Consider the following 72,089-nt stretch of genomic DNA (forward strand, 5'->3'; position numbering starts at 1 on the left):
CGGGCCCGAGGTGACCTAGCTGCTCCACGACCCGCCAGACAGGGCGGGCTGCAGGACCGTCCATAAGGCCCGTGCTCCGGGCTGCAGCCCTGGGCGCAGGCAACAGCCTGCCGCCGTCCTCCCGGCGGGGCCGGGGGCGGGGCCGCACGGGCCGTGGGAGGGGTCCGGGGCGGGGGGCTGTTACCTCGGAGGGCCCGGAGGAGCCGCGCCGCGGGCAGCAGCAGGTAGCAGAGCACGGTGCCGATCATGCCGCCCGGCCCGATCCTCTCCCAGCCCGGCTCCGCCTCGACAACAACTTTATTGGGAGCCGCCGGCGGCTCGGCCCGGCCTTGGCACAGCGCTGCCCCGCGCCCCCGGCATGGACTCCGCCCGCCCGTCAGTCCCTCCTGGGGCCGGAGACCGAGCGCGGCGGGGAGCAGAGCTGGGGGGATGAGGCCTGTAAACTTTCCCAGGAGCTCCAGGCCGCCAGCTCTTCCAGCCCCGCGTCCCCACCTCTGTGTGGATGAGTCTGCGTTGTGAAGCGGTGCTGCGTGTGATCCCGTTTGGGTATCCGCCCATCTCACACCTAGGGTTGCCATTCAAGTTCCTGAATAGAGGACGCTGCACCAGCGGGAAGGGAGGGGAGGGGTGTGTGTACCGAAAGTGGTATTTGGGACGGTTCGGGAGTGGTATTTGGGGGATGCTGGATGGATGTGTGTGTACTAGGAGGGGTATTTGGGGGATGCTGGAGGGGTATGTGTATTGGGAGGGGTATTTGGGGGTGCTGGAGGGGGTATTTGGGAGGCGCCTGAGGGGTGTGTGTGTACAGGGAGGGGTATTTGGGGGGTGCTGGAGGGGGCATTTGGGGGGGTGCCTGTGGCCTCACTCTCGAGGTTGTGGGCAGTGTCGTGCTCCTTGTCACAGTGGTAGGGCAATTGGCGCAGGCCCGGGACACAGCACCAGCCTTCAGGCAGCACAGCCCTGCAGGGCTATCACCCTCCCTAGGGTCGGGAGCATGGCCCTGGCCCGGTCACCCCTCCTAGCTGGGTTCTGAGGCCCCACGGCAGGGCAGGTAGCCCGATGGAGAGGCGCTTGGTGGCTCCGCTTATTTGGCAGGCCAGGATCTGGCAGCTGAGGGTGCATGGGAAGGGACCAGTCAGGGCATGGAGATGGCTCTTTCTGAGTGGCAACATCAGATCCACAAAAAAAAATCCCAGACATTTCCTCTTATTTGATAAATCTGCCTGGACAGAGATCGGTAGACTAAAAAAGAGGCCATGTCTGGGACGACCTGGACGTATGGTAACCCTAATCATACCTGCTCAGAGCTGTGTGGTGTCCCATGGAGGCAATCAGGCAGGAGCAGCATATATTACACCCGTCTGGGCTGTATTGTACATTACCTTAATAGTGCTGGATGTTTATCAAAACTGGGCCTAAACAAGAATTCCATCAACTCCAAATGGGCCCTGAATTCACGTACCTAACCACCTTTTCCACTCACATTGGCCAATGCGTTACAAAAGATTGTAATATCTAGCTGCAGAAACATTCCCTAATGCCGTCTAATCCATCCTGTAAGGTGTGTGCAGAACAGTATATCAAGACCATGACGATGCACTAAAGAAAATCTTAGAATGCCCCCATATTAAACAGGGACAAGATCATTTTTTTAAAATCTACTTAAAAGTCTTTGGACGTGTATTTTCAAACAAGAGTCATCTCATATCCTTCGAAAATCAAAACAATAAAGCATATAGTCTTACTGAACAATTGCAGATATTAAGTCATTTTAGGCATGAATAGTTATTGATCATGCTGCCTTCCTAACTTTGCAAGTGTAATTGCTCCCTTTCAGGATCTTATGAAATATTATACAAAATCTGTGTGGGCAAAAGCACAGTCTGAAGCAGGTGATGTCATCATATGTAGCCTTGATGAACATATGAGATGTTGTCCTTCAACCCTTCCTTTAATAGAAGACTGACTGAAGCCCTCTGTCAAGGTTCCTTCCCCACTCTGAACTCTAGGGTACAGATGTGGGGACCTGCATGAAAACCCCCTAAGCTTATTTTTACCTGCTTAGGTTAAAACTTCCCCAAGGTACAAACTATTTTACCTTTTGCCCTTGGACTTTATTGCTGCCACCACCAAGCGTCTAACAAATATATAACAGGGAAAGAGCCTGCTTGGAAACGTCTTTCCCCCCAAAATCCTCCCCAAACCCCACACCCCCTTTCCTGGGGAAGGCTTGATAAAAATCCTCACCAATTTGCATAGGTGAACACAGACCCAAACCCTTGGATCTTAAGAACAATGAAAAAGCAATCAGGTTCTTAAAAGAAGAATTTTAATTGAAGAAAAAAAGTAAAAGAATCACCTCTGTAAAGTCAGAATGGTAAATACCTTACAGGGTAATCAGATTCAAAACAGAGAGAATCCCTCTAGGCAAAACCTTAAGTTACAAAAAGACACAAAAACAGGAATATACATTCCATTCAGCACAGCTTATTGTATCAGCCATTTAAACAGAACAGAATCTAACGCATATTTAGCTAGATTACTTACTAAGTTCTAAGACTCCATTCCTTTTCTCTTCCCGGCAAAAGCATCACACAGACAGAGAGAGCCTTTGTTTCTCCCCCCCTCCAGCTTTGAAAGTATCTTGTCTCCTCATTGGTCATTTTGGTCAGGTGCCAGCGAGATTATCCTAGCTTCTTAACCCTTTACAGGTGAAAGGGTTTTTCCTCTGGCCAGGATGGATTTTAAAGGTGTTTACCCTTCCCTTTATATTTATGACAGGTTTCAGCGTAGCAGCCGTGTTAGTCTGCATTCGCAAAAAGAAAAGGAGTACTTGTGGCACCTTAGAGACTAACAAATTTATTTGAGCATAAGCTTTCGTGAGCTGTAGCTCACTTCATCAGATGCATTCAGTGGAAAAACTTCAAAAACAGACTCCAATGAGAGACTGCAGAATTCAGCAGTCTCTCGTTGGAGTCTGTTTTTGAAGTTTTTCCACTGAATGCATCCGATGAAGTGAGCTGTAGCTCACGAAAGCTTATACTCAAATAAATTTGTTAGTCTCTAAGGTGCCACAAGTACTCCTTTTCTTTTCTTTATATTTATGACACCCTCTAAACTCAAGAGCTATAGAGAATCAAACAGTCCCAGCTAGTCATGATCACATTGTAGCTCATGAAAGTTGAAGCCTGTCACATATTGAAACCAGATAGTTTCATCTGGAAAGGGAAGAGTTTGAACATTTTGCTACATTCATCATTTTGACCATATTAAAAATCTGAAACCAAACGTCAGATAAAATTGAGTACCGATATGCCCTGTTACTCCAAGTATACTCTTGATGTCTTATACACAAGTACAGATTTCAGAGTAGCAGCCATGTTAGTCTGTATTCACAAAAAGAAAAGGAGTACTTGTGGCACCTTAGAGACTAACAAATTTATTTGAGCATAAGCTTTCGATGAAGTGAGCTGTAGCTCACGAAAGCTTATGCTCAGATAAATTCATTAGTCTCTAAAGTGCCACGAGTACTCCTTTTCTTTATACACAAGTAGTAATACACAGAACTGGAAAGACTAACTCTGCTGACTGTATCTCCAAACATCCCTTAAAAACAAACCCATCACCTGCTGATGAGCACATTAATCATATCTCTATCAAAACAACTCTGAAACCTCTAGCCAAAAAGGACATTGCTGACATGTTGTTAACAGAACCTGCACTGACTGCTGCAAGACGGTTCATAAGACAAAATGATTGGTGATCTGCAGAGTATTTTCAAAATAACATAATTTTGTTTCAAAACCACAGAGCAAAATTTACCATGCATGAATCTACCTAAGGTACTTATATGGCCCCCATTACCAGCTCAACACCTCACAGTCTTTACTGTATTTATCACAACACTACTGTGAGGAAGGGACATTACTATTATCCCTATTTTACAGCTGGGGCACAGACAAAGTGACATGTCTAAAGTCATACAGAAAGTCTGTGACAGAGCAGATAACTGAACTCAGGTCTCAGAAGTCTTAGGCTGGCATCTTAACTACTAGACTATTCTTCCTTTTTGTTCAGCTACAGAAACGGAAGGTGATATTACTAATAGCCCAGAGGCAGCAGCCTATTGAAACAGCAAATGATAATTACTTGGGCATTTTTAAAACAAAGTCGATCTTTGACAGAAGAGGTATAGTATCCAAGAACCATCCAACATTGAGACAATCACACTGAAATATGTGAGGACTGTTAACTAGTGGAACACGGAAAATTAATTAGTACCACAAGCAAGCAAATGTCTGAGCTACCAAAATTGTAATGCCTGCACTAGAAAAATTATTCACAAACAAAATCAAAACATACAATGGGCCCGCATTTCAAGGTCAAAACTTCCATTGGCTTACGCAACATTTTACTCTTCTGCACCAAAGTATAACCCTGTTTGAACTCTGACAACTGGAATCGTTGACAGGTTTCAGAGTAACAGCCGTGTTAGTCTGTATTCGTAAAAAGAAAAAAGAAAAGGAGTACTTGTGGCACCTTAGAGACTAACCAGTTTATTTGAGCATGAGCTTTCGTGAGCTACAGCTCACCTCATCGGATGCATAGCATATCGTGGAAACTGCAGAAGACATTATATACACACAGACTCTGTGTGTATATAATGTCTTCTGCAGTTTCCACGATATGCTATGCATCCGATGAAGTGAGCTGTAGCTCACGAAAGCTCATGCTCAAATAAACTGGTTAGTCTCTAAGGTGCCACAAGTACTCCTTTTCTGGAATCGTTGAGAGATTTACGCTAAATATGGGTAAACAAAACTACCAGTTTCTAAGATACCCAGTTCTTTGGGGCAGGGACTTTTTCTTTATATCTATATAGCACTTAGCAATCTGTGTGTGCTATATACATTGTGAAACCTCTATGAGAAACTATCTTTATTGGGCTACCTCCTCTAGGGGAAGACTGCCCTTAAATGTCCTGAGTATAGTTCTCCTCCACCTTTATCAAAAAGCCTCCTTTGTTGAGAAAATGATTTTTGTCAGCCTTTTGAGTGGTCCTCTAACACTGTAAATAAATAAATAAAAAGCACTGATCCAATTCCTTTGACAATTCAATGGAGCCTCCTCATCTTGGGATCAGTTAAGATTGCGTGGATAAATAATAAATACCTGGGTTTAGGGCACTTTTAGGTGCTTATATCGTTACAGAGCACATCTATATACAGTAGGCAAGATGCAATTACTCAAGTTGGAATCTGTTCAGGACATGGGGACTTATAAACCAACTTTTGCAAAAAGTGCTGAGAGTTCTTTAAAGACTACAAATGGTCATGACTGAATTTCTCATCTGAAAACGTACCGGGCTGGTACATTGATTCACTAGTGATTCTGAGGGGCGAGCACCCCTTGCCAGCTTATTAGCACCACTTTCTGAAACACTTATCCAAATGCTGACCGGTTCTGATCCTACTTAATGAGATCTGATGCACCCAAAGACTGATGTGATATGACTGCAGGATATCTCGTGGTAAGTTTAGAGTCATAGAATCTCAAGGTTGGAAGGGACCTCAGGAGGTCATCTTGTCCAACCCGCTGCTCAAAGCAGGACCAATCCCCAATTTTTGCCCCAGATCCCTAAATGGCCCCCTCAAGGATTGAACTCACAACCCTGGGTTTAGCAGGCCAATGCTCAAACCTCTATCTTGAGTCACAATGTCCAGATGAGGTCATGGAATGCTTGAGAAGAAATGAAAGAGGGGACTTGCAAAAACTTGCCACATGACCCAGGCAGCCCCAGTGACTGGGAAAAGATCTTCCTATTCAGAAACAGTATAAATCAAGATTACAAATCGTATAGGTGACACCCTTGCTCCTGGAGGTTTTCTGTGATTGATAATCAGAGTCGAGTGGCTGTAGCAGGGGTTTTGTGTGAGGAGGTCATAGGGTGTCAGACAGAGATGACAAACTACTAATTCGCAGAGGAGAAAAAGCAAAGTAACAAGCAGCACTCTCAGAGTGGTGACAAGGACACGCAACATGGAACATGAATTTTCTGACTCAGAGGAGGATGAAGGTGGGATTTTTAGTTAATAAATTGTTTTTAAAATAAACAAAGGAAAACCACCAGAACCCCCACAGGTGTTACCACTGCTATAAGAGGGCTCCATATGCATGTAAGGCTCACATGCCACACCCAAACTGGGCAATTAGGTAGCCATTAGTGAAAAATTGAGCCTGCTGAAATAAACCGGGATGTATAGTGCATATACACTCAGGTAAAAACATAGGAGCTGCCATACTGGAGCAAACTGTTGGCCTATCTTAGGGGTGGGCAAACTTTTTGGCTCGAGGGCCAAATCAGGTTTGCAAAACGGTACAGAGAGCCAGGTAGGGAAGGCTGTGCCTCCCCAAACAGCCTGGCCCCCTCCCCCTACCACCCCCTCCCACTTCTTGCCCCCTGACTGCCCACCTCAGAACCCCCAACCCATCCAACCCCCCCTGCTCCTTGTCCCCTAACTGCCCCCTGGGACCCAAACCCCTATCCAACCCCCCCTTCTCCCTGTCCCCTGACTACCCCGACCCCTATCCACACCCCTGCCCCCTGACAGCCCCCCCAGGACTCCCACCCCCTATCCAACTGCCCTCTGCTCCTCATCCCCTGACTGCCCTCTCCCAGGACCCCCCACCCCTAACTGCCCCCAGGATCCCCCCCCGCTCCCTGTCCCCTCACTGCCCCCCCCGACTCCTATCCACACCCCCGCCTCCTGACAGGCCCCCCAGGACTCCCACTCCCAACCCTCCCTGTTCCCCATCTCCTGACTACCCCCCACCCTGGAACCTCTGCCCCATCCATCCACCTTCTGCTCCCTGATTGCCCCCTGGCACCCCCTGCCCCCTTACCATGCTGCTCAGAGCAGCAACAGCACACCATCTGGCCAGAGCCAGCTGCACTCCCTGTGCTGCCCAGTAGGAGTGGCTGGCCAGAACGTCGCTGCGGGGAGGGGCCGGGGGCAAGCCTCCCCAGCCGGGAGCTCAAGGACGGGGCAGGACAGTCCTGCGGGCTGTAGTTTGCTCACCTCTGTCCTATCTAGTCTGGGATCTTGCTTCCAGCTGTGGTCAAGGTCTGATCTTTCAGGAGAAAATAAAAAGCTCTATAATAGGTCTGGGGAAGAGCCAGATCTTAGGAGGTACTGAGCACCCTCAACTACCATTGACTTCAATAACTTATGTTCTTATGTAGGGTGCTCAACGCCTTGCAGGATTAGACCCTAGTTGTGCAGTTGCTGTCACTGAATGTGACATGGCAGGGATGGGGGATAGAATACTTTTCTGACCCTCCTGTTGGCCATCATACTTATACGCTGAAGCACTAAGGTCTGTATCCCTTTGTAGTATTATGACTCACATTCTTAACGGAGTATAGTTGCTCCCATTTAATTTCTTCAGTAAGACTCACACTTGGATGATATTTGACCATAGTATAATGAAGTTTTGACTTTATAAAACTTTATTGTAAAAATTCACTTTATTTAAAATGTACAAGTAATTGAGCCATTGTTACTATAAACCAAGATTAAATAGTTATGGAAGCGCCAAGCATTTATACTAACACATATAAACTTTCTATACAGATATTAAATAAATCTTATTCATAAACTGTATTTGTGACCTTTTAAAGTTCCCTTTGTGTTTGGTCAATATCTTATAATTATCTGTGTATTTATTCAAATTAAAAAAACAGTAACTATATTTTAAAATCGACTTGATCCTCCTGTAAGGCTGTCTGTCATTTTTTTCATTGGAAGCATTTTACATACTTTATTTCCTATACCACTAATGTTGGGGGGATCTGTATTTTTCTAAAAGTGAACTATCATACACCTGGTGCTAGTAGTAATCATGTTATTCATAGATGAAGATTCTAAGGCTGGAAAGGTCCACGAAATCCAATCTGACCTCCTTATAGATGCCATAGAAATTTCCAAAATAATTCCTGTTTGAACTAGAGCAGATCTTTTAGAAAAAGAGTCAATCTTGCTTTAAAAATTGCCAGTGACAGAGAATCTACCACAACCCTTGGTAAATTGTTCAAGTGTGTAATTACCCTCACTATTAAAAACTTACCTTATTTCCAGTCTGAATTTGTCTAGTTTCAATTTCCAGCCATTGGATCTTGTTTGTCTGCTAGATTAAAGAGACCCTTATCAAATATTTGTTCTCCAGGTAGGTACTTGCAGACTGTGACCAAGGTACTCCTTAGCCTTCTCTTTGTTAAGTTAAATAGATTGAGCTGTTTGAGTTTATCACTATATGGCATGTTTTCCAATCCTTTAATGATTCTTCAGCTCTTCTCTGAACCCTCTCCAATTCATCAACATGTTTCTTGAAGTGTTGACACCAAAACAGGACACAATATTCCAACAGTGCTGGCACGAGAGCTAAATATAGATGTAAAAATAACCTCGCTACTCCTACTTGAGATTCCGGTGTTTATGCACCCAAGGATCAAAGGGTCATTCCCCAATTCAATAGTCTCTTTTGGGCTGTAACATAATAAAATCACTATGGGTAGCCTAACTTTAATTATTTTGAAAATTTTGTTTTCTGCTTTTGCGTTCAAAATACTAGTCTATCCAGGTATTCCCACCATAACATACAGAACTGTCCCTATTCCTCCAAATCCTCTCCAGCATTTAGGACTTCCTTTTTTATATATTTTCTTTAGCTTAAATGGAGTGAGGTATCATTGATAAAAGTATTCTGCAATAATTGTCCTTAAGGGTTACACAATTAGATGAAGTTTTGACCTCTCTCAGGATATTTTCCCATTGTTGCAAAGTTATATCCATTTTTAGATCTTTTCCCATTAAGGTAGTCTTGCTTTCCAGGTCCATCAGTAACAATTCATTGTACCATACAGAGATCTGGCCCTCTAAGGTGGTCTTTCCTGTAATTAGTGTTTCTATCCTCTTGAGATATGAGCTTCTTACATGGGCTTTGATATAATGCTCTAGTTGCAATAAGTCAAACTGTTATATTAATATTCCTTGTCAGTTTTTTGATCATATTAATTTCCATAGTTTATCATTACAGAATACCCAACCCGTGGTTGTATACACTTTTTCCTGACATACAGTATACATTGGATTTGATAACTCTGGTTAAAATTCTGGATTGTTTCTGATGGGTGTAAACAGGGAGAGGAAGAGGCTACTTATCTGTGTCAGATTCCATATCCAAAGTGATGTTATATATTGTTTCCCTGTTGTGTATGTCTTGATTTTTGTACCTCAAAAATTAACACACTACATTTGTATTTAAAATCCTGTTTGAGTTCCATCCAATGTACTAGGCTGATAGTGATTTTAATTGAGCTTCCCAATAATAGTTTAGTAAATTTGGTACTACCAATCCCCCTTGCAGATCTGCTCTATTAAGAGTTCTCATTTAAAGTTTGGAGTTCACTGTCCCACACAAAGTTAATAATTTGTTTGAATTGCCTCCAGTTATTTTTGGTATCCATACTGGTAGGGCCTGAAATAGCAAATGAAGTTTTGGTAACTAATTCATTTTTACTGCTGCTTTATGGCCAAGCTAAGCCAAATGTAGTTTTTTCCAAATCCAGCAAATTGTTTTTCAGAATATGAATAAAATGATTTTCAATTAGCCAAGTGAGATTGAGAAGTATTGACTCCTCAATACTTTGTTTGGATCATAAAACTGCAAATGTATCTTGTAAATAATAGATTCCCCCCCCCCCCATATAATATTTCAGATTTAGTATAACTAATTCCATAGCCTCATATCACTGAATTCATTAATTTCTTATGGAACATAAATCATAGATTGTACTGCATATCATACCATTCTATGTTCCATCTGATTAGTTTGAATAAAATACTAGAAAAGAGCAATGTTTGATTCTGGAAGATCCTGTACTTCTAACAAAAGAAACTGCAAAGCTTGAGGTAACTATTCACTTAAAAATAATGAAATCTTTCATTTTGATAACTTAACAAGTATGTTCATTCCTTGCTAATTTCATTATTTGCAGATAAGTCTTAATTCTGCATAACTGAATGTTACTATGTGATCACCTACTACAGTTGCTTTTCTAAAATATCAATACTCAAACTGAACTCTTTCTGTATAAAGAAAAAGGAGTACTTGTGGCACCTTAGAGACTAACCAGTTTATTTGAAGTGAGCTGTAGCTCACGAAAGCTTATGCTCAAATAAACTGGTTAGTCTCTAAGGTGCCACAAGTACTCCTTTTCTTTTTGCGAATACAGACTAACACGGCTGTTAGCCTGAAATCTTTCAGTATACTGCCTCCTAGCTATGTACATTTAAAGTAGCATTGAAAACTCGACTATAGTTTTGTTTTACCATCTGTTACAACTTTTGTATGTTGCTTTATTGCACGTAATACAAATAAAAGTAACTAAAAATCATTTCATGTTTTAAAATACCAATTTCTAATTTCAACAAAGAGTGAACAAAAAAGAGGAGTTGAGAACAACCTTGTCTGGTGGTTCCTCATAGATGAATGTCTTTGGCGTATACCTCATTAACTTTTATTCTAGTGGAGAGAGTAATTTATCCAAGTGTTTATATTGCCCATTGTTGGTAGTCATGTTTTTAGGAAAGATCACTCTACTTTCTCAAAGGCCTTCTTAGCATGTAGTGATACCAGTAAATTTTTGTAAATTCTGTACATAAATATTTGTATCCTCCTAGTGCCTAGAAGCTCCAGTGATGGACCAGGACCCCATTGTGCTAGGTGCTGTACAAACACAGAACAAAAAGATGGTCCCTGCCTGTAGTGGGTTAGCATTAGCCCCTCCCTCTCTGGGTCAGTGGGAGGCCACTCCACCTCACTAGTCGCAGGGCGTTGTGCCCAGGTGGGGGAATTGCTGAGTCACTCTCGGCTTGTAGGTCTGGGCAGCAGTCCGGGTAGAGCGATAAGCCGTAATCAGGGCAGTGAAGGGTCAGTGGCTTGGACCTGTACTCAGGGTCGAGCGGCAAAGAGACAGTAAGTAAGCCGAGCCCTTAATGGGCTGGGCCAGTACAGAGTATGGGCAACAAGTCCTTTGGGCTGAGGCAGAGCACCCAAACAGTCCAGGGGAGCTCAGGCGAGAGTAGAGCCTAGTGCCCTCACTCGGTGGACTGTAGGGCCGTCCTTAAGATTTATGGGGCCCTATGCAGTATTATTAAACTGATGCCCCTATGCCTGATGGCAACCTGGCTTGCAACCCGGGGGGGGAGGGACGAGGCAGCAAAGGATACCAAGCCGCCCATCCCGCCTCATGGTGGTGGAGAGCCAGTGTTCCCTGCAGAGACCCCTGTACCCTCTCCCTCACACAGAATGTGCAGCACCAACGCATTCAGCTCTGAATATGGCCCCTGCCTGAGGAGGCTGCAGCGTGAGCTGGGTGTGTGGGAGCTGACCTGCTCTTACCTGCTGTCATGGGCAGTGGGTGAAGCTGCTGCTTGGGGAGACTAGCTCCCCAGCAGCCCACCTCTTCTGCCTGTGGCCCTTCCTATACTCCACCCCAGGCCCCACCCTCTTCCCACTGTCTCCCTCCTCTCTGCTCACCCTCTTCCAGCCAAATCCCTGAACCCAAATGAAGCAAATGACATGGGCCCGGGGGGGGGGGGGGGGGGAGAAGAGATGAGAAGAAAACCACACACCACTCTTCTGCAAATTCTTTCTAAAGAAAATGGAGCATGTTTTCTACTGCATACCAGTTAGTGAAGACTGGCTATGCAGAAGGTACCTAATTAAAAGCACTAAACATGGGAATAAAAAAGGTCAGTCACAGGTTTTTTGATATACCCTGAAGTTCGTCAGATTTATTTGCAAAAAACTTTGTAGCAAGGGCAAGTCAGCTGTCTTGCTGACTACAACATTAAATATTACAGAATACATGATGCAGCTCTTCCCTGTTTTACATTTTCTTAATCAGTATTTCTAAGCTGATTTTATATTTTAAATGTACTCTTAAGCCTTCATAAAGTAATCATTCCAGAGTACTACATATTTAACTCACTGAAACAGACATTTTAAATCAGTCAGAGGTTTAGTGTTCATAGCTTTTAGAAAAAACGAACACTAATTTACTTTGTGTGATCTCTATAACAGTAGACATGTTTATGAAGTTTCACCAACTTTAAAAAATGTTTCCAAAGATTTTAGGCATAACAAAGCATTTGGTATCTTTAGTAAGGTACTGATTTTGCTGGAGGGTTCTCTCAAAACTAGTTCATCAAATAGTCAGAGGTAAAGACAGGGAAACTCATTTGTCCAGCTATCTGGAAGGAAAGGGGTGTTGTCCCTTTAAGGGCTCTCCAACAGCGGAGTGAAGACAGAAAGGGATGGACAGAAAGACATTGGAAGCAAGTTTTTTGTACTACAGTAATTAAAATTAGTGTATTTTAGATAAGGGTGGTCTTTTGAAGGATTTATTTAAAAAACTATGTCTGAAGATCCAAGCATTTAAGGCTAAAGATGAATACTCAGATTGTGCTTCTAAAAACCTATGCAAGGTTTTTAGAGATGTAATTTTATAATATTCACCAACACACAGATGAAATATTTTTAAAGCAAATTTTAAACTAAGGTCCTGTAGACTAACATGTTCTGAGTAAATATTACAGTAATGCACAACTGTTTGTCAGTAAATTCAGAAACTGACAGTATATACCTGGGGGTTGGCAAATGCCTGTTAAATGGCTTCATTACCACTTGAATGCCTCTTTAACAGTTTCAATGTTGTGCTAATAGGTCTGGCAGGCTGAAAAGCTTTTTCACTTTTAAGTTACTCAATCCCTGGAGGAAGGCTCACCAGGCTGCAGGAAGGGTCAGAACAGGGATAGGAAGAGGCAGGAGGGTGGACACTAAGACCCTGGGGTGCCCCAAATTTTCAGGTGCCCTATGCAGCTGTGTACACCTAAGGACAGCAGTTAGGTGGCAGGGGTGATGCAGGCCTACCCAACTCCACCACATCCCAGCCCAGGACCCTAACAGTGGTGGAGGAGTCTGCCACTGGGTATCCTCCTGCAACACACTGACTGGGTTGCAGGCCAGCTCTCAACCTGATGGTTGTCTAGTTTCCCCAGGCAACTTCCTATCTCCCCATTGGGGCATACCTGGGTCTATAAGGGGATCTCTGCATTGTCCAGGTAGAAGGCCAGTAGTTGTCCCAGCAACTCCTCCTTGGCATGGTAAGCGTGTGGCTTGGGCAGCATTGGCCAGTCCTCAGCACCGCAGGGGTCCATGGCAATCTCCCAGTTCGGGAGCAGGCTGGAGACATCTGGCTCCTTCAGCGGCTGCAGCCCAACTGAGCTTGCAGACCCACCTTTTGTACTTCCTGTCCCGTCCACTGACTTCTGGTGGGTGGGGTGAGCACAGCCTCACTCCGCACACCAGGGATCTGCAAGTGGCCCCACCCCCTCTCGGTCAGTGGGAGGCCACTCCACCTCACTGCCCCGCCCCAGACAGCTTACCATTTAAGTATGAATTATTCTTTTGACTTGTCTAATGGCCATGTGGCACAATTTAAAGAGGTAACAAACAAAAGAGATGGGCCTAGAATAGAATAGGCAGCGCTGAGGATGTGTAAAAGAAAGCACCTGCAAGGAGGCTGGATTCACAACTTACCATGTCTCACTCCAAGCCACAGAGACTGAAATCCCCTCTCACCACTATGGTGGAAGTACACTGAAAAGGACACTGTGTCAGGGGGAAGTTTGCCATGGTGCTACCCTGGCAGCACCAGTAGTCTGGATAAATGAAGGACATGAGTCACCAGAACTGCCATCTTTTACTACATTTACTTTAATAATAAATAAAAATAATAATACTTATGCTAAACAATCTGTTCCTCCAGATTGGAAGAAGAGCTCTGCATACCTGAAAGCTTGTTTCTTTCACCAACAGAAGTTGGTCCAATAGAAGATATTACCTCACCCACCTTGTCTCTTTAAAAAAGGAATATATTTAGTACATAATAATATAATGTTACACTTTTAAAAACCCTTGCCTGTGCTTTTCTTGAACAGAACTTTAGATATACTACTAACTTCTACAGCACCACAGGTGTGCATGGCTTTTCATAGACAAAAGCCCCAAGGAGCTCAAATCTGGAGCCCTTACTTCACAGGAATTACTTAGGTGGCACCGTTGGACACAAAACAACAATGGATGTTATTGGGTGGTGGGAGGCTGCAAGAATTAGTGTTACAAAAAGAGATTATATATTCCTCAGAGCTGGGGCTTTATCTTTATTATTATGCCTGTAGCAAGGCAATGACTCACCAGCACAGCACCACCTGCTGGTTGTCTCAGGAATTAGCTCTTTCCAGCCTTCAGAGCACCCTCTGCAGGCCAGTGTCTCAACTGCCACCCACATCCATGTCCATGTCCCTCCCAGACCACAGTGCACTTTACCCTAGGGTTCTGCCCCAGCAGTACTCCCACACTCTGGGTCTCCCCTCCCTGGGGATCCCCCAACCCTCTAAACTCACCTTGCCTCAATGGCTACTGCCAGTCATCATCTAACCCCCACCCACTGGGGCAGACTGCAGTGTAATGACCACTCATCATTGGCAAGGGGTTAGGACCAGCTGCCCCTGCCTATTCCCAGGCTGCCCCTCTACAGCCCCAGTACCTTTCTGGCCTTTTACCAAGGCCTGCAGGTTTACCAGGCTGGAGCTCCCCAGCACTGTTCCACCTCAGGTACCTTGCTCCCAGGCAGCTAACCCTTCTCACTCCAGAACTAGAGTGAGGCTCCTCTAGCTTCTGGCCCACAGCCCTCTTATAAGGGCCAGCTGTGGCCTGATTGGGATGTGGCCCCAGCTGTGGCTGCTTCCCCCAATCAGCTTAGCTGTTCCCAGCCACAGCCCTCTGCAGGGCTGCTTTTACTATTGGCTCTGCAGGAGTGGGGCAGCTGCCCCACTACAATGCCCAACACAGTGGATATCTGATCCTCAGAGGGCCTCAATACAAATAAATAATAACAATGAAAGGACACAAGAGAAACTATTGTATGTCTCCACCTAGTCACTTCTATTTGGTGTGTCTTTAGAGTTGTTTATAAAGGGTTTAGAGACACTTTTTTCTTTCTTTGCCCCCTTCTCCTCCTTTTAAAAAACAAAGTCAGCAAATGACTCATTTGAACAAGCAAAGTCTGGCAAAAGGGCCTGGGTCTTAGGTTGGGAGGTTGGGGCTGGAGGCAAACTGAGTGGAGTGAGTGAGATGCCCTGTCACCTGCCCCAGCTGGCAGTCATCCTCTTACATACATCTCTGGCTGGACAGCTAAACTGTGGATTCCATGTCCAGCTTTAATATTGAATGAGAAGGGACAAAATTACAGGTCAATAACCAGTCAGTAAAGGAAAGTAAGAAGTCAGAGGAAAAGGCAGCAAAGAGGTAACAGTGAAAAAAGAGAAAGATAAATAGTAAGATTACTTTTCCCTCCACTTGTCAGCCAGGATTGGGTGTGGTGACATTATTCTTCTTGGCTCTTGTATCATTTTATTTCCCCCATAGGGTAGTTTTCCAATCTCTCTTTCTCCCTAATTGTAAAATAAATTATGAATTGTGGGTGAGAGAGGCTGTATCACATCCACTGGGATCTGATTACTAGTCTTGCTCCTGAGTGACAGCTCAATCCTAGTGTACAGTGGCATTCACACCATTTCTCCTCCGCCTTACTCGAAGTACACAACTAAGTACTCTCAGACTAATAGCAAAGGCAGCACGCAGGCTGAGAGAAAGCCACTCGGGAAGGAAAAGTTTAAAGTAACTGGCATAGTTTTGGCTTGAGGGTTAACAAAAGGGCTAGGACACAGGGGGTGGGAGGATCTGATTGCCAGTGACTGGTAATTTCAGAAATCAGGGAGAGGGAAGATGCAGGTCACCAGAATCAGTAAACGACTAGTGTGAGAGAACAAATAGCCCTCCATAAACTTGGGCTTCCAGCTTATTGGAGAGTTTGCTCCAAAAGATGCCAAGCCATTGAGTGTCCAGGCACCTCCAACTGCTCAAGTGAGAACATCCATACACCAGGGACAGCTTCCAAGTAAGTAAAATGCAGTGGAGGGATGCACATAGATTTGGGGCTGGGGAAGAAAGTACCTGAAACATTTTTAAGGGGACCCTGGGATTCAGTGAAGGGAGAAAAAGGTTCTCTCTGCAGTGTCTTGTGGGGTGTTGCATATGCATTAAGTTTGCATTCACAGAATGAAGCAGATCAATTTCATTCCAGACCAGAATGAGATGTCTGAGGGCAGCCTGTCAGTGGAATCCCTGTTGCTTGCTGACCAATCCAACAGCCCAGCAGAGGAAAAGACAAGAGCAGACAGCTCTGACACAGACCTAGAGATTGAAGGTGAGCATTTGCTGGCCACACTTCCAACTAAACCCTTTCCTTCACAGTCAGTGCAGCACCTATTAACAAGAGATTAATATAAGAAGTGGAGTCCCTAAGCAGGGACCAAGGACACTGCCCTAGTAGGAATCCCAGCACCCTTCCTGTTTTCCAGCAGTTTGGGTAAGAAAAGGGTGGACTTCTCACCAAGGCCTCTGTCTCCAAACCATGCTGGTAGAGCCCCTCTTATCTTTAGAATCATTCTCTGGCTAGTGGGTTTAGCCCTTTAGCTAGTAAATGTCTGGTTAATCAAACTCTGCTCACATTTTTATATATGGCAAAGATATCTGGAGCCTAGGATCGGTACTTTGTTAATGTACTATAAATTGAAAGGAGAAAGAAAGAAAATTAAAAACCAGAAGAATCAAAGTAAAAGGAGATGTTTGGGAGAGTCCTCAAATATAACTGGCAAAAGTACTTTAACTAGAGTGGAGTTTGTGCTGAGGTTAAGCCTGGCAACTCTTGGGCTGTCCCAGTCTCCCCCATCATCACAGTTGAGGGGGAGAGAACATTTCACATGATCCTAATCTCTCCTTCCATCAAATTGCAAGGCCAGCGCTGAGCAAAAGGGAGAAATGCACAGAGATTCTTACTAGCTTGACTCTTCGGGGGGTGGGGGGTGGGGTTGCTTGGCTCATGTCTTCTAGCCCTTCCTCATGAGGTAACCTATGGACCCCAGCAAGGAATCAACCAGTTACCTCTGCAGGTGAAGAAATAGCTGCAGTGATGGGGGGAAGAGAGATGGGACACTGAGTACACTGCTCACAAGCCTCCTTTGTTTCTGTAGACACCGAGAGATCCTTTGCAACCATAAAGGGTGCAGAGCTATATTTAGAGGCTTGCAAACTGGTGGGAGTGGTGCCTGTCTCTTACTTCATTCGGAACATAGAGGAGCCTTACATGAACCTGAACCATCATGGTCTAGGACCCAAGGGTGCCAAAGCCATTGCCATCACACTGGTGGTGAGTACCTGATCAAGGATGGAAGTAGTGTCAACTCAAAGCCAACAGGCATACTGGGCCTCTCCAAATGTTGGAGGCTATTATTTAGTGTGGGGGGGGAGGGGTGGGTAAATCTACTTTATCCTTGTAGGAGCCCTGAGAAACCCCACCATTTCTAACCCTCTACACAGAACATAAGAACCACCATACTGGGTCAGACCAGTGGTCCATTTAGCTCAGTATCCTGTCTTCCTACAGAGGCCAATGCCAGGTGTGTAAGAGGGAATGAACAGAACAGGCAATCATCAAGTGATCCATCCCCTGTCATCCACTCCCAGCTTCTGGCAATCAGAGGCTAGGGACACTCAGAGCATGGTATTGCATTTCTGACCATCTTCGCTAATAGCCTTTGATGGACCTATCCTCCATGAACTTATCTAAATCTTTTTTGAATCTATTATAGTTTTGGCCTTTACAACATCCCCTGACAATGAGTTCCACAGGTTGACTGTGTGTTGTGTAGAGAAGTACTTTCTTTTGTTTGTTTTAAACCAGCTCCCTATTAATTTCATTGGGTGACCCCTGAAATTTCTTGTGTTATGTGAAGGAATAAATAACATTTCTTTATTCACTTTCTCCACACCTGTCATGATTTTATAGGCCTCAACCATATCCCCTCTTAGTCATCTCTTTTCCAAGCTGAAAAGTCCCAGTCTTTTTAATCTCTCCCCATATGGCAGCTGTTCCATACCCCTAATCATTTTTGTTGCCCTTCTCTGTACCTTTTCCAATTCTAATATATATTTTTTGAGATGGGGCAACCAGATCTACATGCAGTATTCAAGATGTGAGCTTACCATGGATTTATATAGTGGCATTATGATGTTTTCAGTCTTATTATCTATTCCTTTCCTAATGGTTCCTAACATTCCGTTAGCTTTTTTGACTGCTGCTGCATTTTGAGCGGATGTTTTCAAAGAACTATCCACAATGACTTCAAAATCTCTTTCTTGAGTGGTAATAGCTAATTTTTAGAGCCCATCATTTTGTATGTATAGTTGGGATTATGTTTTCCAATGTGCATTACTTTGTATTTATCAACACTGAATTTCATCTGCCATTTTGTTACCCAGTCAGCCAGTTTTGTGAGATCCCTTTGTAGCTCTGCTTTAGACTTAACTATCTTGAGTAATTTTGTACCATCTGTAAATTTTGCCCTCTCACAGTTTACCCCTTTTCCCAGATCATTTATAAATACGTTGAACAGTACTTGTCCCAATACAGGCCCCTGGGGGACATCACTACTTACATCTCTCCATTCTGAAAACTGACCATTTATTACTACCTTTTGTTTTGTATTGTTTAACCAGTTACTGATCCCGAGAGGACCTTCCCTCTTATCCCATGACATCTTACTGTGCTTAAGAGCCTTTGGTGAGGGAACTTGTTAAAGGCTTTCTGAAAGTCTAAGTGCACTATACCCACTGGATCACCCTTGTCTGCATGTTTGCTGACCCCCTCAAAGAATTCTAATAGATTGATGAGGCATGATTTCCCTTTACAAAAGCCATGTTGACTCTTCCCCAACAACTCGTGCTCATCTATGTATCTGATCATTCTGTTCTTTACTATAGTTTCAACCAGTTTTCCTGGTACTGAAGTTAGGCTTATTGGCCTGTAATTGCCAGGATTGCCTCTGGAGACTTTTTTAAAAATTGGTGTGCAGTTAGCTATCCTCCAGTCATCTGGTACAGAACATGATTTAAGTGATAGGTTACATATTACAGTTAGTAGTTCTGCAATTTCATATTGGAGTTCCTTCAGAACTCTTGGGTGAATACCATCTGGCCCTGGTGACTTATTACTGTTTAATTTATCAATTTAATTTATCAAAGCTGTTGCAGCCACTAAGCTTCCAATCAAAAAAAGGAACCTCTTTGCTGACTGTAGAAGGGTCCTACAGGCCCCCTCAGGGCCTGATTTTCCAGCACTCCTACCCCCTACAAGCCCAGGAAGTAAGACAGCAAGATTGATACCCCAACCCTGGCTCTCTGCTAACCACTGGGCAGACCCAGGGAGCCTAAGATTGAGACTGGGAATTGAACCTGATTCTCCTATAACAGCAGTGCAGAGCATGAATCACTTGGCAGCTACACCACTTAACCAAGTCTCTTTCATGTCCCAACACCCTCAGCCCCAGCTCTGCCCTTTTTCATTGACCACAGTTATGTTAGGCACAGTTTCTGCAGTGCCTTATATGGGAGGTATACGGGGACTGTGTAAATTACACCGAGGACATTGCCCATTTCACTAACATTCCAGCAATTCTCTGTCTCTCTCTGTCTTGTTTGGGCTGTTTTAGTCCAACACAACCATCACTCATCTGGAGCTGGAAGATAACTGGATCCTGGCTGAAGGAGTCATGTGTCTGGTACAGATGCTACGAGAGAACTGCTACATTCAAGAGCTGGTATCCAATTTTCCTCCTAGTTCTAACACACTGGAACATGGCAACATAGGAGACATACAAGCTCCCACCATTTGTCATCTCATCCAGTATCCTTCCTTACTGGGTCAGACCATTGATCTTTCAGGTCTCGTAATCCCACCTTGTGCTATACCAAATCGTACAGTGCATTTTTAATATAAAACAATAGTATCTGCCTCAGATTTTCTGCATAAAATATCTGAGGAAATTTTGAATTTTCTGAGTTTCAAGAAAATCAGTTAATTAGTTTCCAAGTTCTAATTGCCTCCTCACAAAAAAATTCACATTCTGAATGTCATAATTTTTGTGCCCCTCTAGTTTAAAAAGTACAAGCCGCAGAAAAGCAAAATAGTGAGAGCATGATGGGCTCCCCAGAGCTATGGAATTATTTAGTTAATTTGCAGGAACAAATGACTACCTTCTTTCTCATAAACAAATCCTTCTACAGTATGGTTAGCCAATGGAGAAAATGTTCTGTATCGGAGATTTTCATGCTCCAACAGGGTGTGTGGAGGCCCTTCTGAACAGATTAAGAGAGGAATACAAAATTACTTTTTTATATATGCTCTGAGTAATGTTTCCTGTATCCAAAATTGGGGCATATGGAATGGATTTTGTAAGGCCTTGGGCTTTGTGCGGCATCAAAGATCTTTGACAAAGTAACTGCTGGTTCATTGAAGACCAAGACCTCAGTGAAGTTGTTGGCTCTGGAGTTTTGCTCCTATTACAAAGGTGCTGGGGTTGCACATACAAGTATCAGAATAGAAGGAAACCTCTGGTTTTAATTACTGTCTAAGAGTGACCCTGCCTGACTAGTGCCTCTGTCCTGCTGGTCTTGGATTCTCTTAGCCTTTCTTGCACATTCAGCCACAAACAACACTAAAAGCAGCTCCATTCTGGGGGGTTTTCTTTTCATATACTTGATACTTCCCTTTCAGAACATCTCCAATAACCACATAGGCACAGAAGGAGCGGAAGCCATCTCCAGGATATTCCTGGATAATATTTCTTGTCTCCGGGCTGTTCAGCTCTCAGGTGGGTCCATGCATTCTAGGAAGAGGGCGGGGGAGGAGTTTGATATGATATTTTTCACTTCTATAACTCTTCTCATCCTGAAAGCACATTATAGACTATGGGCCAGATTCTGCTCTCATGTATATGTACTCTGGTGTAAATGCAGAGTAACTGCACTGAAGTCTAGATTTATACTTATATTTATACCAAGATAAGGATCTCTAAAATACAGCCACCTCTGAGCAATTTAGGTGCGGCCCTCAGGCAATGTCTGAGTGATCTGTGGATCCCAAGACAACACTAGAAAGGAGGTCAAAAGAAGAGAAAGTGGGGAGGTAACCTCTTTCAACCCTATTTGTTCTTCACCATTATGGGATGCCATTCCAGCCAGCCCAGAAGATTCTCCCAGACACAGTGCAATGTCACAAAGGAGACCTTTGGGCTCTGTTAACACATGCTTTTCCTCTGCAGGAAACAACTTTAGGGAGGAAACTGCCCAGTACTTCGCCGAGGCACTACTGGTGAGTAACCTGGCAGCAGCAGAGCCCTGGGCCACCCCCTCCCCAGCAGCTGTGTTGCGGAGTCCTGGGCCACCCCCTCCCCAGCAGCCGTGTTGCGGAGCCCTGGGCCACCCCACCCTCAGCAGCAGCAGCAGCAGGGCCCCAGGCCGTCCCACCCCAGCAGCAGCATGACCCCAGAGCGCCCTCCCCCCCTGCCCCCGGAGCAGCAGCATCCCCTGGAACCTCCCCCACAGCAGCAGCGTCTGCGGGAGCGCCCCCCTTCCCCAGCACCTAAGATTTAGTTATGGGGTATTTTTAATAAAAATCATGGACAGGTCACAGGCCATGACTTTTTGGTTATTGCCCGTGACCTGTCCATGACTTTTACTAAAAATAGCTATGACAAAATTGTAGCCTTAATTAAGGGCTCTCCCCATTTTAAAGTCCTTATTTACTTGGTTTGATTCCCACCTTTTAGTACCCAGATGATTTCCTGACATAATTCTGAGGAGTGCTTGTCACTTGCTTTAGAAAGGAGACAGGCTCGGAGGACATGGAGAAGTGTGTACCAGGTTAATGTTTTCTCAGGACAGCTGTTGGTTCTGGCTAGGAGATGAACCCTCTGGAGTGTGTAACAGGAGTACAGAAGGTGATTTTGGGAATGCAAAGCTTTCAAGAAACATAAGTGGTCTGATTTAAATCACTTTGAAAGTCACAAGTGAAAAGAAGTTTAGTTCCTTTCTCAATTTAGTCTCTATCACAAAAACCATAACACAATTTGGCTTCGCTGGACGTTTCTGCCCAGGATCTGCATTTGTAACATGAAGTGCTATTGGTCAGGAATGAGGCACATTGGTATAGGTGGAATATGGGGACCAAACTGGAATAGCAGGGGTGTGCTGCAGAACAGGACTGGGTCCATGAACAGAGCTGTGAGAGTGAAGTTTGAACAGCATTTGTTGTTACTGGGCCTAGCTGCATAAAGTCCTTTTGACTCCTCTGTTTCATGAGGAAAAAATACCATGTTAAAAGACTGACAAACCTGCTTTGTTCTGGGAATCATAATTCTCTGTCTCCATGCTGACAAACTGCTGTGCACTAGAATAGCTGAAAGCCTATATTTCATTCTCTTCTGGGGTCTTAAGATGGCAGCTGACTGCAGCTGGATGGAAGATCTGATTCTCTCTGTACCATTTCTCTCCATAGGGCAATTACCGAGTGAAGGAGCTGGACCTCAGCCACAATGAGTTCTCTGAGAAGGGAGGAGAGCATCTGGGACAGATGTTGGGTAACTCCACTCATTACTTCCACGGAGCCAGCTGGGCGGTCAGTACAGGCACCCTTTCCCTTAGAGACCTCTGGGGGCCAGCCCTGATGCAGAAGTGAATCTACCACTTTTCTTACATTTTACAGCAAGAAGGTTGTGGGGCCTGATGGCTACTGTAAAGGACTGGGAGCCAGGGCTTTAACCTTCCTGGTTGGGCCATTGATTCACCCTTAATTCCATATCACTTTGGGTGACTCTCTCAACTTCCTTGGGGCTGAGACTTCTCAATCTGCCAAAATCCAAATCTCAGGTGCTAATAGTATCACAGGGAAAGACCTTTACAAATCTCTCTCTTTCTCTTAGCATTTCTGCCTATCACAATGGCCCCTTGGCAGCAAATGTATGCTTTTTAACCACACAGTGCTCTCTTAAACTATACTGAAATCCTTTCTTTGGTCCAAATAACACTTTCATTTTCCTGATTCAGTGTTTCCACCATCATGGATTTACTGTTAAGATCAGCCCAGATCTTTAGAAGACCGATAAATTCAATCCTGCAATGAGTGACAAGGGACTGTGTTTGTGCTTCAGTTAATCCAGTGGGAAAACGGGGTCTAAAGATAAACAGGGGCCCTCACAGAGCAAGCAGAGGCTGTGTCTGAGCCCAGCTTTCATGTGGAAATAAATTTCTTTACTTCCAGCTCCACTGAGGCACAAAATGAAAAGATCTTTGCAAAAACATTTTTAATCGTTTTTTTTTTAAATTGGGCAAACCTGCCAGGGTGCTGAGATCCAAACTGCTGTCCATGGAGAATCATCATAAAATCAGATAGGAATATGTTGGCAGCCAGCCTCTTGCCCCAATCAGAGGTCATTTTCCAACACTGTAGCAGGCCTCCTCTCTCACTAATGGATTCACACACAGCACTAATGGATTCACACACATCCTACCCTGAGTAAAATTGCCACCATGTGCCATGCTTTGCAGCTGGACTGGCACAGGCACACATACAGCTGTGCACATCTGACACAAAGGGTTGAATTTCTATTTGCTTGCTAATCAGCTGCAGGCAGAGTGCATCTTGCTTTTTTGTGTATCTAGAAAGTAGAATCCCACCCATCTGTTACAGAAAGTGAGCATCCACTGGTATTAACCATCTCCCTTCCCTCACCCCTCCAGTGTAATATGCTCTTTGCATAAGCCAGAGAACTGTGTTCTTCTGCCTCCTCGAGCTGAAAATTACACCTCCAGCTCAAAGTGGAGACGTACCCAGCATCACCAACATATTCTCTGCTCTTCAGATTCTCTGGTGAGCATGGAGACTCTGGCTAGAGTTAAAACAGAGACAGGTTTCACCTGCTGCAAGTCAGTTCATGTTGTTGATGGATCTGTAGCAACCCTTTGTCTTGGTCTCTTAGCAATGGTTTGGTGGAGGAATCGGCTCTGGAACTTAAGCTGCTCTTCAGGGCATCTCTGCTTTTCCGATCAGGTTGATAGCCCTCAGAATGTTGCTGAGCCTGCCCTGCTCCAAGAAGCATCTGGAGCATAGGCTATTTCACGCTCTCCCCTTGTACAGGGCACCCTTGGGCCTCACAAGACCAGCTACCAACTCAGAGAATTCCACTGCACTCTGTCACCGTTCAGGGCAACTGCACCTGTATTTCCCCTCAGAGGTCCAACAGGCCTCTCCCAGGCCTCCAGCTCCCCAGCTGTTGCCTTTCCTGTATGCCACTACATTTTGACCGAGGTACTTCCAGGTAGAGACAGGCTGCCCAAGCACACTTGTTTGCTTTCTCTTCAGAGATGGTTAACGGTGTGACTGCCCAGAGCTATAAGTTACCATACAGTTCTTTCTGAGCAAACCTATTTGATTCTTAAGGTCAAAGCGTTACAGACAAAACATTAAAAACAATAAAAGAACCTACACGCATGCTAATAATTTTATCAGAGATCACCCGAACCCTTACGTGGGCTCTGGCAGGAGTAATTCTTCAGTCTCCATCAGGGGTTTTCTTGTGGTTTCAAATTCATCACAGCTTCAGCTCATAACAAGCACAGTCATAACATATTTAGTCCACCCTTTATACAGTTCAGAGGTCTTTGATCTGGAATTTACAGGAACAGGTAATTAGTAGACAATGGCTTTTCCTCTCCAGACAGGGCTCAAAAGGGTGGATTTCAAATAGGTGATTTGCATTCCCCTTAATCCCAGGTACTTCCTAGGAAATCCACTCTACATGTATTATTCCAAAAAGCCCTTTGAAATTCCTAATCCTTTCCATAGAGGGCATTAGTCAGTCTCCTTAGAGAAATTACATACAATTTCCCACTAACACATACACAACTGCACGTTTAATATAATGGACCACAAAGGTATTGAACCTAATTTAGTAAGGTTTAATTTAAATCAATAAAGTTCATTCATGACATTGCAGGAAATTGTCAGTCTGTCACACACACCTTACAAGAGGAGTATTTGGTGCTCAGGCCACTATCAGATTCCCACTGGAGGAAGGGGCAGTGATCCCTGGTATCCCTATCATGTATCAGTGACGGGGGTGTTATTAGTGGGGATGGCAGCAGTAGTGTCAAGTGTGGAATCAATATGGAGGGTAGCAGCAGCAGGTTGTTTCTCTAATATAGGATGTGTTATTATTCCTTTAAGATCCCTAATAGTATCTGTAGCCTGTTTCTGCAGTCTGTGTCTAGTGTCTTGGGAGGTGGGGAAATGTAGAGTCTTTTGTATGAATATATTTGCATGTATTTGTGCATGTATCTGTATGCAGCTCTGTGTATAGTAACTGCAAGTTCGTGTGAGTGTGGGTGAGTGAGAGAGAGAGACTGTGTGAGTCTGTCTGTGAGCATGCTTACCATGTGTGTCTAGCTATATTATTTATCTATATGTGTTCATTTGTAGTATGTATTGTACGGTGTGTGCCTGGGATTATCTCGTGTCTCCCCTCTCCTTCGATAACATGAATCTCTAGTGCCTTTTAAAATGCATTTCTGTTCATTCTCCTTCTTCAGCTAACATCTCTTTTCCTCTTCCTCAGCCAACAATGAAGCACTGGAGTTTCTGAACCTGAGCTGGAACCACTTGCAGATGAAGGGGGCTGTGGCATTGGGTGCTGGTCTCAGAGTAAGCCTCCCTCCTGAATAATGATAAGCCTGACCCTGATTGTTAGCTGAGCTTGGAAGGTTGGCATGTCCTGGCTGAAGCACTGGTCTGCCCTTGCTCTGCTAATGGTTCTTTTATATCGTCACTAGCCATTCAACTTCTTGTGTTTGCCAATAACCTGTGCCCCTCTAATTTTACAGAGGGGTCAACTTTAGGCAACACTCAAAACCAAGCAACAGAGAAACAACAGATACTCCCATCTATACCCTCCTCTGACAAAGGGGTCTTCTTCCATGACACTTACTCCCAGTGACCCCTCATCTAGGCTTCTCACCTGTCAAGCTTTAGTTTACTTTAGATTCATCTGCTTCAGAGATCCCAATTTGGGCAGAGGCACAGATTCCCCTCCCTACCCACACTCTCAAACATCACCCATCTCTGAGCCAAAGTCTGTCTGATGATGATGTAATGGCTAACATGATTCATGAAAGACTGTTCGGGCACAGCACCTCCCTCTCCAATGTATGGCTTCATGGGTGCTGCTTGGCCTTTTCATAATCACCTATTTTCAGAGTAGCATGTAAAGGACTGTGCACTCTAGCGTAAAGGGCACCCCTGAGAGAAAGCCCTTAGTGGGGAGTCTCTGTGGCACTGGTAATAATAGGGCAGTACTGAGAGGAAGCTCACATCACTGAAGTCTGGGCTGGATTTGGTAGCTCACACAAAGTAGTCCTAGAGGGCACTGACAGTCAGTGCTGGGAGGAAGTTCACACCAGTGGGCTGTGGGCTGGCCCTGGTTAGCTCACACAGGTTCCGTCCCACTCAGCACTGCTAGTAAGAATTTTGCATCACTGTGCTCAGAGCTGGCATTGGCAGGTCACATCTGTGAGGAAACTCACACTGCTGGAGCCCCAGCTGGCATTTGCTAGGTCCTGCTGTGAGGCCGCTGACATGGGTGGAATCCTATCTGGCAAATACAACAGTGAAGAAGCAGGCAGAGCTCTTAAGTCCCCAGTTGGTTCACTGCCTCAGTCATGAAAGGGGGCTTCACAAGAGGAATAGATTGATGCATCAGCTGGATTTGCAATGGCTGTGATGCCAGTGGTGATCACCTCTCTTCTCTCTCTGGAGGTCAATGGAACACTGAAGATACTTGACCTCTCATGGAATGGCTTTGGGAATGAGGGGGCTCTGGCCCTTGGAGAAGCTCTCAAACTCAACAACGTTCTGGTCCAACTGGACATCAGTAGCAACCATATCAACAACGAAGGGGCTGGGAAGCTGGCCAGGGGGTTAGAGGACAATGGAAATCTCAAAATCCTGAAGGTAAAGACAAAGGCTTTTTGGGCAAGGAGTAAGGGAAGGGAGTGGAAAACCCTTAGCCAGGGGGGTGAGGAAAACTCTGATATGAGCTGCCTAAACTGAAACGGAGAGTAAATCGTTTTATGCTAAGCCAGAGGCAGGCAAAAGAGGAGAAGAAGGAGGTGACCAGAATGTATTCCTGTAGTTGGCTTTGCAGAGTTTAATGGGAACGTGACAAGATGGACAGATAATGAAGATAAACTTGTTGAAAGGGCAGAGTTGGGCCATGACCCTCCTAAAGTCTAGACTGACGGGGAAAGAGAGACACCCACACCCACTGCCAGGAAGTGAAATTCTCCTCCTAATCTGTTTCCATTTGTCTTCCACCACAGCTGTCTCATAATCCCCTAACTGTAGAGGGTGCCGTTGCGCTTGTCACATCCATCAGGAAGAATCCAAAATCCAAGATGGAAGAGATCAACATCTCAGTAAGATGGTGTTAGGGTTGGTAGAATCCCAAAATATATACATTAGAACTTTTTGGACCCACCTGAATTCTAGCGCTAAACCCTTTCAGAACCCTTTGAGGTCTGTCTTCTGGGTTACCTGTATCAGTTCAGCTCCAGCCACTAATGACAAAAAGTTACTATTTAACAGCTCTTCAATGGCATGAGTGGAAGTTGTGATGTCTCAGTCTAGTTCCTGGTAGATAGTTATCCATATCACCATCACAGTTAGCAGTAATTGGCCATCTTGACTAGAATTGCAGAAAAGAGGACAAAGCATGAGTTTGCCATCGAGGCTAAACTCCTTTCTCATGCTACAATATGACCTTCCAGGGCAGTATACTAGAATATGTGCCCAGGTACTATGGTGATTGCTGTGTAGAAACGGGGGTTTCAAGTTCCTGAGTAACTTTTTTATTCCAAAAATTACTAACATATTATAGCCATACCAAGAAATGATAGGACAAATCTTAATCATTGCCTCTCTTCATGCCCAATGTGACGCTCACTATTTTAGGGTCATACATGGTTCTTTGCCAGATCTTAGGAGATACCACAATTAAAGAGAAGCAAAATAAGCACTATGAGTATTTTATTATTAAATAAAGAAAAAAATAAAAATAAAACAGAACAAACAAGCAATAACAATCATTACTTCAGTTACAATCTCTTCTGCATGCCTCTCTGTGAAGAGCTTTTTTACTTCAAGGGCGGGTCCTCTTCTAATGGAGCTACTCTTCTTTAGGTAAGATAAGACCAAACAATATTATTCCCCAAATCAGTAATGAGTCCTGTCTAAGTATATCACAGGTAACTAAAACTGTTTATAGATGGACAAAAGAATTTCATTCAAGGATAGGTGACTCCTATTTGGTTTATCATGGATAACATAAACACATTATAAATGGACAAAGGTGAGTAATCTTAACTAAATTCTATGAAACCAAAGACATTTAAATTCAGTTACTTAAAAGAAGCCATTCAATGAGAGGTCTTGAGACAAGTAATTAATGAATATTAAGTATCTTAAATCCAAATTAAATCACACATTTTCTCTTTATTTACAAGGGTTAGCTGATGTCTCCTCTCCAGGAATGCATAGTATGTTTAACAGAAGAAGCAGTTAATACCTTAAATTACAGTAGTTTTTCAAAAGAAAAAAGAAAAGGAGTACTTGTGGCACCTTAGAGACTAACCAGTTTATTTGAGCATGAGCTTTCGTGAGCTACAGCTCACTTCATCGGATGCAGCTCACTTCATCGGATGCATAGCATATGTGTTTCCACGATATGCTATGCATCCGATGAAGTGAGCTGTAGCTCACGAAAGCTCATGCTCAAATAAACTGGTTAGTCTCTAAGGTGCCACAAGTACTCCTTTTCTTTTTACGAATACAGACTAACACGGCTGTTACTCTGAAAATAGTTTTTCAATATCTCATTAAAACCATTAAAAGAAAAATTTGAATCTAATCACTTGGCAGTGCTTTGATAAACTTCATCTCACCAATGCTGCTGTAGACCAGTGGTTCTCAACCAGGGGTACGTGTACCTCTCGGAGTAGCAGAGGTCTTCCTGGGGGTACATCAACTCATCTAGATATTCGCCTAGTTTTACAACAGGCTACATAAAAAGCCCAAGCAAAGTCAGTACAGAAATTTCATAAATGACTTGTTTATACTGCTCAAGGAGAAAGTAAGCAATTTTTCAGTAATCGTGTGCTATGACACTTTTGTATTTTATGTCTGATTTTGTAAGCAAGTTGTTTTTAAGTTAGGTGAAACTTGGAGGTACGCAAGACAAATCAGACTCCTGAAAGGAGTACAATAGTCTGGAAAGGTTGAGAGCCACTGCTGTAGACACTGTTGTGTCATGTTGCAGAAATAGTGCTGAACTGGAAGCTTACTTCTTCTTAATGTTCAGTTTTAGGTTTTTTTCCTCAGCTGTCTATTACAGCTGCTGCTTTCTTACAGAGATGAGATGAACAGCTGAGCTTAGAGGAAGGTACTGTGATGAGTGTGCTGTTGAAGCTGAGAGATGGGAGCAGAGTATTGTTACTTGCTTATTCAGTTTGGAGAGATTTATAATCTTCTCCTTCCGTAGTATCACTGGAGAAGGAAGGTATACCTCATTCAAGGCTTGGCTGGACTCAAATATCAGCTGCTGTCACCCTTTCACTGGCTTAGCACCTTCATAAAACAGTCTTAGTAGCATCTTCAGCTGCTGAATATGCAATCTGTGAATGCACATGCAGCAGATGTCCTTGTGGTGGGAACTTCTCAGAGAGTATTTAAAGTTTAGAGTTTTAATCTTTCCTTTATTCAGTCCATTCAGTCTCATCAGAGATTGAAACAGAATTTCATCTGCTAGTAAATGAGTACAAACACCCCTGTTTCCTATATAAGGGACTTTCAGTTCTCCAATAGCCCTTTTAAACTTCTCAGAGAAAATCTTTAAATTCAAATAGTCATCAAAGAAGACATCATCTCTTCTTCTTGACTAATTAATTCCCCCCATTAACATCACTGTTTTTATACTTTAATGGCTTCCTATGTTAGTCACCAGTTACAGAATCATTTCTGATATATTTGTACACAAAACATTTCATTATTCACATAGCAATGGCATCAGAAAGTTATTATATTAGGCTTGCATTTTGATAAAAATATTTGCAACTATACGTCTAAAAAGAATCTTATATCATCTTAAGTATTCAAGAAATAAACAACGGTTTTCACCTTTAAATGGAAACACGGAATGAGATGTAAACAAAAGTCTTCTACACAACATTTACCAATCATAAATTTTCTCCTTATCACTTGAAGAAAGAAGACTTTAGAATGTCTATAAGAGAAATCATTTTCAGTAAGAATTTTTTCTAGAATCCTTTGTGTGGGGTCGAAACCAAGAGGTTCTTTTCTTTGCAGAGGAAAGGGGTGAAAAGGCCCATTTTTCTGATTTCTTAGTTTATCTCTGGACAGCACATCCAAAGCATTAATCCTCCTTACATTCTTTTACACAGTTTACCACTTACAGCATTTACAACTTGCAAGTAAAGACTCATATCAAATATTCTATAAAAAGCATGAATCACAATAACTAATACTAAAACATATGATAAAAGAAAATAGTATGAAATACTAAACCAAAATAGAAGGTATCAAGATGAATTTCAGAGTCTTGGTAACTTCACTTGGGGTAATAAACATGGTGTTATTTTCCTTGAGCTTTGGAAGCCTGTCACACTGACAGAAAGCAGAGGCCTCCAGGAATCTCCTTACCTAGCTTGATGTTTTATATAATTTAATAAGCAACTAACAAGCATTTGAGCAATCATATTATCCAAGCATCATGTATATGAACATAATTTTAATTGTCTCTTAAAAATTTCAGTAAAGGCAAAGACAAGTTTGTAATAACCTAACATAATAAAAATCAATTATAATGATTTCACTAATAACCAGTTTTGCATCAATATTGAGGTTTACCCCCTACAGGTAGCTATAAAATCTTAAGATAGAATATTGTATTAGTGCTGTTCTTGCTATGCCTGCTCTGGGGTAGTTGAGGTAAGTCTGATTTTCAGAAATGCTGAGCCCCCACTACTCCATCAAAATCAGTGGGCGCTGCAAGTGCTGAGCATCTCTGAAAACCAAACACTTAGTCTCCAGATACTGCCGATATGTAACCTTTCACCGGCACCACATACTTAGAGCCTTGCAAAACCGTGGGTATCCGCTTTATATCCATGGACCATTTCTGCGGATAGCAGTGCAGATGCGGATACAAATTTTGTATCCACACAGGGCTCTGACGGTAAGAGCCGGGCGGGCAGCTGTGAGGAACCGTGGCACGGATCCACCTGCCCTGGGCGGGTGCTTGGGGGGCAGGGACACTGGTTGGGGGCTGCTTGGGATCCATGCCCAGGGCAGGTGGAGGGTCCACCATGGCTCCCCACAGTTGCCCGCCTGGCTATTACCATGGCAGGGCTGCAGCTCTGAGCTGCCCCCTCCCTGCTAGAGCCAGGTCGGGGAGAGCCACACTGGCAGCTGTGGGGAGCCTGGGTCTCTCCACCTGCCCTGCGTGGCGGGCTGGGATACTGGGTGGGGGGCTGCTTGGGCCTCCCGCCCAGGGCAGGTGGAGGGTCTGCCACGGCTCCCCACAGCTCCCAGAACCCCTCCCAGATTCCCCTGTCCCTGTAGGGTGGACTGTAAAGAGGCATTATTGGGGAAACTAACCCCTTTGACTTTAGATCACAGTTTTAATATTCTTTTTTCTGCAGAAAGCCAAGCAATAATGAACAGGTCATATGTTGACCAAGTGGGGAGGGGACCACTCTGATGACCGACTATTCGAGCAAGGTGGCAGATGTGTTTCAGCTTGATAGGCATTTGTCTTGTGTCAAACGGAAGTAAATTTTGTGTATCAGCAGTGGTGATGGGTGGTGAGGATAAAGAAAGGGAATATATGCTCAGAGGCTGAAGCACTGGAGAGTCTTGGGCCCCCAGTGGGATCCACTAAAGGAGAGAAGGTATGAGGCATATGGTCACAGATCATAGTTTAACAGCAACAACAACATAAAAAGATAACACAATGTCTCTGGCACAATGGCACAGCCTGTGTCCATTTCAGGGACATCCAACTAAGGCTTGGATAGAACTGGTGGCAAATAAAGCAAGTCCTTTTCCCAAGAGAGAATCCAACTATTTTCCCAAGGGAGAATAGTTAATATTGACATAAGATGGGGTTCATTAATACAGGAGGTTTCTTACTTTCATTAAACACCAAGGCAGGCTGGACAATATGGCTGGGATGCCTGTGCTGAGTGTAGTGTCCTCTTTCCCCTACATTAGAATGTGCTTGTGAATGGAAGCTTCCTCAAGCTGCTGGATGTGGTGTGTCAGGTGCACCCTGGATTAGATGTCATCTATGGTGGGGTTCAAGGCTTCATCTCCAAGAAGCCTGAACAGCGTCCAGAGCCCATGAAGCTGATTCAGGTGAGCAGTCCAGATTGGTCCCATAGTCTCTCCACACCAGTGCACAAACTCCGGGCTACTGCAGAGAGGGGTGAGCTTTCTTCTCAGCAGAAAATTAATCCAGTCAGGACCCTCCAGAAGAGGCCATGCAGTCTCCTCTTGTATTGTGAAATGGAGCATTCCATAGCCACACATTAAATTCCATGTAGAATTACTTAACAAATCTTTCTGGTTTTTAGCGGAAACACATGGCTGGTGATTGGATGGCTCACAGGAGTCTGAATAGGCTACAAACTTCTTTTTAACCTCTAGTCTGATGGTTTGAATCTCACTCAGGTCAGTAGTGACTAAAAATCATTAGTAATACTAATTCTGTGACTTTGGATGACAGCTTTAATCCAAGGCTTTCAAAGCACTTTACAAAAATGGGTCAGTATTATCTCTGTTTTACAGGTGAGGAAACTGAGGCACAAGGAAGTTAAATGGCTTGCCTAATTTCAAACAGCAAGTCAGTGGCAGGGTTGAGAATATAACCCAGCTCTTCTGATTCCCAGTCCTATTCTATAATCCCCTGACAGTACTGCTTCTTTGTCTAACCATCAGATAAGCTGTCTGAAACATGCTGGTGAAGCTCAGTTCAGATCATCACAAACCCCCACTACCCCCGTTGAACTTAATAGGACCCCTAGTTGTCACACTTTTGGAGCCTTCAAGATTAAGCTACACAAGATATTATATGATTTATTAACAAAGATTGCCAGAAACTTTATATAACTGGCTATTTTCAAAGGCCTGTAATTTCTACAAATGACAGCAGGTGGCGATGTCCCCCTTGCTGGGACAGGAGAGTTATAAAATGAGACCTGGTGATCTGGATAAAACTTTTTTCATGACCAGGCTGCTACTACTAACCTGGCTGCATTCCTTAGTGTCTAAGCAGAATATTATCCAGTTAGCCTTTGCAACACTATATGTGGCTTTGAATAAGTGTGTTGGGATCTATACAAGTTGCTAGGAGACCTAGTGTACAGCCTGGGTGCACTTGGAACAGCTGGTTGCACTGAAGGTGGGAGAAGTGGTGAGAGCCACAGAGAATTGTTCACTGTGTGTACAGATCTTGGTGGCCAGCACAGACCTGGGATGAGAGTGAACAGCAAAGACGACGTGTTTGCAACAGAATATGATATCAAAAATAGACAAAGCTGTTTTGGGTTGCATGTGCAGAAGCACCACAATTTACAGCAAGAAAATGCTATTCCCTCTCTACATGGCATCAGGAATAAAAAAAATTATTAAAGCTAATTATTAAAGCTAATTTAACTTTAATAAAGTTAAAATTATATACATCTGGGTATAATGCTTAAATTATCCAAAAGTACAAAGTTTGGTTTAAAAAACAATAAAATACAGATGATACATAATCTGCAATATCCCAAATTAAGGCTGATAAATTTAACAATACAGTTTAAATATTAGCATCCAAATATTCAAGTACATCACTCATAAAAAGTTACACTAAAAGTAGCTTGTGGAAAGCAAATATAGTAATGAGTGTAGACTGTCCCTCAGTAATTGAGGATATAGGATAGGTTGTCCCTCAGTAAATACAATCCATCAGAGAAGTATTTCAGTTACTTTCCTGACTTCACTTCTCAGTGGCACTCTAGCTCATTTCTCCTAGAATATTGCATTCAGTTCTGGACTCCTTGGGGCCAGTAAGACATTGTCAGACTGGAGGGAGTTCAGAGAAGGGCAATAAAAATGATCAGGCACCTGGAGGAAGGGACTGACTTAGGAGGATAGATCCAAAGAACTAAATATTTATCATTTGATCAAACAATGACTTGTGTGGTAGGGACTTGAGAATCATATATAAATATTTGAAGGATAAAGAGCAAGGAGATAGAAGAATTATTTAGGGTTGTTCCAATGGGGTCTAAGTAGGAAGAACTGGATGAGCCTGAGCAAAGGAAAATTTAGCCTGAAAATCAGGACAAATGGCTCCATTAGATCAGTGCTACTCAAAGTGATGGTCCGCGGACCGGTGCCGGTCCGCGAGCCATCGGCTGCCGGTCTGCGCGCACATTGGGGAAAAAAATTGCCAGTCCCCGACATCAGATAGCTTGAGAAGCACTGCATTAGATGCTCAGATACCACAATAATGAGCACAGTATAAATACCTAGAAAGATACCAGACTGCAGAATAGTCTCCCTAAGGAAGTGATGGAGGCAGTTACTGAACACTATTTCAGTTTTATCTTTGTTTCTCTGCTTCTTCTAGAACTACTTGGATGAGCGCAAGTTGAGACTCTGGGATTTCTTTAGGAACATGGACAAAGATGGAAGTATGAAGATCCCTGTGGCAGAATTCCGGAAAGCCATGATGCAGGTGTGCTTCAGAAACAGTGTCTTCTAATTTTCTCATGGTAGGGTATTGTTATGAGGAAGCTCACACTGCTGAAGCCCCCAGCTGATGCTGGTTGAGCCCTTCTGTGAGGAAGCTCACACCACTAGGCTAACTCCACATGTGCCATGAGAAACACTTATCCCTGAATGAGGCACAAAGGAAATGCCATGAGACTTAATATATGATGTGGGTGGCAAAATAGCCATGGATCCATTCTGGAATAACATTAACCATGTAAAATCCCAGTATTCCAACTCCCACCTATCTTGTTTCCTCCAGGGTACTTAAAAGAAACATAGATGATGAAAGGAGACTGATTGTGTGGAATATGTCTATTGGATCTTTATGGATGATCTCTGCACAGTGCTATGGGAAAAAACAAAGCCACTTCAGTCCCTGCCAACACATCCTGAGGAAAAAATCCCTCCTTTGCCCCAACTATGGTGATCAGTTCAACACTGCCTGTGAGAAAACATCCACAGTTCAATGTTTAATCTTGTTTACACCTGACAAAGAAAGGGTGCAAAAAACAACTGCATTTTTTCTTGAATGCTCGGAAAGGTGGATTTGGCCACCTGCTAAAATTCTCCCCTCCCTTTCTAATTGCTCCAGGCTATTCACCTACTTATTAAATAGTGATTGCTTCTCATGCTGGTAAAAAGAGTTCTTTGTGCAAAGAAGCCACGCTGTCTGGCACCATTTGTATTTCAGCCACTGGGAGCCACAAGAGGAGAGATAATCAAAATCTCCTTTCTCCCTTCTCCCACCAGCAATCAAGAATTCCACTAGATCGAGCCCAGATTGTGGAACTGGTGCACAAATTGGACCAGCACCGGACAGGGATGGTGGATTACAGGTGAGTGAAGCATCTCCTGCACTTGCTTTCTCTCTCGTTTTCTTCTTTTCTTTATTTGTCTCAGTTCTGATTGATACTGAATGAACCTAGGCTAGTTCACTCTGGAGGGGAGGACACAGCTGGGGCACATGGCACTGGTCATTCAGGGATCCCTCCTACTCTGTGACATGATCCAGACTGCCTTTCTGAGTAGCCTAGAGGTGAGATTACCAGCTGCATGCATAGCAACCCTTTTGATCCAGGCCAGAACGTCTATATTTTTCTGCACTCTTCTCATATACCACAATATCCCTCATGTTTCCCAAGCCTGCCGTGAAATGGCATGAATCTCACAATGGAATGGCATTTTCAGTGCTGCACATGTTGTTGTGTGACAGTTATGGACTCTCCAGGTATCATCTCAGCATCACCCTCCACTCTGAAACCCAGAAGAAGATTCCAGAAAGGCAGCAAATCTCTGCTTTCAGACCCTCTATTCCATCCTGAGAGACCTCCATTTCTTTGCTTCCTTATATGATCCTTCTTCTTAGGGGTCCCGGTCTTCCGCACAAACCTGCTTTCAAACCACAGTGCCTTCCGTAATTCTGAATAAATATCAGCCTTTAGCAGTAGTGTGGAAGTTCTGAGAGTCTGAGTGGTCGGACATTCCAAGGCTGTTAGGAGCTGCAGGCCAAGCCACTTGTCCTGGGAAAGGAAATTGCCCCTAGATTTGCAGTCTAAGATGCGACTGATGATCTCAAAGCTCTGATAATTTTGCCAGAATATCCTCACTCTTCAAACACTGCCATGGATTTTAAATATGTCATATTATAGTCTAGAGTTAAGGTCTGAAGCAGATGGGCCAGTTTTGCAAATGTTAATCTAGTCTATCCAGCTGGGTCTATTTCATGTGCCATAGTGTTACTGTCACACATATAGCTAAGAGATGGGACAGATCTAACTTTGATGTCCGGATCGCTCCCACCTCAGACAGTTTTTTCATGGCCTTCTCAGTGTCTTTCAGGCATCTAGGAGGAGGGAGAAGGTTCATTAAACTGGTTTAAAATCCTGATTTCTCTTCTTTCACCTTTTAAATCAGTAATTTAAAAGAGAAGCAGCCAGCACAGAAGCCTAAAGAAAAGGAGGAGGAGGAACCTTAGGAGAGAAGACAGGAGGCAGGTCAGCTGGTGAAAGGTGGAAGGATAAGTGCGGGAAAGAAGCTAAAACAAAGTGACTTATGGCTTGGGAAAGTAGAGGAATGGGGGACTTTTGATAGTCAAGGCTACTGAATCTAAAAAATAAAGCTTACATTCCCCTGCATGTCTGGGACAGGTTTGTGAAGGCTGGAGTATAGTCCTGTTGACCAAGTGGAGAGAAGATAGCTCCATGAGAGGCCAGGTACCAGCACATCTTGCTCCACAATGTGGGAGTGCTGCACTTATTTGCAGAGAGGGAGAAGGAGAAGGAGGGCTGTAATGGAGGAGTCCCGTGGAGTTATATGCTACTATTGCCCCCTTTCTGGAGCAGTGTGGTAGAGGTCTAAATGAAGTCCTGTGCAGACACCACCAGACAGATCTTAGCAGCCTTGATACAGGGACCTTGAAGGCAAGAGGAGAATTAAAGAGGGGAGCAGCCACACTTAATGCTGCCAAAAGGTTAAGAGGAATAAGGGTTTAAACCAGGGGTCAGCAACCTTTGAGAAGTGGAGTGCCAAGTCTTCATTAATTTAATGTGCCAGTAATAAATGTTACATTTACAGGGCCCCCCCAACGGAACCCCAGGCCGGCAGCAGGCTGAGCAGTGCCGGCAGCCATGACCCCGGCTGGCAGGGGCCGGTGGACGGAACCCCAGACCAGCAGCGCGGGTGGCAGACAGAACCCCAGACCGGCAGCGGGCTGAGCGGCTCAGCGCGCTGCCGGTCTGGGGTTCTGTCTGCTGCCCGCGCTGCCGGTCTGGGGTCCCAGCCGCCGGCCCCGCTCATCCCGCTGCTGGCCTGGATGGATGGAAGCCCGGGCCGGCAGCAGGCTGAGCGGTGCCGGCAGCCAGGACCCCGGTTGGCAAGGGCCAGTGGACGGAACCCCAGACCAGCAGTGCGGGTTGCAGACGGAACCCCAGACCAGCAGCGGGCTGAGCGGCTCAGCGTGCTGCCGGTCTGGGGTTCCGTCTGCTGCCCGCGCTGCCGGTCTGGGGTCCCAGCTGCCGGCCCCGCTCATCCCGCTGCTGGCCTGGATGGACGGAACCCTGGGCCGGCAGCAGGCTGAGCGGGGCCGGCAGCCAGGACCCCAGTTGGCAAGGGCCAGTGGACGGACCCCAGACGAGCAGCTGGGACCCTTGCTGGCAGCAGAGTGCCACTAAAAATCAGCTCGCGTGCCGCCTTTGGCACATGTACCACAGGCCGATCCCTGGTTTAAACAATTATATCCAGCAGGAAAGATATACTAGAAAGGCAGGAGTGGGATGAAATCCATGACAGACCTAAAATTGCCGGGATACTGAATTGCTTTTTAAAATCTGTCTTTAACAAGAAAAATAAAGAGGTCTGACAATTACTAAGAAGTAATGGAGACCTTTTAAATATGATAAACAGGTAATACCTTGGAAAATATGAACAGGTACAAATTAGTAGATCCAGATGAAATGCACTTTAGGATGTTTGGAGAATTGCTAAAAATTGACTGTGCTGCTAACAAATGTTGGACAACTGGAGAATTGCTATACTAGAGGATTGGAAAAAAGCTATGGGGGAATCAATTGTCAAAAAAAGAAAGAAGAATGATCCTGGCAATTACTATCTGGTAAGTCTTACTTCTGCCCCCAACAAAATTCCCATCCAAAAACTCCATTGACTTAAAGTTAAAGTTACTCAAGTGTATTTCCTCACAACAATGCAAACTCTTACAAGCAATGAAGCCATAAACTGAGGCAACAGTCACACTCAACACAAGACCGATCTCCAAGCATTAGATCACTACCATCATAATTCTATTACTTTTCCAGAATTTACCTCGGTGTTCTCAATCTCTCTCTCCTCCACTAAATTTTGTCCTCTCTCTTACTCGTACCTTTATCCCGAGCAGACGCCTTTGTCTGACCTAAGAGCTTCTCTGCTGCCATCAACTCTCCCCCAGATCCTAGTTTAAATAATCCCCTCAAATCTTGCTATGTGGAGGCAATGGGTTGAATGCTAGGAAGATGAGACGTAAGAATACTGGAACTGAAGCTAGGGATTTCTGTGTGTGGACACTGAGTGGGTTGAATAGTGAAGAGGTGATGAGCGGGAGAGGAAATTAATGTTTAATTAAAAAGAACATAAGAACGGCCATATTGGATTAGACCAATGGTCCATCTAGCCCAGTATCCTGCCTTCCCAGAGCAGCCAGTGCCAGGTGCTTCAGAGGGAATGAACAGAACAGGGCAATTATCGAGTGATCCGTCTCCTGGTGTCCACGCCCAGCTTCTGGCACTCAGAGGCAAGGGACACCCAGAGCTTTGGGTCCCTGACCATCTTGGCTAATACCCATTGGTGCACAGGTGGCAACTTTTTTCTGCACCAGTGGGAGCTCGCGCACCCTCCCCGCCCCTGGCCCCGCTCCTGGCCCTACTCCACCCCTGCCCCAAAGTCCCCGCCCTAACTCCGCCCCTCCTGCCCCTATTGGACCCCTCCCCAAATCCCCACCCAGGCCCCGCCTCCTCCCCCAAGTGCGCTGTGTTCTGCCCCCCCCCCAGACTTGCCACGGGAAACAGCTGTTCCGCGGCGCAAGAGCTGGGAGTGAGTGGGGAGAAGCAGCGTGCTCAGGGGAGGAGGCGGAGTGGAAGCGAGCTTGGGTGGGAGGGCGGGGAGCTGCTGGTGGGTGCAGAGCACCCACCAATTTTTCCCCATGGGTGCTCCAGCCCCGGAGCACCCACAGAGTCGGCACCTATGCATGGGTGGACCTATCCTCCATGAAATTATCTAATTTTTTTTTAACCCAGTAACAGTTTTGGCCTTCACAGCATCCCCTGACAATGAGTTCTACAAGTTGACTGTGCGTTGTGTGACGAAGTACTTCCTTTTGTTTGTTTTTAGCCTGCTGCCTATTAATTTCATTGGGTGACCGCTGGTTCTTGTGTTACAAGAACAACCTTGTAGCTAATGAACTGAAAGCCTCATCTCTCCTCTGTTGCTGTGTGAAAGATCCACACAAATGACAACGCAAACTGACAAATTAAAGGAACCAATCCTTCAAGCAGTTACTGCCAGGCCTAGTGCAAGGTAGCATGAGTAGGACCGCTTGAAATCAGTGGACCTGATCCTCTGCTGCCCTACACTTTTATTAATTAATTATTATTATTATTACTAATCATCGTCATCATAGTGCCAGGAAGTCCCAGTCATGAACCAGGACCCAACTATGTTAGGTGCTGTACAAACACAGAACAAAAATACAGTCCCTGACCCAAAGAGTTTACAGTCTATACAAACTGAATGCAAAGTGGGGGTAGAGGAGGTGATAGAATGCTAGCATGGTGATTTTATAGTATGTTACACCCGCTTCACATTCAGTTTGCACAGGTGTAAATGATTGCATAGATACAGGGCAGCAGAGAACCAGGCCCATGTTGCTACTTAGAGTAGTAATCACTAGGCCTGGCAGTAAATGGCTGCAGGCTCAGACCCTGATTGACTATACAGAGAATCAGTGAAATTGACTGTACCCATAGTGCAGTCAAATGCACAAAATAAACAATCTGAAATCACAGAGAAAATATTTATTTTACTCTTTCATTTCTAGGAATTTTATGGGTCACTTATAATAAAACTAGGTAAGACTAGAGGTCAGCACCACCATGTTGTGCGACAGACACTTGACAAAATTACCGGACTTAGTGACGGACATTGGCGGGGGGTTATGTCATTCAATCATTCAATCCGTAAAATAGCGCACATAATTTTCCACACTGAAAAAAACCAGTAACCTAGCTAGCTAGCTAATAATAATAATAACAATAATAATAATAATAAATTCATTGAGATTTTTAGCTGAAAGGTGCTGTACAAGTAAAAAGTATTATTATTTAAAATAAGCAATTACTCTCCTCTGTGACTTCAAGATCTGTTTCAAGGCATAGCAAGAGCCTGGATGTATTCAATGTATAATTTGTTATATAAATTATTTTATTACTGGATTAATTGCGTAGTTACTTGGCTTTCTTCCTGAAATGACACAATAGTGATGAATTGTTTGTTAGAAATACATATACATCATGGCAGAGGAAGGGACAGCTAGAAAAATACAATTGCTAGCTTTTAATATTTAATATTCTGTATTCAAATGATGTTAGCGGTTTATCTAAAATTGCCAATCGCAAAAGGCTGTGAGTTCAAAGGAAGCTACCCTGTTTAGCACAGTGCAGTCTTCTGAAAGCTTACGTAGAACGGGGTTCTGATTGTAGATGAAGTGGTGAGCTGTATTAGAAAAGAAAAAAGGCTTAATGGAGATCTGGTGTGTGGCACCCTAGCCATAGAATAATACAAGTAATAAATAATAATAATCCTGGAAACCAGCCTGCAAATAATTTTACTCATGTTGAATTAAATGGAACTACACAAATGAGTAAAATTACTCACGAGTAAATGTTGGCAGAATTGGGCCCAAAGTTTTTCTAATGAAAATCTGCATTCCTGAGTTTTTTGGGTGGGAACCATGAAACCAATGAAAGTTAACACGACTGGTTAAACTTTGGAGCCCAGCACCAGAAATTGCAAACCAATTTCCACTTGTTTTTTAAGGCTGGATAAGGAAAAGAATTTCATCGTTGAATGTTAATCAAAATAATATTTAATGTGTATAGTCTAAAGTTGCCCTTGGGTTATTGAATCATTATTTACAACCGAGCAGAAACTGGTTTCTATTGAGTTCACTTAGGACCTGATCCAAAGTCCACTAAAATCAATGGGTAACCTTCCATAAACTTCAAGGGGCTTTGGGGTCAGGCTCTAAGTGCTGAAGACAATTCTTAGTGCTATAGCATCTGCAAGCAGCAAACTTAGACATACCAGACTCTTTACAGGTGATGTGATTCCTTTTCCTTATTTTAACAACACAATTACATTCTAACTTATTTTCTCGTTTAAAAATCAATTCAAGCATTTTTAAAAATGCATATTTAGCATTAATCCCATCCAAACCCAACTATCCAACTGAGCTTCATGGAGAAATGTGTGACTAAAGCTGCACAATCCTCACTCTAAATTCACCTCGGGCAGCTCCCCATCCCTGCTGTTGCTGGTGGAGGAGTGGCCAGGCAGCTCTGCAGGCACACTGCCTCCGTCTGCAGGCTCCGCCCCCGCCTCGCTCCCATTGGCCACAGTTCCCGGCCAAATTGCTGGGAGACGCAAAGTCAACGCTCGGGGACGGGGGACGGAGGCAGCGGGCAGAGCTGCCTATCCATGCCTCTGCCAGCAACAGCAGGGTCAGGGAGCCACTTGTGGGGAGCCACCCGAGGTGAGCGCCCCCCACTGACCTCAAAATTTTTTACCATGGACACTTGTGTCCATGTATGGACACATTGCCAACCCCTGGTTAAAACTGTTTCAGACAGAAGGTGTGGTTTTTATTTCTATTTTTTAAAATGATGATGTTGTGACAGATTGAATCACAGAAACCGCCTTGGGACTGCCAACTGATGTGCCGAGACTACCTCTGAGCCTGTTTTCCCTGGCAGCTTGGGACTTCAGTGCCCTGCCTGGTTTGAGCCAGACACACTAGTCTGCTACAAACACAGACCCAGATTTCAACAACATCCCCCACATGCTTCAGGCTTAACTGAAAACAGCTTAAGAAGTGTTCCTGTCTCCAACTTTCAGATGCCCAGCTCCCAATGGGGTCCAAACCCCAAATAAATCCGTTTTACCCTATATAAAGCTTATACCGCATAAACTCATAAATTGTTTACCCTCTATAACACTGATAGAGAGATATGCACAGCTGTTTCTCCCTCCTCCCCCCCCCCAATATTAATACATACTCTGGATTAATTAATAAGTAAAAAGTGATTTTATTAAATACAAAAAGTAGGATTTAAGTGGTTCCAACAGACAGAACAAGGTACATTACCAAACAAAATAAAATAAAACATGCAAGTCTATGCCTAATACAGTAAGAAAGTGATTACAGCTGAAATCTCACCTTCAGGGATGTTCCAGTAAGCTTCTCTTACAGACTAACCTCTTTCTAGTCTGGGTCCAGCAATCACTCATACCCCTGTGGTTACTGTCCTTTTTTCCAGTTTCTTTCAGGTATCCTTTGGGGGTGGAGAGGCTATCTCTTGAGCCAGCTGAAGACCAAATGGAGGAGTCTCCCAGGGGCTTAAATAGACTTTCTCTTGTGGGTGGAGACCCCCTCCTCTTGCCTACCCAGAATCCAGTTTCAAGATGGAGTTTTGGAGTCACATGGGCAAGTCACATGTCCATGCATGACTGAGTTCCTTACTAGCCAGGCCACATTCCTGGGAAAGCTCAGATGTGGATTGGCGTCTCTAAGTTCATTGTTAGCTTAAGTGTTTCTTGATTGGGCACTTACTGAGAATAGTCTTTTCTCAGGAAGCTGACCAGCTGCTTCACTGAGGCTACTTAAAATAAAACAAGAACATAGCCAATATTCATAGCTTCGAATACAAAAATGATACATGCATACAAATAGGATGAATATATCCAGTAGATCATAACCTTTGCAGAGATATGTTACATAGCATATCTAGCATAAAACATATTCCAGTTATGTCATATTTACTTTCATAAGCATATTTCCATAAAGTATTATGGGGTGCAACGTCACAGATGTTTCTTCTAAAAAGGAAACTATATGGTGATTTGCAGGAAACATTTCCTAAGGGTGAAATTTCAGATTATGGAGTAGTATCCTTGCCAAGAGAAAGCCCAGGTCCATTACTTGGGTTATTTAGAACTAGGTCTGAATTAAGCTCTAGAACAGAATAGTCTTCAGGGAAGAATCTGGCTCTGCTCCCACTAGGATAGACTAGATGGGACATGATAGATAATTTACATCTCTAACTTTTCTAAGCAAAGATGATCTTCAGGACTATGATGGGGAAATATTTGTGGGCAGACTGAACTACAGGAAGTGGGAAGAGGGTTTACCACAATCTCTGCTAATTTCTTGCATTTGTGGCCCTCCCCTGACCACCTGAGGGCTAGAGTCTTTAGGACAGTTATACTAGCTTTCATTTTCTTCTGGCTTCTCTGCATTAAATTAAATTTTGAGCTCCACATTACCAGTTTATCCAGTGTACCAAAACTTCCCCAGAAAATTGTCTGGTTGTAAAGTGTGTCTAGTAGGAGCAGGTTGAAATCACCGCCCATGCTCTGATATCATTACATTGCTTATCCAGAGTGACTTTCACTTACAGTTAGCTACCTGCTGCGGAGACTATCCATACTAGAGCTGTGTGGATAACTAATTGATTTGTCAGTTTGGTGAGTAAACCAGAAAAAAAATAATTTTGTATTGACCCAAAACAATTTTTTTTAAACAAAACAATTCTTAAAAAGTTCAGTTTGACCCCAAATGAAATGTTTTATTCTCAATTTTTTTTAACTTATAACAACTTTTAAATAAAATTCTAAACAAAAAGTTGTTTCAAATCAAAAAGTAAAAACATTTTTGGACTTTTTGGGGATTTTTTTTTAACTGAAACAAGTCAGCCAGTTCAACACAAATTCACAAAATGTTTTGGTCAATCAGAGTCTGCCTTTGGTGAAAAAAAGTTTCATCTGAAAAATTTCACCTAGCTCCAGTCCAGACAGAATCCCACAGCGCTTGCCTGTGCCTCCACACTGCACTGCACAGAGAGCATAGGCTACAGTACACTGACCCTCTCCGATGCGTGGGGTCAGCCTCTGCAAGATCTTGACAGTGTATGACTCAAAGGCAGTCAAAGCATGAGAAGATGAATCCAAGATAGTGTTTTGGGCTCATCAGCATGTAGAGCCTCCTGCCTCTGGTCAGAACAGAGAATGGACCCAGGCAATAGGGAGCAGCAAGTTGCCCTGATTAACTGTAGAGCTTTGCTTCCTGAGGGAACAGATGGATGTCCTACAACCACAGTAACTGTCTGTTTACTTCCTATTTTCTCTGTCCCCCCTTCTTCACTATCTCTTGCTGCATAGGAGCCTAGTGGACACACAGAAGCAGATGGTACGAGACCAGTGGTGTCAGCTAAGGAGGAAAGAGTCACGGCAGAAGAAGGAGAAGCACAAGAGTGAGCGAGTGCTGCAGACTTTCAAAAGTGCTGTGGAAATGGTCACATCACGCAGTTCCCTGGTGATGTGCTCTGGCAAGAAGCCACTGGCACTGCCCATGTCTGACCCTGCCCACTTTTCAACCACTTCTCTCAGCTCATGGTGCCAACCAGCCACCACCAGGGAATCCACAAGCAGCCAGAACTCTGCTGTGCCAGCATTCAGTGAGCAAAAGGGCCCCTCCAACCATCAGCTGTCCCAGAGTGAACCACATTCTGCCTCATGGGGCATTCAACCTCTGACCTGGAAGTGAAATTCTACTCCCAGCCCAAGCTCAGCATCTCAGAAGCCCAAACCCACTCCCAGTACAGCATAGCAACCTCTGACCTGGAAACATACTCCAAGGCCCAGTCTAGTGACAATGCCACTTCTTACAGGGTGATGCCACGGGAGACCAGAAGTTCTGTTCATGAGTCCCACTACTTGGCCAGGAACTGCCATGCTGCCTTATCACCACAGAAGCATGGGCACAGTGCTAAGTCATCCAAATGACAATACTGAGGTGATGGAAAATGACCAGCCCAACAAGGGTTCAGGGAAGTGGTGATGGGGGTCTCAGCGGGTGATAGTACATAGGGATGTGTGTGGTTTATTTCCTGATAACAAACCCATCCCCTTTCTTTTATCCCCTTTTCACTGCAGTTCATCTGTGCTGTGCTACAGAAATGCCCTACCTAACCAAATGCAAGCTACTAAAATTCACACCTCTCACACACTCAGGTGAGGGGAAATAATACCCAGCATCGTAAGGGACAGTGGAACTCCACATTCTAGCTCACGGTCACCTGGAAGCTGAAGTGATGACAAAACAAAGGTGAACCTGAGGTTCAGGCAGTCAGATACCACTGTGATGAGCACAGTGTAAATGCTTTGATGAACAAGTTAGATGGAATAGGTAAGCATGCTTCACAATCTCAAGTGCTGGGTGAGCTGTTGGTACCCTGGGTTTGCTCCCCTGTTAGAGTGTTGTAGTGACAGTGCCTTGGATTACAGTGCTCCCTGGGTTAGAGTGCTGGATGGTTAGGAGTGTCCTGGGTGTGCTCCCCTTGAATGCTAGGTGATTTCAGGTACCTCAAGTGGATGTGATTGTTGGTTGGGATGTGGGTGCCCTGCATGTGCTCATTTGGTGGGAATGAGGGTACCTTCAATGTGCTCTCCTTGCTCCCCGATTAAGGACAGGGATTGTTCAGAACACTCCTACTGGATGTAACAATGAGTAATGGGATGCAGTCAAGAAAAAGAAAATTTAAGGTACATAGCAGTGCAAACTTCCTAACAGTGAAATGTATTAGTGGTTCTCAACCTTGGGACTGAGACCGAGGCTGGGGCCCAAAGATGCTTTCATTGTGAGGGGAGTCACAAAACTGCAAAATTTAAACTGGCATTAAAAAACTGGTCTGTAGCCCTTGTGGTTGCAAAGAACATCAGACTGGCCATGCTGGGTCAGACCAATGGTTCATCTAGCCCAGGATCCTGTCTTCTGGCAGTGGCTTGTGCCAGGTGCTTCAGAAGGAATAAACAGAACAGGGCAATTATTGAGTGATCCATCCCCTGTTGTCCAGTCCCAGCTTCTGGCAGTTAGAAGCTTGTTGTTGTTGTTGTTCATCCTTAGAGTTCGAAGATGACTATGACATAACTGGTTGGTTTGGTTTCAGTGAACACATGCGTGGCTGATCAGGCCAATTTGAGCTTTGAACTGCCTGTGGCAAATTAAACAATAGATGCTGCTATGGGTTGCTTGATTAATAGCAGATGTGCTGCTATTGTGAGATTTATACTGCTGGTGCTTCTGCTCTGCCTCAGCAGTTCTCCTCTGCTCATAGACTGTAGCACCAGCATGGATGAGGCTGTGCCAGGTAGCACGATCAAGAGTGAGATCTTCCCAAAACTCTGGGTCAGTGTTGAACCACCCCAAGAACAACTTGAGGGAGTCCTTGAAACATTTCTTTTGGCCTCCCTGAGAGCACTTTCCCTCCTTTAGCTCACCATAAAAGATTTTCTTTGGCAGTTGCTCATCTGACATTTTGGTGACATGGCTTGCCCATCTCATCTGTGATTTCATCAACAGAGTATGGATGCTTGGAATGTCTGCCCATATGAGAACCTCAGTATCCGGGGCCTTGTCTTGCCATCTTATCCTCATCAGTTTCCTCAGACAGCCCATGTAAAAGTGATTCAGCTTCATAGCATTGTGGCTGTACACCATCCAGGTTTCTCATGCATACATCAAAGTTGGCAATATGATGTCTTTGTAGACCTTCAGATTTGTTTGTTGACTAATGCCTCTGTGCTCCCACACATGTGCATGTAGTCTGCCAAAGGCCACACTTGCTTTGGCAATTCTGGCATTGATTTCATCATCAGTGTGAACTGCACACAGTGTACTGCTGAGGTAGGTGAACTTGTCCACTGCCTGGCGGGTTTGGCCATTCCCTGTGATAGTAGGCTGTATATAAGGCTTTCCTGGTGCAGGCTGGTACATCACTTCTGTCTTGATGTTGATTATAAGACCAAAGTTGTGACAAGCTGAAGAGAAATGGTCCATATTCTGCTGCATGTCAGACTCAGATCTGGCATTCAGGGAACAGTAATCAGCAAACAGAAGATCATGAACAGTGACTTCCTGTACCTTCATCTTCACCTGTAGTCTCCTCAAATTGAAAAGCTTGCCATCAGTCCGGTATCTGATGCCAATTCCAGTGTCACAGTCACAAAAAGAAACTGTAAGCATGGCAGAAAACATCATACTGAAGAGATTTGGGGCCAACACACAGCCCCGCTTAACTCCATTGGTGACTGGGAACGGTTCGGATGACTCACGGTCATCCACAATGCGAGCAAGAATGCCATCATGGAATTGACGAACCATTGTGATTAATTTATCCGGGCAACCGAATTTTGCCATGATCTTCCAAAGGCCCTCCTGACTGACTGTATCAAATGCTTTTGTCAGGTCAATGAAAGTCATGTACAGGTTGGAGTTCTGTTCCTGGCATTTCTCCTGAAGATGAAAAGCTGCAAACCCCATTTCTATAGTCCCAAGTCCTTTTCTGAAGCCACGCTAACTCTCAGGCAGGAGCTCTTGTTCAATGTGTTGCATAAGGTGATTCAGCAGAATTCTGTCAAGAATTTTGTCAGCTACTGCCAACAGGGAGATGCCCCAACAGTTGTAGGATTGTCTGTTGCCTTTCTGCTTGTACAAGTGGACGATGGATGCATCCTTGTACTCCTGCGATATAGTTCCTTGAGTCCACATTGATTGGAAAAATTCAGTCAGTTTCAGAGCCATGTGTGAGCCTCTGGCCTTGTAGACTTCAGCTAGTATAGCATCTGCTCTAGGTGCTTTGACATTTGACAGCAGGTTAATTGCTTTCACAGTTTCAATCAGCATTGGGGGATCAGCAAGAGATATGTTGATATCAATCTGGGGCAGTCGATCATTTGCCTCTTCACTAATAGATGACGGTTGATTGAGGATGTGGTTAAAGTGTTCTGCTCACCTTTTCAGTATCTTTTATTTATCAGAGAGCAGTGTGGTGCCATCAGCACTCAGTATTGGAGATGTTCCTGATGACTGTGGCCCGTAGATTGCCCTCAGAGCATCATAGAAGTTTTTCATGTCATTCCTGTCTAGGTAGGATTGCATCTCATCTGCCTTGTTGCTTAGCCATGAGGTTTGCATCTTTCTAAGTTTGCATTGGACAGGCCTCTTGATGTTGTTGAAGGCTGGCTTCTTAGATGTTGAAGTGCTGTCTTTTAAACAGGCTTTATGGAACCGATGTTTCTCGTTCAATAGTTCCCCTGTGTCAGTATCGTTTTCATCAAACCAATCTTGATGTTTACGTGTGATGGAACAGAGGGTATTGGATGCAGTCGAGTATACAGAGTCTCTAAAAGATGCCCAATTTTTCTAAATGTTATTAGAGTTTGCAACAATTGTAACAAGTTGGTTGTGCAGTTCTTCAGGAAAAGCTAGTTTCACATTCTGCTGTTTCAGTTTGGAGACATTAAGTTTTTAGTTGTTTTTTTACCTTGTGGTTGCCTACTAGGATGTATCCCAATATTCAGCTTGGAGATTTTGAGCCTGGAATCAGTCTAGCATTCGGCACTTCTCATAGCTTTTGTCACTCAAACACCATGTGTGTCTCTTCTCTTGATGATGAGGCAGTCAGTGAGATGCCAGTGCTTGAAGAATAGATGCATCCAAGATGTCTTGTTGTGGTTTGACAAACAGAAGACTGTTGGTGTCGAGGAGGTCATGTTCAGCACATTTTCTCAGCAGGAGGAGCACATTGCTGTTGCATTTTTCAAGACCATTTTTTCCAATAATGCCTGCCCATGCCGGATAATCTACGCCAACTCTACATTGAAGTCACCAAGGATGATGAGCTTGTCTGCCTTCGGCACTTCTGCAATAAGAAACCCCAGGTCTTCGTAAAATTTGTCCTTGCTCACATCTGGGTTCATCATGGTGGGTGCATAGGATGATAGTTGCACATCTTTTTCCAAACAGCGGGAGTCTCATTAGCATGAAAAATGTGTAAGCTTGCTAACTAGCTGTGTTTTGATGGCAAACCCAACACCAGCTTCACATTGCTCTTCTTTACTATGGCCACTCCAGAAAAAGATATATCTGGCTCCTTTTTCAGTGAGTTGTCCTTCTTCAGCTAGGTGAGTTTCACTCAGGGCTGCTATCTGGATGTTGCATCTGGCCAGTTCTCTACCAACTAGAGCTGTTCTTCTCTCTGGTCTATCTGCTACTATGCAGTCCACTAATGTGTGCGCAATCCAAGCATCGATGGTGAGTGGTGTCACCTTTGTCTTTTTTGTCTTTTTGTGTGGTTTTCAACCACTATAGCACAATTCCCATAGGCCATGGTATGCTGAGCAGGGTTAAGGTGAAGCAGACAATGTTTAGGGCACCTTTTTTAGCCCCTTTCTCATACTATGGAGGGGAGCAGTGTGATCCTAAATAGGACTGCTCGGTCACCCAAGGGGCTGCCAAACTCCATTGTTGCTTCAGTCCAGTGAAAAGCGAGCCTATGCCCTGAGCCACCTATGTGCAAGTCTGTAGCTACAGCTTCCAGTGTATCCATGCCTGCTGCTTTGCTGCTCACTTATCACCACATTATGTGAGGTGGCGATGAGTAGTTGATATCATGACTAGCGTGTGAATTGGATTTAAGTGAGGGAAAATTGCAGAGAGTCACTCTCACTCTCTCATCCAGACCTGTCTCAATCCAATGGCATGACAATGTTGTGATGTCTGGAGACAAATCTGGATGCAGTGGATGGCCATCAGGACCTACTGCACCCAAATTGATGGCCTGGGCTGTCCACACAGTTCTTGCCATATACCTTCAAGCTGGGGAGATGAGCATATCTGCTTAACTGCCTGGTCCACCAGAGAGAACTTCCCAGGGGAAGCCAGGTATAGCTGTCCACTCTGGTACACAGTCACAGGTAGTACCATCTACTGTTACTTATGGTCTTGTCTTGAAAAGTCTGGACCATGCTTTGTCTGGAACCTCACCTCAGACCTGTGGTGATCTGGTAGAGCAAGGGTGGCCCTACCTGAAGTACAAGACTCTGGATGATGTAGTTCTGAGGGTCACTGAGACACACCAGCCTCTCCAATGCAACAAGGTAATGGTTAGGGGCTTAGGATACCCAGAGCATGGGGTTGCATCCCTGATCATCTTGGCCAATAGCCACTGATGGACCTGTGCTCCAACATTTGAATGTAAATTGCTGCAGAAACTGGGTTTATTGAATATGCAGCTTGTTCCCACAGAAACGTGTAGGGAGAAAATATTTATAAAAGGGTAAACTAAAATATATGTACCTGCATGCAAGCTTTGCTAATTTAGGGTCAGGTCCTGGCCCATGGCAAAACTCCTATTGACTTCAGTGGCACTGGGATTGGGCCCTAAAGTCAATGGCACTTCCCATAGTCCTCTGTATTTTTTTTGTAAAAACATTAAACTTTTGTTCAAACTTTGAAACAAGCTTGAAATAATTGTACTTATTTCTTTGTGAATTTTTACACCTATATTGACTTTTGAGCAGATCTCTATTTTTTGTCCACAGCGTATGCTACAATGAACTTAATAATACAACATGTACTGGTCTTTTGGGCTGAAACAGTACAAAGGATTAGAATCATAGAGTTTAAGGCAAGAAAGGACCACCAGATCATCTAGATTCTGGGATATGGGCTCACAGGAGACAAAATAAGAGGATGGTTTGGAGACCAAAGGTGGAAAATAGTTGAAAAACCTTGTATTGGTCTGTAGACTTGTCTTGTCAAGGAAAGTGACAGAAGTCTCAGAATCTGGGATTTTTAAAGATGGATTAGACAGAGCCTAGAGAATAATATGTAAGGAACATTGCTGCTCTTACCCAAGCAGGGAGTGGGTGGTGGTGAAGGATTGGGGTAATGGAAAGATGGGAGCTACTAGGTAATATTCATCTCTGATTCTATGATACATTTCAAAGGAAGGAAGTGGCAGAAGCAGGAGTTCTGAGCCAGAAGGACATTTTAGTTAATGCTAATGAAAAATGTTTCTTGTTATCTTGTGACGTTTAACAAATATGTAAAACAACTGATGATGCTATTCAGGAGCCTGATGTCTTGAGCTTCATTTCTGCAGATACAATGAAATTTTCAGAACTATGCATGTTACCTATGTAGTCCTCTCTCCCTCCCAGCCCCCTTTGTGAGTGTGTACATATATATTTATATATACACATAAACACATAATGGGCCCAATTCTCCTCTTACTTAAACCTGTTTTATTTGTTTTACTCCTCTGTAAATACACTGACTTTAATGGAATTTCCCTGATTTACCTCAGTGTAGATGAGAGGAGGATCAGGCCCAATGTGTATAAAATGTGGGTACGCAACAAACAAAAGCTTAGAAGGACTAGATGTGATTTCAGTGTTCAAAATGCACCAGGCTGAGTACTCTCTTAACACATGTACAAACGAGTCTGTTTCTCCTTTTACCCAATGAAATTTCAACCATTAGAATTTATAAAGAAGTAAAGTTAAACAAGTTGGGCCTCAGAGCTGGCTTCCAAAGACGTCAATGAGTGTCGTGGAGCAGCAGCACTTGCAGGATCAAGACCTTTTTAGAAAAATTTCACTAAAGGCCTAATAAGAGCCCCCAGAATAGTAGGCACAAATGAGACCAGTGAAGAAGGAGACTCGTGATGACGGAACAAGACAAATGAGGCACTGGCTTGATTGCAGTACATTATACTTACATGAAACACCAGGAAAAATTATCATTTTATTACTAAAATCTGTTATGAGATTTGGCTTTTATGGTAATTATGTTTTGATAAATAACAAGTAGTATTTGAATGTTATTTTTACTTTCTTGCAATTGCAAAAATTTTAACAGATTTACAAAAATTAAAAAACAAACAATTTGAAAATAAAGACCTAATGTTTTCCATACAAATTAAAACCTAAATCCTGCTTTCTGCAAGGACTCTATGATGTATAGGACAGAGTGTGAGGCTTTGAGCAATGCAGTAGTAAAAGGGGAAGCATTTACAATTGGCATGTATGTGACTAAAGTGAAGCTTATTGATTTGTAGAGAAAATCCCTAACTTCAGTCTATGTCTGTCTGTCCTTCTTTAGGGATTGTCTACACACAAAAGTTGTGTTGTTTTAACTATAGCTGTATAGTTAAAGCAGTACAATACCCCCACCCCATCCCCAGGAAGGGAAATAAGTTATACAGGTATGAGGCACCTTTGTACCTTCATACCAGTATAACTGTATCCACACCAGGGATGTACTGGCATAGCTATTTTGATAAAAAATAATCCCACCCCTGTCTGAAACAGTTAGACCAGTTCAAAATCTGTCTGTCAATCAGGCCTGAAACTGTGAGCTTTCTGGGGCAGGAACCATCTATTCTTGTACGGATGGAAAGCACCTAGGACATCATGGGTGCTACATTAAACTAGTAATAATAATCATAGCCAGAATGGAAGACCTAAACTTCAGGCCCTTACTGCCTGATGCCATGAGACACACAGTCTTGTTAGTGGAACTGAGTAATTCTGTTTTGCAGAAAGAAAAGGAGTACTTGTGGCACCTTAGAGACTAACAAATTTGTTTGAGCATAAGCTTTCGTGAGCTATCCGATGAAGTGAGCTGTAGCTCATGAAAGCTTATGCTCAAATAAATTTGTTAGTCTCTAAGGTGCCACAAGTACTTTTTTGCGAATACAGACTAACATGACTGGGAGGAGGGATAGCTCATTGTTTTGATCATGGGCCTGCTAAATCCAGGGTTGTGAGTTCAATCCTTGAGGGGGCCATTTAGTGATCTGGGGCAAAAATTGGGGATTGGTCCTGCTTCAAGCAGGGGGTTAGACTAGATGACCTCTTGAGGTCCCTTCCAATCCTAACCTTCTATGTTTGAGGGGTAAAAATACTCTGAAATCTGTTTTGCAGGAATTTTTACGACATACATAGGGACAGTTTCCTGTCTTGGCCACTAGGTGTCACATCAGTATCAAAAGTCAGAAGACGCCATGGGCTGTCTCAAGCCTGAACATACACTGGGAGAGATGAGTTAATGTCAGTAGCAATTGCCCTAATACTAGCACCAAGAACTTTGTGCACGTAGCTTGGTCTCTTTTTAGAGACTAGACCCTTCTGAAGCAGACAATCTCCTGCCCAAGGCCTCTCCTCAGATCCCCTTGTGGATCTCCTTTGCTTTTTCCTCCCTGAAAAGCATTGCCACAGTGACTCTCCCTTCCTCTAAGGAGAACTAGCAGTGGTACCAACACTTTTCTAGGTGTCAGCTAGAAGGGCCCTGGCCCAGTCATCCCGTGGCTGATCTTGCTACCTTAAGTGTGAAAGACCAGGCTTGGCTTGCAAGGTGGCGTGAAATGGGGGAGCAGTGACTGGCCTATTCAAAGTCCTCCTTTCTTTCAGTCCCTTTTCACAGAGCCACCTCAGCAGTGCAAACAGCATTACTGCAAGGTTTGCAGCATTAAACAGCCCACTGGTGCAGGAACACAAAGCAAAGGTAAGAAAGGTAAAAGGTAGAATACAAAACAGTGTGAATATGAGCAGAAGAAATGTGGCTGTGTCCCCATCACTATCCACACGAGAATGCCAATAGCCATAAAATAAGACCTCGGAATACAACAAAAACATTTTTTTAATGAAATGGACAATTTGGGAAAAACAATAAGAAAGAAACAGCTGTGTCAGAGAAAATGTGTGTAAAAGGGAGTTAGAGGGGGCATATATGTGAGAGACAATACCTGTAGAGAGGGTGAATGAGTGTATCTGTGAGAATAAGAGGCAAGTATGCGAGTGAATGAATGTGTAAATAGTGAGGCCCTAGCTGCAGGGTGACAAATGTAAAGAGAAGTTCAGACAAAGCACAAATTTGGGAAAGTTCTGGCCTACTGAAACCACAATTTTCTGACTTCTCTCTAAGCTGTGGCAGAAATAGCTCATATACCGTGGTGTCTGAGAATGTATCGCTACATAAATGAGTGCTATAGAAGAAAGTTTTGAATTATTGAAGAAATAAGTTCGTATTACATGGGCTAGTCTATCCTCTGATCAGTTCCCTTATAGGAATTACCATAAACCAGGTGTGGGCAAACTTTTTGGCCTGAGGGCCACATCAGGGTATGGAAATTCTATGGCAGGCCATGAATGCTCATGAAATTAGGGGTTGGGGTGTGGGAGGGGGTGAGGGCTCTGGCTGTGGGTGCGGGCTCTGAGGTGGGGCCAGAAATGAGGAGTTCAGGGTGCAGGAGGGCGCTGCGGGCTGGGGCGGGTGGTGGGGTGCAGGAGGGGTGAGGGCTCCAGCTGGGGATGTGGGCTCTGAGGTGGGGCTGGGGATGAGGGGTTGGGGGTGCAGGAGGGTGCTCTGGACTGGGACTGAGGGGTTTGGAGGGCAGGAGGGGGATCAGGGCTGGGACAGGGGGTCGGGGCATGGGAGGGGTCAGGGGTGCAGGTTCTGGGCACCGCTTACCTCAAGCAGCTCCCAGAAGTAGTGGCATGTCCCGCCTCTGGCTCCTAAGCAGAGGCGCAGCCAGGCAGCTCTGTGCACTGCCCCTTCCACAGGCACTGCCCCTGCAGCTCCCATTGGCCACGGTTCCCAGCCTATGGGAGCTGCAGGGGCGGCGCTTGGGGCAGGGACAGCATGTGGAGGCTCCTGGTTGCCCCTATGCATAGGAGTTGGAGGGGGGACATGCCGCTGCTTCCGGGAGCCACGCAGAGCCATGGCACGCGCGGAGCAGAGCAAGCCTCCGACCCTGCTCCCCAGCTCGAGCGCTGGAGTGGGGCAAGCCCCGGGCCCTGCTTCCTGAAGGGAGCTCTTGGACCAGATTAAAATGTCTGAAGGGCCAGATGCGGCCCCCGGGCTGTAGTTTGGCCACCTCTGCCATAAACCCCTTAATCACCACAAAGGCTATGTTGTTATGGTGGTGCCATTGGGTCAATATAGTGAAGGCTGTGTTCAGTTTTGCATTTAAAATGGAAGTTCAACCTATTTGTTTTATATAAAAAAAGCCAGTGTATCTGCCCAAATTTTCAGCACATCTGAGGAAAGCTTGAATTTTTTGAGGCGTTTGAAGAAAATCATTTAATTGGTTTCTGAGTTCTAATTGTTAGCCAAAAAAAGTTCACATTTTGAGTCTCATGATTTTTAGGACCTTCTAGTCTAAAAACAACAAACTGTAGAAAGATAAAACTGTGTATGTACATTGTGAGAGTTTGGTGGGCTCTCTGGAGTTATGTAATTTTTTTTTTTTTTTGTAAATTAACAATAACAAAACATACGATAAGCATTCTTTCTCACAACTGAATTCTTATGCGTGTTGTTACCCAATAGAGAACAATATTTATGACAATCAGGATTCTCTACAAAGATCAAAGACCCAAAGCTCCATGAAACTGTTTAGCTGGTTCACACTCTTCAATTTGTGAACTGTTTCACACAGGTCCTAGTTTTGACTCATTCCACAAATGTAAAATCTTAGAAATGTAGGGCTAGAAGGGACCACAAGAGATCATCTAGTCTAGGTCACGTCTAGAACATCCCTGATAGATGTTTGTCTAACCTTTCTTAAACACCTCCAGTGATGGGGATTCCACAACCTCCCTTGGAAGCCTGTTCCAGTGCTTAACTATTCTTATAGTTAGAAAGTTTTTCATATCTAATTTAAATCTCCCTTGCTGCAGATTAAGCCCACTGCTTCTTGTTTGACCTTCTGTGGACATGGAGAACAATTCGTCACCATCCTCTTTATAATCGCTCTTACCATATTTGAAGACAGTTATCAGGACCCCACTTCATCTTCTTTTCTCAAGACTAAACATGCCCAGTTTTTTTAAACCTTTCCTCATAGATTAGGTTTTCTAAACCTTTTATCATTTTTGTTGCTTTCCTCTGGACCTTCTCTAATTTGTTCACACCTTTCCTGAAGTGTGGAGCCCAGACTTGGACCCAGTATTCCAGCTAAGGCCTTACCAGTGCTGAGTAGAGCAGGACAATTACCTTCCATGTCTAACATATGAAACTCTTGTTAACACGCCTTATGCTAGACTTTTTTACAACTGCCTTATATTGTTGCCTCTTATTCAATTTGTGATTCACTGTAATCTCCAGATCCTTTTCTGCAGTACTACTGCCTCACCAGTTATTTCCCATTTTGTAGTTGTGCATTTAATTTTCCTTCCTCAGTGTAGTACTTTGTGCTTGTCTTTATTGAATTTCATATAGTTGATTTTAGACAGATTCTCCAATTTGTCAAGGTTGTTTTGAATTCCAATCCTGTCCTCCAAAGTGCTTGCAACCCCACCCAGCTTAGTGTCATCCACAGATTTTTATCAGCATACACCCCAGTGTTATTCAAAACAGTAATGAAAATATTGAATAGGACTAGACCCAGGACAGACTTGTGGGACCTCCCTAGATACAGCCTTCCAGCTTGACAGTGAGCCATTGATATCTACTCTTTGAGTACAGTCTTTCAACCAGTTCTGCACCCATATTACAATAAATTCATTCAGACCACACTTCCATAGTTTGCTTATGAGAATATCATGTGGGACTGTGTCAAAAGCCTTACCAAAATTCAGATATATCATGTCTACAGCTTTCCCCCATCCACTAGACCAGTAACCCTGTCAAAGAAGGAAATTAGGTTCGTTGGCATGATTTGTTCATGACAAATCAATGCTGGGTGTTCCATATAATCCTATTATCCTTGAGGTGCTTACAAACTGATTGTTTAATCATTTGTTCCAGTGTCTTTCCAGAAACTGACATTAGGCTGACTGGTCTATAATTCCCTGTGTCCTCTTTGTTCCCCCTTTTAAAGATAGGTGCTATGTTTGTTCTTCTCCAGTCCTCTGGGACCTCAGCTGTCCTCCATGAGTTCTAATGGTTCCAGTATTGCTTCAGCTAGTTCTTTAAGTACCCTAGGATGAATTTCATATGTCCCTGCCAACTTGAATATATCTAACTTATTTTCTTTCCCTATTTTGTCTTGTGTTCTCCCTTGTTGTTAGCATTTTATTAAGTGTCTGGTCACAATCAACCTTTTTATGAAGACTGAAGCAAAACAGACATTAAACACTTCAGCCTTCTTGATATCATCCATTATTAGGTCTCCTTCCCCGCTAAGTAGAGGACCTAGATTTTCCTCCATCTTTCTCTTTGTAGAACCATTTTTATTGCCTTCTACGTCCCTTGCTAAGCATAACTGATTTTGTGCCTTAGCTATTCTGATTTTGTCCATACATGGACATGCTAGTCTTTTGTACTCATCCATAGCAATCTGTCCATGGTTCCATTTTTTATAGGGTTCCTCTTTGATTTCCAGGTCATTAAAGAGTTCCTGGTGGAACCATATTGGCCTCTTACTAATTTTCCTTCATATCAGGATAGTTTGCCGTTGCGCTTTTAATATTGTCTCTCTGAGAAACTGCCAGCTCTCCTGAACTCCTTTTTCCCTTAGATTTTCTTCCCATGGGACCTTACCTACCAGTTCTCTGAGTTTGTTAAAGTCTGGTTTTTGAAGTTCATTGCCTTATTCTCCTGCTCTCACTCCTTCCTCTCCTTAGAATCATTAAATCTATCATTTCGCGATCACTTTCACAAAAATTGCCTTCCACCTTCAGATTGGCTACCAATTCCTCCTTGTTGGTCAGAATCAAGTCTAAAATGGCTCCCCTCCCTCTTCCCCCTCCCCCCCAGTTATTTCCTCCACCTTCTGAACCAAAGCTGTCTCCAATATGTTCCAAGAAATTATTGGACATTTTGTGTTTTGATGTATTACTATTCCGGCGGACGTTTGAGTAGTTAAAGTCCCCCAGTACCACCAGGTCTTGTGTTTTGGATATTTGTGTTATTTGTTCTAGAAATGCCTCATCCTTCTCCACCTCCTGATCTGGTGGTCTATAGTAGACCCCCTACCATGACCTCACCCCTGTTTTTCTCCCCTTTTATCTTCACCCAGAGACTTTCAGTTGGTCTGCCTCCCACGTCCTTCTGGACCTCAGAGTATATATTCTTGATGCACAATGCAACACCTCCTCCTTTTTTTCTCTGCCTGTCTTGCCTGAACACAGTGTACACCCCTATGCCACTCGTCTAGTCATGAGATTTATCCCATGAAGTCTCTGTGAGGTCAATGAAGTCATAATTTAGCGTATGTACTAATACTTCCAGTTCTTCCTCTTTATTCCCCATACCCCTTACATACGTAATACAGATCTAAGATCATAGAATCCGAGGGTTGGAAGGGATCTCAGGAGGTCATCTAGTCCAACCCTCTGCTCAAAGCAGGACCAATCCCCAATTTTTGCCCCAGATCCCAAATGGCCCCCTCAAGGATTGAACTCACAACCCTGGGTTTAGCAGGCCAATGCTCAAACCACTGAGCTGAGCTAATTCTCCCCACCAGACACTTTTAGTCCGTTTGTTGCACCTAATGACCCTATTGTAACTTTCTATTTCCCCTCACCAACCCTCTGTTAAGGTCACCTTTTTTATATCTGTCTGTTGGGTTTTGTCACCTGTCTCCTTTGAATGTAGTTTCAAGTTTACACCTAGTATACTGTGTGTCGGTGTGTCTATCTCTTTGTCTTTCTCTAGGAGTGTGCAGGAGGATCTATACTGTTCAACCCCGAGCTTCACATAGCAGCTCTGGATAGGATTGGTTGGCTGTCCTTCCATTTACAGCCGGCAGAGGGCACTCTACTCTTACAAGTACATCCCTGGCACAGTCCCCGGAAAACTCCTACACAAATACACACACACCAAAAAGGCCCAATTCAAAACAAACTCTACTGAGAAAAGGTTTTTTAAACCCCTTAAAATCCAGTCAGGTAACAGGCTTGTGAGCCAAAGAGGGCACGTGCGGCCCAGGGCTGCCAGTGAGACAGAGCAGAGGTTGAATGGCTAAGCTCGAATTTTGCAGGGCTGTTTCTTTGCAGAGGGACCACCCCTGTGCTCCCATTGATCACTGGGCAGTCTAGTCCCAATGTCACATTGTTTTGCTGTGCAGTAGAAAAGCCACAAGGCAAGCTTCTCTCTAGGGGGTGGAGACAGACACAGGCGGAGTCAGATCTCACGTACTTGAACCTTTAACTTCCTTTTCCGTAATTTGGAACATACTTGTTCCCCTTCCAGAACCCATTTTTTTAATTCCTTCCTTCAGGCTGTAGAAATAGTTGTGGTTTTTTTTTTTTAAAGTCCTGCTGCTTATTGGAGGCTCCAAAACAAAACAAGGAAATGTGAGTGTGCAGCCCTCCCCGTCCACCTCCGACACAACTGCTCAGGGGGGGACCAGATTTCCCTTCCCCCAGTGTTGTGGCTGCTGCAGTCACAGGTTTTGAACACAGCTGGTTTTGCCTGAAACAAGATAAAAAATAATGTCTCATCTGCAAAAGGAAAGCTCTTCTTTTTGCTTTGCAGCATTTTGGTGCTGTTCAGAGGGGAAGGAACCAAAAGCAGCTCCACGAGGCACTTACAGAACTTGGGACACCCACTTCAGTGCTGGGAAATAAAACAGCTTGTTTGCCCTTACACATCTTCTGGCCTCTTCTCTTGAATAAATGCTCCTCCCCCCTTGTCTCGCCCATCCATTTTCAACCCCCTTCAACTCGCCCCCACGTCCCCTATATTTCCAGAGGAACTGAGGCCAATGTAACTTTCTCTTGTTTACCTCTATCAGTATAACCACAGACATCAAGCCTGGGATTAGTCTTAGTTATCTTCGCTGATGTAGAATCTCTAGGGGGAGTTCCTCCTTGTTTATGGTGGGCCCTACAAATCTGACGGATGTATACGTAGATTAAAATCGGTGATGTAATATATTCAGAAAGAAAGAGAAAAGAACACTGCCAACTTAGAATCCTGAAAATCTTCTTAGCAGATTCGGACCACCATGGAGCTGGACTTCCTAATAGTAATGGCCTCTCTTACTTCCCCATTGTCTCTGTTCCATCATCTGGGCTACAATGGGCATTGCTGCAACCCCTCCCTGAGCATAATTCGGAAAAGGGCAGTGCAAGGGGAAAGGCATTCTGTTTGCGTTTCAATGGAAGTAAAAGTTACCAGTGAAGTTGTTGCGGTGTACGGAGGCGGGGGGGGGGGGGGGAGGAATCGTAGCTGCTCATTCCCCAGAACTGCCTTTTTCATGTTTGGGGGGGGAATACCACATGAACTTGTAGCCAGTCAGGCTCTTAAGAGGAGTTCCCAAGGGAGCAGTGTCAAAAGGAGACCTTAGCTCTCCTCCCTATAGATCCCTCCAAACCAGAAAAACATGTATGGGAGGGGGGCACTCCAATTTTGGTGGCCATTGTCATGTGTCTTGATGACATGTGCTAATGTAGCATCATATATGTGTTTGTGAGTATGTACATGTGTGTATGCATATCTGTGTGTGTGTGTCTTTGTGCCTCAAGGAAGCTGTCCAAGATGGGAGTTAAGTGCATGTGTGTATTACTGGAGGCAGTTGCATTAATGTGTTACTAGGGGGCAATATCTGTGTGTACCGGGGAGGGGTTTCTAAAGGGGTTCCTAAAGGGGAGGGGTTCCTAAATATGTGTGTGTTCCTAAAGACAGCTATAGGTTGGAGGGGACAGGGTATAGAGCTGTGCAGGAGAAACATCCCTTGTGTTCAACACCCTTCCCTTTCTCTTCCCTCCCCCTGAACAACCCACCCACCCGTCCATCTACACTCACATTGTGGAGAGCCAGGATGGGAAGTGGAATTGACAGGGCCATTTTATTTCCTCTGGTATCTGGCTAGAGGAAGGAGAGCCAGGACAAGATCTCCCGTTTTCCCTGGCAGGGAGACAGACAGAGGTGGTGAGCTTGCCTTCTTTCTCTCTTTGCCTCCCTAGAGGGATAGAGGAGCAGGCCAAGGGAGAGATCTTCTTGTGAAAAGGAGGCAGTGGATAGGGGAATCCCAGCTAGGAGACACCTCTTCTTCACCTTGTGGTGATACTGCTCCACCTACTCATACAAAGCCCCAAAACTCCCCATCCAGGCACCAGCTCCTCATGCTGCTCCACCTCCACAGTCCCCTGCCAGAAGAGTCCTCATTTCACCAAACAGAGAGAAGGAGGAACTCTGAAGGAGCAGCACCCACACAAGTTAGAGAGAGGGAGTGGGGTCTGTCTCTCTGCTTTCAGCAGATGAGGAGCTTTAATTTAATGTGATGGGAAAGACAGACAGTGGGGGGATTTAAAGATGAGGTCAGAGCAATGGGCAAGGGTGGTGATCTTACTAGTTGCACTTTGAATGTACTGGAGGGATGTGAGGCAGGTGTTGAGATGGTGGAGGTTGAAGTAGTCAGGCTAGTAGATGATGATAGCAATAACAAGGAGGCCATCATCATGAGCAGGTTGGCATCTAGTCATATCCCACCATAATGTGCACAGTTTCCAGGTTCCTGAAGCCCAAAGAAAGAGTATTCTGTAGAGGAGGGATCCTTCCTCAACTTTGTACAACAGGGAAGAAGGATGTCTTGTGGTTAAGGTAAAGCACTAGAAGTCAGGAACTCCTAAATTCTTTGATACTGACTTGCTGTGTGACTTTGGGCAAGTCTCACTCTCTGATCTTCAGTTTCCCCCTTAGTAAAATGGAGTGAATGACACTGATGTAAGCTGTGAGATGGAACTTATGAATGTACGGTGCTTTGAGATCCTCAAAGGAAAGGGGTTAGGAAAGGGCAAAGGACAGATATGACATTTTAAAAAAGGCTTTTGTCTGTGCAAAAGAAGCAACCTGATGAGGAATCTCACTCCAATTCTATTGCCAGCATATTCCAACAGTCCTCAGATCTTTCTTAATACCAGTGACAGGGCCAGGAGAAAACAAGACAAGTCCATGGTTCAGTTTGCTCTGTCAGGACTGGGCTCTGCTTGAAAATCCTAGGAAACCTCCTGAGTCAGCAGCTCACTCAGAATAGCCTAGATTCCCAGACACAGTAACTTGATTCCACTCCTGGCTCAGGGCAGCCGCTAGCTGAAAGGCAAAATAAAACCCCCTCTTGGCCCATTAATGAGGCCTATTCTGAGTTCAGGAGAAACTAGTCTGACTGATGAACTCCCTTGGCTCAGGGGCTCTGGGCTGGGGCTGCTGGGAGAGTTATTCTTTCTTTATTCAGCAGATGGAATTATGTTAATGGAGAGCATATGGGAGGGGAGGGAGTGCTGTGGAGATGGCTGGAATACAGCCAGACTGCATCAAAACCCCAAGAAACCTACCCTCCATCCAGGCAATACAGAAGCAGGCCATGGAGAGACAGATGAGAAGTCCAGCTGTGATATGGGGGAGTTGGGAAACCGCATCTCAGCCCTCCCCCAGTCTGCTACCTACCCCTACAAACACAACATAGAAGTCAGTTTTATCATAGGCTCATAAAGTCAAAGAATTTAGATTGTAAGTTCTTCTGAGCAGTGAATGTGGTTTAGCTAGGGGCCTGATCCTGGGAGTCTTGCTGTGGAATTCAATGCTGTGTAATTTATGGTGCTATGTAATTTGTGCTGTGTAATTTATGGTGCTATATAAAGGATTAACTATGACTATCATAAAAGTTAGAGATGGAAAAGCCCCATTAACTTCTCCAGTCCATCTTCCAGGGCCAACACAGGATTCTTGCCTATCGTATATTTCCTAGTCAAGTGTGAAAAGGAACTCCCATTTTGTTATTTCTTGCTGTAATTTAAACATGAGCCCCTGGCATGATTAATGTATTACTTACTATACAATTGCTTTGATATGGAAAGCAGGGGTGGATAAAGTGCATCATATGAGACCCACAAGTGTCTTCACCTTAAAAATGGAGGAGTGGCTTGTGAAGAGTCTACAGAGCATGCAGTATTTCAACTTGAGCTGAGAGGCTTTGCATTAAAGATGAGAGCAACTGGAATCGATCCCAGTTATAAAAATTGGGGTGTTGCTTCTCAGCTCCTGCCAAATTGCTCAGGCAGCCCCAAACTAGGCAGAGTTTGAGCACCCCTTAATGGTTTGTCTGGCATCATTCACCAGTGCTCAATTAACTAAAGGGTACGTCTTCACTGCAGAGTGAGATCAGAGGATCAGCAGTTGGGTCTGAATGCCCATGTTAGCCTAGCTTGGGTTTGTGTAGCCACACAGCAAAGCCACACTCAAGTTACTGTTTCCTCACCTTGCGTGTTGCTAGGACTTCTGGGGGCATATCCCATTGTTCTTCATGATGCAGTAAGTACAAAGTGAATTGTGGAAGAATGTGTCCTGCATCCTCACTGTAAAGCAGAACTCAGACTCTAATCCAGCTGCCAGCTAGCCCAGGTTAAGAATACTGCTAAAGTCAGGTGAGAGGTTTTTGTGTGTAGACGGGATGGGGATTAGAGACAACACCACAGGAAGAGCTTGGGCTAACTCTGCAGGGAAGATGTACTTTATAAGAAAAAAAAGAGAACAAGATTTTCATTTAAGCAGAAGATTCAGGCTGGGAAGCCAACAGTCTCTCCTTCCTATCCCCAAAGTTAAAAATCTCAGGTGCCGGGGCAGGAGGTTCTTAGTGGAGGGCCTTCAGCTGTGAAGTTCCTGTCACAGAAGATCAAGCTAAGCTCGCATCTCACCACTTTCAGAGGACAATAAAAGACGCCTCTCTACATAGATACCCCCTCTACAAAGCCATTTGCTCAAGGACCTGGAGACATCTCCCCAATGATCATCCTGTAAAATGATTAATCAGAAAGACAATAGCCCTGATTCTCCACTAAGACATAGTGAAAAGCACTGGCTGCAGGGAGCTGGTGATGGCTGTGATCCTCGACCACCTTGTCCTTGATGGAAATTAGTGCAAATGGGAACCTATTAGTTTACACTACTGGCATAAGTTCTGTAATAGAGCTTACGGCAGTGGAGGTTCAGGTATGTCAAGGTTCCTTCCCCACTCTGAACTCTAGGGTACAGATGTGGGGATCTGCATGAAAGACCCCCTAATCTTATTCTTACCAGCTTAGGTTAAAAACTTCCCCAAGGTACAAACTTTGCCTTGTCCTTGAACCCTATGCTGCCACCACCAAGCATGTTAAACAAAGAACAGGAAAAAAGCCCACTTGGAGACGTCTTCCCCCCCCCCCAAAATATCCCCCCAAGGCCTAAACCCCCTTTCCTGGGGAAGGCTTGATAAAAATGCTCACCAATTTGCATAGGTGAACACAGACCCAAACCCTTGGATCTTAAGAACAATGAAAAAGCAATCAGGATCTTAAAATAATTTTAATTAAAGAAAAAGTAAAAGAATCATCTCTGTAAAATCAGGATAGTAAATACCTTACAGGGTAATCAGATTCAAAACATAGAGAATCCCTCTAGGCAAAACCTTAAGTTACAAAAAGACACAAAAACAGGAATATACATTCCATTCAGCACAGCTTATTTACCAGCCATTTAAACAAAAGGAAATCTAACGCATTTCTAGGTAGATTACTTACTAACAAGTTCTAATACTCCATTCCTGTTCTGTTCCCGGCAAAAGCATCACACAGACAGACAGACCCTTTGTTTTCCACCCTCCCCCCCCAGCTTTGAAAGTAACTTGTCTCCTCATTGGTCATTTTGGTCAGGTGCCAGCAAGGTTATCCTAGCTTCTTAACCCTTTACAGGTGAAAGGGTTTTTCCTCTGAACAGGAAGGATTTTATAGTTCTGTATACAGAAAGGTGATTACCCTTCCCTTTATATTTATGACACAGTGTTTCACCCAAATCACAGATAGGGTGAAGCACTGGCTGTGGTTTCTTCCTGGAGCTCTAGGAGAAAACAGAGTTAATAAGACACATGCACCTCTAAATATACTACCAAGTGTATAAAGACTAACAATATTTTCCACATCTCAAGGACAATTTTAACCAGTTGATTCTGGGAAACTTTCACGGGAGAGTGCATCAGCCACTTTGTTAGAAGCTCCTGAAATGTGTTGTATGTCGAAATCAAAATCTTGGAGAGCTAAACTCCACCGAATAAGTTTTTTGTTATTTCCCATGGCAGTATGAAGCCACTGTAGTGCAGCATGGTCAGTTTGCAGGTGGAAACGCCGTCCCCAAACGTATGGGCATAGCTTTTCCAGAGCATAGACAATGGCGCAACATTCTTTTTCAGTGACTGACCAGTTGCTTTCCCTCTCAGACAGCTTCTTGCTGAGAAACACGACAGGATGAAATTCTTGATCCGATCCTTCCTGCATTAAAACTGCTCCCACACCACACTCAGATGCATCTGTGGTTACTAGGAACGGTTTGTCAAAGTCTGGGGCCCTTAGCACAGGGTCAGACATGAGTGTCGCTTTAAGCTGGTTAAAGGCCTTCTGACACTCTTTGGTCCACTGAACTGCATTTGGCTGTTTCTTTTTGGTTAGGTCCGTCAGTGGGGTGGCGTTTTGGCTGTATTGTGGTACAAATTGCCTGTAATATCTGGCCAAGCCTAAGAAGGATTGGACCTGCTTCTTTGACTTTGGGACAGGCCACTTTTGGATAGCATCCACTTTGGCCTGTAGGGGGTTGATAGTTCCTTGACCCACCTGGTGTCCAAGGTAAGTCACTCTGTTTAGGCCTATTTGACACTTCTTAGTCTTAACAGTTAGTCCTGCCTCCCTTATGCGCTCAAAGACTTTTTTTAGATGTTCCAGGTGTTCTGCCCAGGAATCCGAAAATATGGCCACATCGTCAAGGCAGGCAACTGCATATTCTCCCAATCCTGCTAGGAGACCATCTACAAGTCTTTGGAAGGTGGCGGGTGCATTACGCAGCCTGAAAGGGAGCACATTAAATTCATACAGCCCGACATGAGTGGTGAAGCCTGACCTTTCCTTGGCGGATTCATCTCAAGGTACCTGCCAGTACCCCTTGGTTAAGTCCAAGGTAGAGATGAACTGGGCCCATCCCAGTTTCTCCAATAGTTCATCTGTGCGTGGCATTGGATAGTTGTCTGGGCGAGTTACAGCATTTAGCTTACGGCAGTCCATGCAAAAACGTATCTCCCCATCTGATTTGGGAACTAGAACCACTGGAGATGCCCATGCACTGCCAGAGGGGCGGATTACCACCATCTGTAGCATATCTTGGATCTCCCATTCTATAGCAGTTTTAGCTTGGAGGAGACATCCGGTAAGGTTGGGCTTTAATTGGGTGAGCATTACCTGTGTCAATGGAGTGGTATGCCCATTCAGTCAGTCTTGGGGTGGCTGAGAACATTGGCACATAGCTAGTGCACAGCTCCTAGATCTGCTGTCGCTGCATACGCCCAAGGGTCATGGATAGGTTTACCTCTTCCACGCCACCATCTCTTTTCCCTTCGTAGTAGACACCTGCAGGCCACTCAGTGTCTTCTCCTCCCTGGGCTGTAAACTGACAAACCTTTAATTCTCTGGAATAAAAGGGCTTTAGAGAATTAATATGGTACACCTTAGGCTTTTGGCTTTGACCTGGTCTTGGGGTTTTCCCACTCTTTGGCATACCTCACAAGACCGGACATAGGTAGAAACATCCTTGCCCATTCCCTCCCAGTGGAATGACCTCCCCAAACAGTCTTTGGTCCTGTTCACCCCAGCATGGCCACTAGGATGATCGTGGGCTAAGCTCAAGAGCTTTACCCAGTACTTAGTTGGAACTACCAAGTGCCTCTGAGGATGCCAGTCTTCCTGGTGTCCACTAGAAAGAGTTTCCTTGTATAAAAGTCCTCTTTCTACAACAAATCTGGATCGATTAGAAGAGCTGAGAGGCGGTGGGTTGTTCCGTGACGCCGTCCAAGCTCTCTGGAGGCTTTCATCTGCTTCCTGTTCGGTCTGGAACTGTTCCCTTGATGCTGGAGACATCAGTTCCTCATTGGATTGTGGACCTAGGCTTGGTCCCCCGAAAGCGATGCAGGTGATAGGGCTGTTTCTGTTGACTGTGAACCACTCTCTGCTGGTGCACTATGTTGGGGTTCAGGCTCCGGCTGAGCCTCTTGTGTAGGGTTATCTGCTGCTGCTGGTGCAGGTTCGGTGAGGCCCTCTGGTGTTGGGGTTGCAGGCACTGGTTCTGGTGCTGGTTGTTCTGCCAGTTCCAGTTCTGGGACTGGCTCTGTCTGGGTCTCTGGGACTGGATCCACTAGTGCTGTTGCTGACGTTGGGGTCCGGTTCCATCACCTCTGACCGGGTCCTGGTAGAAGTTTCCAGAATAGAGCTAGGTATGACAGCTTGCTTAGCCTGGCTGTGGGTGACCATTCCCACCCTCTTGGCTAGCTTCACATGATTGGCCAAGTCTTCCCCCAACAGCATGGGGATGGGATAATCATCATAGACTGCAAAAGTCCACATTCCTCACCAGCCCTTGTACTGGACAGGCAACTTGGCTGTAGCAAGTCAAAAGAGTTTGACTTGAAGGGTTGAATCATCACTTGGATCTCTGGGTCGATTAAATTGGGGTCCACTAAGAAAGCATGGATAGCCGACACTTGTGCTCCGGTGTCCCTCCATGCGGTGACCTTCTTCCCGCCCACACTCACAGTTTCCCTCTGCTCCGAGGGTACCTGGGAGGCATCTGGGCCTGAGGACCTCTGGTGTGATTCCGGTGCAATGAACTGTAATCTGTTGGGGTTCTTGGGGCAGTTGGCCTTTACATACCCCGGCTCGTTACATTTAAAAGATCGTCCAGCTGACGGGTCACTGGGGAGAGGTGGGTTGCTGGAGAACGGTGTGGCAGGCCCCTAGCTAAAGATGTCTGGAGTGTTCCTTGGGGTGTAGTTGGGGCCCTGGGCTGCCCCCAGTAGTAGGGTGTGGTCTGAGGTTGTCCCTTCTGGTATCCGCTCCAACTGCGACCAGCTTTTTTCTTTTCTGCCACCTCCACCCATTTGGCTCCAATCTCCCCCGCCTCGATTACAGTTTTGGGCTTCCCATCTAGGATGTATCTTTCTATTTCCTCAGGAAGACCCTCTAAGAACTGCCCCATTTGCATTAGGAAGGGCAACTCTTCTGGAGATTTAACACTCGCTCCTGATATCCAGGCATCCCAGTGTTTCACAATGTGGTAGGCATGTCGGGTAAATGACACGTCTGGTTTCCACCTTAGGGCTCTGAACCGCCAACGGGAATGCTCGGGTGTTAGCCCCATTCTGACTCTCGCCTTGGTTTTAAACAGTTCATACTTGTTCATGTGTTCCTTAGGCATTTCAGCCGCTACCTCAGCTAAGGGTCCACTGAACTGCAGCCTCAGCTCTACCACGTATTGGTCTGTAGAGATGCTGTACCTAAGGCAGGCCCTTTCGAAGTTTTCTAAGAAGGCCTCGGTATCATCACCTGCCTTGTAGGTGGGGAACTTCCTGGGATGTGAAGCCTTTGATGGAAATTAGTGCAAATGTGGACCTACTAGTTTACACTACTGGCATAAGTTCTGTGAAATAGAGGTTCAGGTGTATTGGAGCTCTCAGTTCCACCTGCCCAACCCCCTCTCTCCTTATGCTGAGGGTGGGGGACAGCTAGCATAGAGGAGGCAGCAACGTCACCTGAGCCAGATTTAACGCTGGCAGAGATTCCCCCTACACAGGAGGAATTCTCCTGTGGGAATCTCCAGCCAGTTTAAGTTCACTTTATGCTGCATAAGTAATACAAAGTGAACTTGGCAGAGAGAGACCAGAGAATCCACCCCGGTGTGCCTTAGGGACTTCAGAGAATATGGTGCAAATGGAACTACAAAAATTAGAAGAGACATTGGTGCAATCTCTCACCTAGATACTACAATGATAAGAGCATTAGAAATCCACAGACAAATGAGATGTGATTAGATCAAACTTATGATGGCCCAAATACCAGGTGATTCAGAGGTTCAGAGGCTAGAAAGGTTTCAGAGTAACAGCCGTGTTAGTCTGTATTCGTAAAAAGAAAAAAGAAAAGGAGTACTTGTGGCACCTTAGAGACTAACCAGTTTATTTGAGCATGAGCTTTCGTGAGCTACAGCTCACTTCATCAGATGCATAGCATATTGTGGAAACTGCAGAAGACATTATATACACACAGAGACCATGAAACAAAACTTCCTCCCACCCCACTGTCCTGCTGCTAACAGCTTATCTAAAGTGATCATCAAGTGATCATCAAGGAAGGCCATTTCCAGCACAAATCAAGGTTTTCTCACTCTTCCCCCCCCCCCCCCCAACACACAGACACACATACAAACTCACTCTCCTGCTGGTAATAGCCCATCCCTCTTTGAAACCTCTCTTTATAATGCGCATGATAATCAAGGTGGGTCATTTCCAGCACTAATCCAGGTTTTTTCACCCCCCCCCCCACACACACACCCCCTCCAAAAACCACACACACAAACTCACTCTCCTGCTGGCAATAGCTCATCTTACAATGTGCACAGCAATAATCCAAGTTTAACCAGAACGTCTTGGGGGGGGGGGGGGGTTTGTAGGAAAAAAACAAGGGGTGATAGGCTACCTTGCATAATGACTTAGCCACTCCCAGTCTCTATTCAAGCCCAAATTAATAGTATCCAATTTGCAAATGAATTCCAATTCAGCAGTTTCTCGCTGGAGTCTGGATTTGAAGTTTTTTTGCTTTAAGATAGCGACCCTCATGTCTGTGATTGCGTGACCAGAGAGATTGAAGTGTTCTCCGACTGGTTTATGAATGTTATAATTCTTAACATCTGATTTGTGTCCATTTATTCTTTTACGTAGAGACTGTCCAGTTTGACCAATGTACATGGCAGAGGGGCATTGCTGGCACATGATGGCATATATCACATTGGTGGATGTGCAGGTGAACGAGCCTCTGATAGTGTGGCTGATGTTGTTAGGCCCTGTGATGGTGTTCCCTGAATAGATATGTGGGCACAGTTGGCAACGGGCTTTGTTGCAAGGATAGGTTCCTGGGTTAGTGGTTCTGTTGTGTGGTATGTGGTTGTTGGTGAGTATTCGCTTCAGGTTGGGGGGCTGTCTGTAGGCAAGGACTGGCCTTTCTCCCAAGATTTGTGAGAGTGTTGGGTCATCCTTCAGGATAGGTTGTAGATCCTTAATAATGCGTTGGAGGGGTTTTAGTTGGGGGCTGAAGGTGACGGCTAGTGGCGTTCTGTTATTTTCTTTGTTAGGCCTGTCCTGTAGTAGGTGACTTCTGGGAACTCTTCTGGCTCTATCAATCTGTTTCTTCACTTCCGCAGGTGGGTATTGTAGTTGTAAGAATGCTTGATAGAGCATCCATGAGCTCTCAAAAATGGATACTCTCATAAAAAACCAACCTTCCACACAAACTTCCTCGTGGCTGGATTTTACTAAAACTAGACAAGCCATTTACAACGCACACTTTACTTCTCTACAAAAGAAAAAGGACACTAAACTTTCTAAACTACTACAGACTACAAGGGGCCACAGCAATGGTCCCCTCAACCCACCCAGCAATATTGTTAACCTATCCAACTATACTCTCAGCCCAGCAGAAGCAGCTGTCCTATCTCGGGGTCTCTCCTTCTGCCCCTCCACCCCCTCGAACATGATACAGTTCTGTGGTGACCTAGAATCCTATTTTCGACGTCTCCGACTCAAGGAATATTTCCAAGATACCTCTGAACAACATAATGATCCACAGAGGCCTGCCTACCAACATTACAAAAAGAAGGATTCTAGGTGGACTCCTCCTGAAGGTCGAAACAGCAGACTGGACTTCTACATAGAGTGCTTCCGCCGACGTGCACGGGCTGAAATTGTGGAAAAGCAGCATCACTTGCCCCATAACCTCAGCCGTGCAGAACACAATGCCATCCACAGGCTCAGAAACAACTCTAACATCATAATCAAAAAGGCTGACAAAGGAGGTGCTGTTGTCATCATGAATAGGTCGGAATATGAACAAGAGGCTGCTCGGCAGCTCTCCAACACCACTTTCTACAAGCCATTACCCTCTGATCCCACTGAGAGTTACCAAAAGCATCTACAGCATTTGCTCAAGAAACTTCCTGAAAAAGCGCAAGATCAAATCCGCACAGACACACCCCTGGAATCCCGACCTGGGATATTCTATCTACTACCCAAGATCCATAAACCTGGAAATCCTGGACGCCCCATCATCTCAGGCATTGGCACCCTGACAACAGGATTGTCCGGCTATGTAGACTCACTCCTCAGGCCCTACGCTACCAGCACTCCCAGCTACCTTCGAGACACCACTGACTTCCTGAGGAAACTACAATCCATTGGTGATCTTCCTGATAACACCATCCTGGCCACTATGGATGTAGAAGCCCTCTACACCAACATTCCACACAAAGATGGACTACAAGCCATCAAGAACACTATCCCCGATAATGTCACGGCTAACCTGGTGGCTGAACTTTGTGACTTTGTCCTTACCCATAACTATTTTACATTTGGGGACAATGTATACCTTCAGATCAGCGGCACTGCTATGGGTACCCGCATGGCCCCACAGTATGCCAACATTTTTATGGCTGATTTAGAAC

General features: G+C 44.6%; 2 protein-coding genes across 2 annotated transcripts in view; one reads left to right on the plus strand and one right to left on the minus strand.

Annotated features, from left to right (window-relative positions):
- The window catches only part of ANGEL1 (angel homolog 1), an 18,089-nt gene extending 17,493 nt beyond the window's left edge, over positions 1-596 (minus strand). The window contains exon 1 of the mRNA XM_074955993.1: positions 185-596. Coding sequence (XP_074812094.1) covers positions 185-578 — 394 coding nt within the window. The 5' untranslated portion in view covers positions 579-596. The remainder of the gene's footprint in view (positions 1-184) is intronic.
- Positions 597-16,248: 15,652 nt separating this feature from the next.
- LRRC74A (leucine rich repeat containing 74A) lies at positions 16,249-45,583 on the plus strand. Its single transcript, XM_074957125.1, is given in 14 exon segments — positions 16,249-16,396; positions 17,223-17,398; positions 19,740-19,847; positions 20,804-20,900; positions 21,351-21,400; positions 22,586-22,667; positions 25,701-25,786; positions 26,897-27,091; positions 27,460-27,555; positions 32,426-32,569; positions 34,830-34,937; positions 35,726-35,811; positions 44,960-45,312; positions 45,315-45,583. Coding segments are annotated over 14 exon segments (1,998 nt in total).
- The last annotated feature ends 26,506 nt before the right edge of the window (positions 45,584-72,089 follow it).

Source organism: Natator depressus, chromosome 6 (genome assembly GCF_965152275.1).
Source record: "Natator depressus isolate rNatDep1 chromosome 6, rNatDep2.hap1, whole genome shotgun sequence".
Taxonomy (NCBI): Eukaryota; Metazoa; Chordata; order Testudines; family Cheloniidae; genus Natator; species Natator depressus.